Source organism: Aplidium turbinatum, chromosome 17, assembly GCF_918807975.1.
Source record: "Aplidium turbinatum chromosome 17, kaAplTurb1.1, whole genome shotgun sequence".
Lineage (NCBI taxonomy): Eukaryota > Metazoa > Chordata > Ascidiacea > Aplousobranchia > Polyclinidae > Aplidium > Aplidium turbinatum.
Window position 1 is genome coordinate 13,069,629 of NC_137488.1, and position 72,089 is coordinate 13,141,717.

A 72,089-nucleotide genomic window follows, 5' to 3' on the forward strand; every position below is an offset into this window, starting at 1 on the left:
TATTTCGCAATTTTGTCAGCCTGCGCTTGGATGTAAACTCCATTGGTTGTTTTGCTTGTACTCGCCGTATTATAATTCTTATTGGCTTCTAGCTTTTGTGTTATTTTTGCAACTCTAGTATCGTTGAGTGTGATGCTGCGGATTTGGTCTGTACTGTATACAATCTCATGTATACTGTATACAATCTCAAGCATTTTAAAAAAACACTAAAAGTTACAAAAAAGATGTAAACCTTTGTGCAAAGCATTAAGTATAACAAGGCTGGTCTGGGATTTTCGCTTTTTAAACTGCGAAATGATAAATTTGTGTCTGTTACTAACGTAGTAAACTACACACTGTAATTAAGTTGTGAAATGCTTGCCCGTACTGACATGTGGCTTTTGCAATTTCGTTTCACACATTCTAAAAACATTATAGAACTTACAATTGCCTCACTCATTTCGTCTTCCTCATTAACATGAGACAGTTTTCTTGTGTCAACGCTTTGATTGTCAGTTTTGCTTGTTTCGACATACACTTTTGTTATACAGTGATTTCGTGTGTTGCAATGTTGATTTATTGCAAATTTGGAAATATTTCAGTTTTTGTGTATTTTTGTTACAATTTCAAGAATTTGTTTGCAATTGGTTGCATCAGTACATTTTTATGAAACGAAATTTCGTGCTCTGTGTTACAACTTTGTAAGGAAAAAAAACCTCGGTCTTCCAAAGCTTCGAGAACATACTGGTAACTGCTTGACTTTGTGGCGCAATGCCAACTTGACTACTCTGCTCGTGACTGCCAGTTTTAAGTACTTACTTTATAACCCACCACCAGAATCTCTCCTTCCATTGTTTCAAAGTTTGCAAGGATTCGATGCAACATTAAACAAACGTTGAATCAATGTAAAAGGGCGGGTTTTTGTTAGCTAGAAAAAATTGACAGAACGAAATCAAGGGATAATTGCAGAAAATGTAGCAACACACACGATCATAAACACTCTCATCTGAATGGCAAAGCGTGGAAGACCGATGGTAAGAAAAGTTAGGTTGAAGATAAGCCGGCGTGGCGCCATGAGCTTATAAAAAGGAGTTTAAAAATCTCATATGGCTTAAGTTTCTTGAAGGTTGCGAGACATAATGTTATACACAATATCATTTGTGCTAATTGCTACTACTTCGCCAGCTTAGTGGCTAGAGTGCCCACTTCTAAGTCGTCACATACTGGCTCTACACCGAATGTGATGATGCGAAAATGGTATGTACTTTGTACACAGCATTGAAGATATAGAGTTAAGGAAATAAAGTCTGCTGCTTTCCTATGGGTACAACGCCATGTAGAAACACAAATTGCTGTTAGCTTACACAAACACCACATTTACTGCCATCGTGCCAGTATGCTTCGGTTTTTGAAAATTTAAGGGTAACTTTCAATCCGCCGAATGTTCTTCATAAACTAACCTAAGGTTAAGATGTAAAATCACTTTCACTGACTGCATATCACAACTACCGCTATATGTGACATGGCAATGGTTTTTGTCTTCTACATTCCTTCACACAATTGCAAGCTTTTGATATTCAGTTAATTTTCATAAGTAATGGACCGATTTAGTTTGAACTATTGAAGTAAAAAAGACTCCTCATTACAACTGGTAGGCTTATATTTTTGTGTTCTCCATTTTTTTTGCCTTTCCTTTACCTTGAAAATAGTGGTTGAAAGCAATGCTAACAAAATACTATGCACATTGTAAACTCGACAGAAGCTTTTGCGAATTGCAAGAATCTTGTGAGCACCAATTGATCTCAACATTGGATAGTTATATCTCAAATAATGCCAGATTTAGCTGGAAAAGATGTTTTCAGACGTGTTGAACTTTTTATGCCAGACGGGGAATGAAAGAATAAACAAAGTGTGTCAAGACTCAAGAAACAACAGATATGGGTGATGCTCAATTACCTCCATTCCTGATCTAAATATCTGCCCTTGTGAAAGCATAAGATGCCTACTGGCAGTGACCTCTTTCTCACGATGAAGCTATCCAGCTAACTCACAAAATTGAATGAAACGATTCATTCCCGTATCTTTGAATTAGAACAATTTATAGTTAGATTCACAGACCGGCACACAAAACACAGCCGGATCTGCACAGAAAATGCGTTTCAATGACTAAGTTGCTCATCATGGGATTAGGAACATGCAACATGTGAGGGAATCTTGCGACTTGAATGTCAGCAAACATTGTTCGTATACTGAGACTGAGTTAATGTGAAGCTGAGACGCAACATTAAAATATAAATTATTTTACAAACAAACTTACAGTAAGTACACAATGTAAAGAAGCTGTATTTAACCATTCTTTTTTGAAGGAATGTTTGCATAGCACATGAGCAGTTTATTTTCAACAAAAAATAAATTATCGTTGTGGAAAATCTTCAATTTAAATTTCTGTTGCGCCATCCGCCATTATAGTCTTCATAAACCACTAAAAGCAGAACAGCGATGACTGCCCATAAAACAATCGTAAAACATGAATCATTTAGCATAGCGGTAGCTGTAAGAAGCCAATCCTCTCCAGCAGTTTTCGACAAGTTCGGCTTTTTGGATAGAAAAAATACCATTCATTCATTTTCGTTTTGCGAAAGGTTCATGATATTAAATCTCCTTCCATTTGCTCTTTTTAGTTTATTCTTATTATTTTTTCTCAAAGTTCATTAGCTCCATATTCTTTCGGAAACTGCTTAGTCCAGTAAAATTTACACCACTGCATTACTTCTCAGGCCTGATTAGTTTACTCACAAATTCACAATCACACTAATTATTTCCGTATTAACACTATTGTTTTATTAAACAGTCTCCATGGCACTTACGCATGAGCACAGAATTATATCAAGGCGATGACTAATACGTTTAGATAATTGTGATTACAGCAGAATATCGAATGATCCTGCTGAAAATCAGAATACAAACAAGCCAAGTGAATGAAGATTTAAGTCAAGAGAAAGTCAGTCAGTTACCAGTTCCACGATGGCAAATAAGCTGCAAGCGTACTTAATTAAGCCACTCATATTTGAAATAGAGAATATTCAAACGAGCTAAAAATGCAAATAAAACAGCTGTAAGGTTTCCGATTATCCTCGCAAACCTAATTGGGTTTTGGTCAGTGTAGTCACGCTTGAGTACGATTTTTGCTCGAAATCTGAAGTCGGTTTTTGAGCAGTTTCTTTGCCTAAAATTGAACTACGTTATTGTATAAGCTATTTTAAGAATATTACTACGTTACTTTCAACCAGAACTGCAAACTTAATCGATTCTTGTTAAGATTCCTGCTTACCATGAATTTTTTAAACGGAATTTTATATTTTTTTACGTTTGCATTCTTTATTTAGTTTTTGCAAATTTTAATTTTTCTTGTTTTCCAACAATTTCGACTTTGTGTACCGCAAAACGCGAATCTTATGTCGGAGATATATTTTTTTTTGATGCACAGGAAACTAGCCAATTGCTTTCGACAATGGCCTCACCGGTCGCTGTGAAATCGTGATGAATGTTGCGCAATATTCTTTGCTTTGTTCTTAGAGCTTTTTTGCAGTGCAATCCAGAAAAATCTTTTTCCAATATTAGTATATTTTAACAAAAATACTCAAAATTCTTTTAATGGTTTCAACTCAGTTGATGGCCAATGAATTATTAAAACTTTACGAGCGTTTTCAAACAAATTGAATTTATCTTCTTGTCTTCTTGCACTACGGCCAGGATTGATTTACATTTGAGAATAATTTTGTCGTTACATTGCACAGAGTCAGCGCTCTCATCGATTAACTGTATACTAAAAAAGGAAAACGTTTTTGTTTATGCTCTATTCACATAAAATTTATCATAAAATGAGTCACTAATATGACATACAAATACTAAGATTTTCATAAATTCTTTCACCACCTACAACGGTTGTGTTTATTAAAAGTCTTTGTTTTTTTTTTATCTAAATTAAAAAGACTTACTGGTACTGTTGTTTGGTAAGTTAATTGATTTGTTGTCTGCTATTAAACCACATTTCAGATCTTTTTCGTTACCTCACCAATTTTTTCTGGCAGCAGGTCTTTGCAACTCAGTTGTGGATCGGGTGGTTTTCTGATCTAGTTAGCAGATATTTTTTAGTTCTGGTTTAGATCAAAGCTTTAGCATGCACAAACGTCTAGAATTTCATTGATTTGGACTTGCTCAATAATTCTTCATGATTTGAGTGATGATGATGCTATGCTACCAGTTTTCATATCTTTGAGGGGAAAAACAAGTTTTTTTACAAAAGTAAAGTTTAGCAACTTTTAACTTAATACGGAAATGACAAGAATTTGAAGATTGAAGCTACGTTTTTTCATTGTTTAATTGTCACGCTTTGCCAAATTTTATTTTTGAGAATGTTTACTTGCAAATTATTCCACTTTTAAAATCATCTGTAAAGCATCATTCGTTCCCGACAAAACTCCCCAACAAAAATTTTACAAAAATAAACGGAAAAAAACAAAAAGAGCTGTCGACCTACTCAACGGTTTATTCGTTTATAGCCTACTCCACGAGCTATTATTTAAAGTTTCATGTTTCTGCTTGAAATATTTTATTTATGTCCATCGTTATAATGTAATTGATAGTTTTCACCAAAAGGCTTCAATGCAAAGTAGTTTGCTATATTATTAGTACAACGTAGACTAATATCTCAAGTTTACTTTTTTTCAAAAATCAATCTTGACAAAAGTGGTTGTAAGTTCGTTGCCTGTTTCAACTAATAAGTTTTCGATGTGTTTAAAAACGCAAGTTAAAGTCAAGACTGGAAGAAATGTTGTTGAGCTTAATTTAGCTGTAGTCTACTTTGTGATTAAAACCAACTTCATCAAGCAAAGATTTCAACTTTTCTGTGTAAACTAAAGTTTGTTATCATACAGTAAACAGTAAAAATGATCACATGTCTTAAAACGTGAACAGAATTGAGTTGCAATAGCCAACTCAAAAGATTATTGTCGTTGGTGTCTTGCAACGTACAAAATAGCGTAGGCCTAGTAGATTTTTCAGAAAACAATGCTAAAAACATTGCTTTGTAGTAACACAAATCACAGTTTTTCTTGTGAAGAAACATATGCAATTTAACAGCATCTCACGGCTGACATCGACCTTGTGTGGTTTTTGTCGTCTTTCATTCGCGTTTATAAGGTATTTGGTCATTATTTATTCATATCAAATACTCAAGTCTATCGCAATTATTTGTTTAAGCGTGAATTCTGAGCTTTGAACCGGCATAAACCAGTTGAAAGCAGTTTACAACGGTTGTTAACCAAGTCAATTACGTACAGAATCGGTCATTATCGAATTGCTCTTGAATTTGGTAAAGATATGTTTTGGAAATCATGTCATTTCAATGATGCCACTATGACAACAACATGTTTTTGCATAAGTATATTGATAAAGAAATATCTCAGCCAACCCGCAATCCCATCCTTCTTTGCAAAGCGCACTGACAAGCTTTTAAACTAATTTCAAAGGATTAAATCATGTTTACATGAGTTCATTAAAGTTTCATGCTGGTAACTCCACTGTTTATGTATAGGTTTTAACAAAGAATTTAATAAATGCAACGCAAACAGCATTCTTCTTCAGCGGATTCTATGCTACCACAACCGCAAAGCAAAAAATACCCAGTTCTTGACTCATAATCTACAAAACATGCAAAACTAAGTAACACGACCGGATTCAATATCAATGTAATAAGACAAACAAAAAACTAATTAAGACAAGCAATAGACCAACGTTAATAATTTTTTTACATCTACATAAAATAATGTAAAATCTGGTTGTGGCAGGCTAGGCTACTTGGTTTTGTAAACTACAACAAGTAATCTTTCTTTAAAAGCCCTGCAATTTACAAAACTTTTGATGAAGTGAGGGTTTTGAAACATTTTGTTGTAGCCATAGCCTTTGTGAAAACGAAAGAGTACTTCAAACCTATATTGACTTTATTGGTCTTATTACCACATTGAGGTGCAGATCGAACATCGGCTTGTCTGGGGTCGTGGTTTGGCCTCCAAATGTCCGGAGTTATAATTGAGCACTTTTGTCTGCCTTCCCAACCCTGATTTAATTTGAGAGTGCTGCAAGAAATGTTTCATTTTATTGGATAAGCTTGAATTCTCCAAATATTAAAACCAAGTCAAAAAAAGGTTGATCGCGTTAGTACACATTGGAAAGCATCACCACTTGAGTTGATGTTGCAACTAGAAAAATTACTCTTTGATTTTTGTTAAAAGTAAACTTAGTAATGTTGTTCTAATGAAACTGCTGCTGATCTCCACATCACGATAAGCGAGCGTATCGTTTTTACAAGGCGTTTTAAGACATAGAAACAGTGTAGGAATTAGAATTCTTGTCGCGGTTGAAAGGGTTAGAACTGAGATATCTCTCATATCTGTGTCGTGGTTTCTATAACATTTAGCCTATCACTTATTCATAGAATCTGACAGAAAGATATGTTTTGTTAAATTCGAAGAAATCTTCTCGCCTTATTTCCAATTGCGAGTGTGAAATTGGAATCACATGCAAAACATTAGTGGAAGTGCGACTTTCTTACAAATAATTCTGGTCGTGCATTTAGTTTTGATAATGAATTTGTACGAAGATTGTTAAAAAAGGGAAAGTGCTTCAGTCGCCGCTTCAAGGTGTCAAAACCAAAATTTCTCATTATTTCTAAAATTGTAAATTGTTTTCACATCACAAAATTTCTGCACATCAACGCCAAATTGATGTGACAATCAATTTCATCAAAAGTTTGTTGCTCTGTTCACGATAGCAATCAGTTTATTTTTTGCGCTAATTACTCCGTGAATCATTTTAAGAAATTTAAAGGAGTGTTAACAGTGCACTGAAGAAAATCTAAACTCTAAACAATCATGGCAGCCTCGAGAAGATCATCAATAAAGAAATTCGAAGTTCTTTATTATTGGGCAGTGTGGCAATATCTGCTTGTCAATATGGCGTTTTTTAATCTTTTATGTTTACTTTCAAAAAGTCCATCACGAAACAGTGATAAGCAAACGGCTAATCTTTGAAATCGATTCATAATACCACGTAGCATTGCAAACATCTAATAAACAAAATCTTATAAACAAAACAAACTTAACAGCATATTTTCACCCACGACTCGCCTACTCACGTGATATCAGAATCATTAATATGATATCAGATAGAAACATACCATCACGATAAATCGTAATCTAATTGTGTTTGTTTTTTACTTCCTTGTTATTCCATTCGTTTTTAAAAACCAGTTCTATAAACTGCGAATAACACTGTTTTATCGATGCATATTTCAAACCTTTTGGTTTTGTCATTTTTTTCCTTTTGCTGATGCCAAATTCGAGTGTGTAGTTACCCTTTTCTACGTGTCCGCGCCAGCAATGAAAGATAAAATTGAATTATATTGACTTTATAAACGTAAGCGGCTAAAAATCAAAATTAATGTTTAACTTGCTTGAAGCCGTTATTTTATCTAATTAAAACCTAGCGGGCGTAACAACTTCAATGGATTTGACATATTTTTTTGTCACTTGTGTGTTTATCTATGTCACGTAGGCCTACTTATACCTTTTTCGAGTGACAAAAAAATATGTCCTAACCATTGAAGTTATTAAGCCTGCTAGGTTTTAATTAAAAAAAAAAAACAAAAAAAAAAAAAACGCTTCAAGCAGATAAAACCTTTCAATCGTTTTGTTGTTATTAGAAATAGTCTAATAATCATGAATAGGTCTGCAATATAGAATTAAAATCTATTACCATCATTTGATAAATAGCCTAGGCCTATCTATTGTACCACAAACAGGCAAAGCACAACAACACAACAGGACTAAGCATTATAAGAATATATTAGCCTACATATATTTACAAATAATTTGAACAGTTGGACGTTTTTGTATTTATCTTTTAGTAATTTCGATATTTAGTGTTTGGTAATTCATAGTAGCTCATATTAATTACTGTGGATGTTTTTGTTGATACAATCTCTTTAGCCTCGTTGATATTTAATTAGTTTATGATTTTTGCCATACAAAATTACCCATTCTTTATATTTAATTACATTTGCGATTCCAATCTCTTTCACCATATTTTTTTTATAAACGCCAAGTCATGTAGCCTTTATTTGTTACAGGCAATTCCAGTGGTGCTGAAGTGATTTCATGTCTCGTTCCAGCTCGAGTGAACTCAGTTAGTTTCTCAGTAAAGCCATGGCTGTGGTTATGCGTATGTGACATTTTGAAAACCAAGTTTCACAAGAAATTACTCGGACAAAGGTTTCTCATTTTGAAACTCTTCCAAGAGTTGGTTAGCTTCTTGTGAACCAAAGGTGACTGCGCATTCTATACCAGTTTATAGACGTGCTGGCCGCCTTGCAAATTTAGGTTGTATTTTTCATCCGCGGCAGTTTCACAAAAAAATAAATGAACTAAAATGTTTCTTGGCTCACTGAGTTTGGTTGATTTTGAAAGTTTAATTCTACAAAAAAATTGCGAGATTTTTTTGTCACACTACACGTTTAATTTTAGAGTATTTCTGTTCGCGGATTTGTTTTTCTTTAAATGTATCAATGCAATTGGAGTTATTGTTTATTCAAACGACTCTAAACTAAATTGATCGCCACTTTTTTGGTGTTTTGGACAAAACAACAGCATCGTGTCAGAAAAGATTTTACCCTTTTAGATTTCTGGTTGTTGACAGCTTGCCAGTGTTTTCGTCTCCACTCAACCATGCGCAGACGCCATTGACGTCATAAGCATCAACAGCTTGCTTTGACAAAATGGCGGACACTACCACCATTTTTCAAGTTTCCGATTTGGTGAAGATGATGGCGTATGAGCGATCTTTCCAGGCTAGATTGGAGGGCAGGAAATCTTCAGCCACTCAGCAGTCTCGTCGTCCAGGACCCTCAGACCATGCGCACCGTGTGGAGGCCGGTGGGTTAGGCAGTGGTGGATGACATGGTCTGCGGTCTGTTCAGTGGCACCACACTCGCATTCTGATGAAGGAGTCAGGCCCCACTTGTGCATGTCCGAACGAAAGCGGCCGACGCCAGTTCGCAGGTGGTTAAGCCCGATTTGGTGAAAATCGTTTTCACAAACGTGTATATTTTGTTGCACATTGCAACATTTCCCACTGCTTTAGCTGAATGGAAGAAAATATAATTTTCTTACTAATTTTCCTTTGTAGCGTAGTGTATGACGTTAGTTAGTGCATGAGAAACCACACTTTTGATTGAAGATGAAATCGTAGCCTATGCGAGGTTTCACGCAAAACATTCCTTGGCACGATGACTGGAAAGGGCACATAGACAAGAGAACTATAGCTTCAGCATTTTGATCTCAGTTGAGGCAATGAAATAGTTGCGTAAAACATTACAGCGTATTGATTTTTAGTGTTCAACGGGTTACAAAAGTCCTTTCTGGAAGCTTTTTACCAACGCTACAAGCAGGGATTCATAAGGTGTTGTTCATATATATTATGAGTCTCTGGCTACAAGTAACGCTCTTCTATACTTGATTATGTACAATCTCACGCTTGAGTAAGCCTATATTTGAAAAAGTGGTGTTAAAAAGCAGTTCGTTTTCTTCAAAACGTATCATATGAACAATTAAATTATTCTGACTCCTTTCCTCGTTATCAACAACTACCAACTATTTATAAACACTTGATTGAGTCATAATGAAGAAACAAACAATCGATTTTGCGAGAAAATGTTATTTGTGGGAGCATTGGCAGGCTGGTCTATCAACAATCGGGAAATATTGATAGCCTGTTGGTTTGTCTTGGAAATTGTTTTGAAAAATATTGGTTATTCAAACCGACTGTTACACAAAGATTTGCAAACAACGTTTGCGCAACGTTATTCAAACCATATGCACTTTTGGTGGTAAACCTTTTATTTTGTCAATCCTCGGCCAGGGTAGCCAAGAGCTTATCTCACTTCTGTATCAGAACACATACAAGGTAGCTTAACATGAAAACTCTTGATATAGTTTCATGTTAATGAGATCGTTCATTTAAAAAAGGTAACTGTAATATAAAGCTAACAGCTAATACCACTTGAACAAAACATGTTAACGTGACCGTTGTCCCATGATTTATGAAGAGATTGACTACATCTTTTCAAGTCATTAATAATTAATTAAATTGTGCGAGTGGACGAAATCTTAAATTTTCTAATAAAACAGCACGATGTTTAAATCTTCCATTACTCATTTTCAATCAGTAATCAAGATGCTAAATCACAGACCTACAAAAGGGAAATAACAGCTGTCGAATCATAAACGATAGATTACTCCAGTTTGGAACTACAAATTTGATTCAGCACTCAGCAGCCAAAATTTGAAATGACGTAGCCTTTTTCTGATTTTTCTGCGTGTATGAATAGTCGTATAACCAAAGGTTTTGTATCGGGAGGGGTCAAGGCGTCAAGCTTAACTGACCTAAAGTACCAATAAATAAGGATTAGACATAAGTCACCCGTCACGTACCCCCTAAGAATAACATTTTTTCAATTGACAAAACTACTCGCTCAGCTCACTCAGCCAGATATTTCGGGTGTCTAACCACGATCTTATTATCACAAGTTTTGTTGATTGAATAAGAAAGTGTCTCTTCTTATATTAGCCGCTAACAAATATTTCATGTGAAATGCAGGATTGCCTCGTGATCTAATCTGCTGTAGGCTACAAGTATGAGAAACTACCAGGAATAACCTATCATGGCTTTGTCAGTCCGAGGATAAAGATTCAAAACCAAACCAATCCCTGACCAAATGGCCTACAACTTTTTGTGTGCTAGTAGAAATTTTTTTCATCGTCTTAGCATTCGTGTCTCAAGTATGAACAATTAATAACCGCACCCTGTGTTGGCTGCAATCTAGATTAGTTCTTTTGCAATGGCGGCTACAAACGAAACAGCTCAACTTGTTTTTCAAGTTTGTTTCCTGAAACCCCGCCTGAAACGTTTTTGGAATAACTTGTGTTGTTGCTGCAGAAAAGCAAATCATCTGTAAATACTCCTAGTCAGGGCCGTGTTAACTGCCCCTGTACCCTCCAGTCGGGAAGGGGACACGGCTGATTAGGAGCCCACTCATTTTAGTCTGTTTAATGTTTTTTGATCGTTTAAAAAATAAAAAAGCTGCTACAGAAGCTCGATATTCATTGGCTTTAAACATGCAAGGCGTATTTACTGCTTCACAAACCCCGACTGAAGGCCCACCCCCGCCTAGGGGTCCACTCATAATTAGTTTGTGCAGCGTCGTTCGGTTTGTAAGCTAATTTTACATGTAGCCTACCAGTAACATTTAATATTTTTATATTCTTGTAAAATTTTCTAGCTTGCTTCGCTCGCTCAACTACATTTTATTCACCTAGCAGGCAATATTAGTTTCAACAGTGGATTAAGGGAGTAAAAAGTTTTTTGTGTCTTACAAAACTAATAAAATGATGTAATATTCCGAAGTAAACACTGCTCACACAAATAGTCCAGTTAATTAATCATCAAATTGATAAATTTTATTGTTAATCAAGATAAGTTTATTGATGATGCATATATTCATTTATTGATGCATGTCATTTATTGATGCATATACCGCAATATTAGATCCTTTCATGCACGTCTTAAACCATTAAGGTTTTGCCACCTTTTCCTTTTGTTGGTTTTGTTACCGTATTTCTTTTTCACAATATCTTTTCTTTTGCATTCTGACAAAGAAAAATAAATTGAATTGAATTGAATTGAAGGTTATGAAGTGAAATGTGGCCGTGAATAGGCTATGACCATGGCTATGACATCGGTGAGACGAAGATCAGGACACCTCAGATAGATTTTCGAAGTTCTAGCCTGCAAAAAGGCTGCGCCGCAGTAAGCTATACAAACTTTCAATAAATGAATTACTGAAATCCTTTTGTGGTCGTAAATGAAAAATTTTTGAAATGATAAGCTAACTGAAACTTTAAACCAAACCTGCTACTACTATCCAATTTTATTTGATAAATTTGGTTCCTACCAATGGTGTGTCTTAATAAAAAAACATTATTTTCCTAAAAATGCCCTAAAAGTGATCAAAAAAATATTACATTTGTCAACATTTTCTGGGGGGCAAGCCCCCACACGCTCTTAAATTTTTTTCAACCTTCTTAACTTTTTTCTAGAGCGCTACATTGTCGGCATAGCCTATTATATAGGCCTAAATATTTTTTCTACCAAATCTTAAGAGTTCTTAACGGTGTGCTAAAATGATGAATGCACATTTTTTCCAACATTGAAAACGTTTATGGCCTTAAACGCTTTCTTGTCTTATTTTTAAGTGTCATTATTAGCAGAGACGTGCAGTCAGGGGAGGCAGGTGAGGCAGTGCCTCACCTTCCAGCATCTGGCAAAGCAAAAGTTACATCAAAGAAATGGTTATCACAGAATAAATATTATTTGTTAAAAGTAGTAAATATTGCACGTTATTAGGTGCTTTAATTTGTGTGAATTGCTTTAGTCGTGCCCCCTTTTCCGCAAATTTTACGTTTCTACACCCAAACTGTGCTTTAATTTTTTCTGTTTCTGTGGCGATATTCATATCGAGCGTTCACGTGGACAAAATCGTTGAAATACGCGAGGAGAGGCAGGGCCAGGCTGTGCCTCACTTCAGATCAGAAAACTTCTATATACTGCATTATGCGTGCCTTTTTCTTTTGCAAAGTCGCCCAGAAATCGTCATGAACGATTTGGCTATGATTAAAGGCGTGCCTCAAATGTGACGTCACAGGTATGGAACCTTTTTCGTCAAGCTGGAATGCCCGCATAGCGCGGTACGCGTATGTGACTTCTTGCTGTGTAAAGGATAGTTTCATACAAAATTTAACTAAAATGGAAGAAGACTTAGTAATTAGTATCTAAGCTGAGAGGTTTTTCAAAATTAAATTTCCAATCTAAAGTTGAAGTCATAAATAAAGGTCTTTTATTTTCATTTTTTATCACGTCTTTCATCACTAGCAATAATTGCCATTGAGATGAAGAGGCTTCAGAAATTGAGGCAAAATAAAGAGGATTTCTACAACAAAGTCACAGATGTTTTTGTCCAAAAGGATAGGCGCATGGATTTTCTTTTTAAATAAATGTGAAATTATGCTGCTAACTAATAACTATTATTTTTTCATTAGTATGATATCGTTTTTGCTGTTGTCAAAGAAAAATTATTGTAAACGTGACTTGAAAAAATTAGTGCCTCACCATCTAGGAACCTCACCGCACGTCAATTATTAGACATAGGGACTTGTCTTCGCAATATCTTTTTATTGCAAAATGATAAACTCACTTTCTACACAATGGTGTTTCTCTTCAGGTTAATCGAGTATTTAGCAGGATTACGCAGCCGAAGCAAAATATTTGACTCCAGCTTTGCAATTTTGAAACTATTGCGAAATTGTTCGACTCCGCAACTATAGGCCTATACCTCAGCTCAAGTTCCACAGATGAACGTTGCAACTAGTGCTAGAAGCGATATTTGTCCTCATGAACACCCAAACTTTTCACTACCAATGGCTATTAACTAAAAATATGCTGTTACCGCTTCTTATTTGTTTAAAACATACATGCCCAACCAATCGACCGCGATCTGTAAGCTATTGGTAATCGCGGATTGATTCCAAGACCATAGGAATAAAAACTCGGAAGTGACTTTTAATTATTTGTCTGTTTGTCTAATAACGAGTTTTGTAACAAGCAACTTAGTGGGTTTTCAGCTGGCCAAAGTTGTGTTATTCAACTCTGCTTTAAATGTGGCAGGCTATTAACCGATGACGAAATTGCATTTTCGTCAGTATTTTTTTTTCTGGCAACCCTAATGACAACAGCTAGCCTCAGCTAATGATCACAGCGATTACGCTCTCAACTATGATTGGTCACCATATGGTTTGGTTTGGTTGGTTTTTGAATCTTTACCATTGGACTGACAAAGCCTTGATAGGTTGTTCCTGGTAGTTTTGCATAGGCCTACTTGTAGAGGCTCTTGACGCAGAGCAGGTTACTGAGATTAACAGAGTGAAGTATTCCGATTGTTGAAGTCTTGTTGCCGGGGAATTATTCCATTCATTAGGTGCCGCTGAATGGAGAGCAGTCCTGAATGCGTTGCTCAAGCGTACACGATCTCGAGCCGGGCGCGTAATCACTGAGCTAACGGGGCGGACAAATCAATTTTTCACCAAATCGTCAAGCATAAGGAGACCTGTTATTCCGTTGGAGGAGAATATGTAGGCCGATAGCTACATTGTAGCCGACTGATAATCATAGCTATAAAGAACACCAAGTAAATACAACTGACGTTAATCACATGTTTCTCGGCAGCCGATTGTAACAAGAATTAACAGCGATAGACACCGTGTTTCGCCCATGAGGCTGGGCTCGTCAGTATCGCACCGTATTCTTGCCACAAAGGCAACCTATTCGACCGCCTTGTGCTGATATCCGGGAAGAACGCCACTTTCTTCACAATGGCGTTATCCACATTGCTTTTTTGGTTAAAACTTTTGTGGTTTTGTTGGTTTGATTCCCATTGTAATAAATTATTGTGAATGTAGTAATGCAGATATGTCGTGCTGCTGAATATTGAGCAAAAAAGTTTTGTGACCATTGATGTCTCACAAAGAAGCATTAAACTTATAAAAAATACTTTTTAGAACAATTTTTCTTTTTGTAATGTTGATTTGAGCAAACGTCATCATTGGTTGGCAAACAAACTTTTGAAAGGTGTGGAATAGGCTATAGCCAGTGGCGTAGCCAGAAAAATTTTTTTTGGGAGCCAAATATTTGATGAAATGATGAGAACGACAAAGTGTTTGATTAAGCCATCGCCACCGGATGTGCAGTGGCGTATCCTGGCGGGTTGAGCAAGGGAAGCAATAAAAGTGGTGGAAGGTTAGAGCGTGCTGAAGGCACGAATATTCTGGAGGGTCATGGGGCATGCTCCCCCAGAAAATTTTGCAAATTTACACGCAAATAATGAATTATAGCGCTTTCTGGAAACAGTTTTAAGGTAATATTTGTATGAAATTTACTAGCAGATATACAGCTATTAACTTATTAAAGGTAGCTCTTACACACGAACGGGCAAAAACTGCGTCTAAATTTTGAGAACACCAAAAATTCAAAAACTACACAAAAACTCAATAACTACACAAAAACCCAACAGAGCTATTCTGAAATTACTCCACAAATTAGTTGAAAAAAACGTAAATCGCTTAAATTTTTCGCGATTTACGATTTGCAAAATTTATTGGTGTCTTTCTGTATGTCTAAAACGAATCCTTGGGGGTGTTAATAGCCAGATGTCTTGGAAAACCTGTATAGGCTAAATGTTTCCATCCGCTGTGTCGCTGAATGGAGTCGCTCCTTGAAATGTGATGCTCAAGTGCACACCCGGAGAGTCAACCGGTGCCGTTTGAGCGGCTTGATCCATGCTTGAGCTTGCAGTTTCTTCGTTCTTAAAGTCAGGCGCTCAACCGAGTTATCGAATGGACCATTCTGATGTAAGATTTCACGACTTTTTGTAAAAAAGAAAGTTGTATTGTATTTTTGAAACACTGCTAGATCAACGCTTGATATGCAGGTAGCCACTTAAACATGGCAGTTTCCTGTAAGACCTATAAAGACACCGCCAACTAATCAAAATATATGTTTAAGAGACTACCGTACCGTCCAATTGTGACCCCTCTAGCATTCAACTGGAGAGTTGATCCTAATTTGAACTTTGGTTATGGTAATTAAAGGGAAAAAAAGAGTTATAACAGAAGTTATAACGTTGCAATTTTGTTTATTTTATTGCAAATTAATGTTGATCAAGATTTTAATCAATATAGGTTACATTCAGTGGCGCCGGCAGGGGGGGGGCAGGCGGGGCAGCTGCCCCCCCAATGTTTTGGGCATCATCTTTAAAAAAATTTTTTTTTATTAATACATATTAATATTATTTTTTTAATATTTGGATCCCAACCTCAAGTAAGTCAACTCAAGTTGCAAGGGGGGGGGGGGGGGGGGGGGGGGTAAAAGCTCTCTCTTTAAAAAAAGTATGGAAAACCTTGATGACTAAATTGTACAGTAGATAAAAAGATTTTCTACAGAAGCAAAGATATAGACTTTTTAAAGTTTTAACTAACGTCACATTGATGTAGAAAAATAACAACATGTTAAATTTTTGATATCTCACACTCCCATGACTTCTTCCGCGCGCATTTTAACATTGGTTGCTTGCAGTGATTCTTTCACTTAAACAAAACGTTTTGTTTCAGCAGTTTTGAGTAGTTCGATTATTAAGTTGTAAAGGAGACTCAATTTCTCCAATGTTTATCATTTATGTTTCTTCTTTAATCTCAGCAGAGTATAAAACTTGTAAAACTTTTTCATCCATATGACGTCATGAATGAAATTATATCTCAAATCGGCGTAATGACGTGACATCATCTAAACATTTTACCGAATAATAAATTAACAAATTTGAACGTCAAAAGTGGTTTAGTGATGGTAAATATTACGTAATGAAAAAAATGTGATAAGGTTGGAAGACATTACGTCATGTATTTTCAATACAAATAAGTTATGAAGTTTAAAATTTATTCTTTTGTTCATAGTCGTAATCCACCTTCAAAGCGGTACTACAAAGAACAATTTTCGATAAGGGGGGCATCAAGAATAAGTCGACATGACTTTTAACCCTTAGAAGGTTGGGCTCCTGGAGTCTTGCTCAGTTTGGGGGGGGGCTGTCAATTCTTCTTATGCTTTAGGAGTGATATCTCTGTTATTTTGGCACGGTTTCAAAATTTGGGATTCACTTTGTAAAATTATTTACGCTGAGCATATCCGAAAATTAAAACTATGTGAATTTTAGAGATATACGTTGAAATGTTGAGGTCACGTATGAGTGTAATTTGTAGCATGAGTTTACACATTATTTTTTGGTAGAGTAATGAAGAACGTGCATTGTAATCTTGTGATTATTTTTTTTTACATTATTTTACATACAGCCAATGCCCTTCACGCTGTGAAACAGTTAGGATTAACGAGACATGGGCCAAATTAATCACTTTCATCCAGCTGATGGGAAAATGTTTCACAATAGAATATGAAATATTTACGTCAGCTCTGGAGATCAGTAAAATATAAGGTTGTCATCTTTAGTGCAACAAGACCATTGATTGATTGGTTTAGTGAGGCTTCGTGGTCCCATTGCTTTCATTTTGAGTGATCATACTGATTTTCAATTTATTCCTACAAGACGTTACGTAATGAAAAAATATATAACTAAGGTTGGAAGACATTACGTCATGTCTTTTCAATTCAAAATGAAGTTTAAAATTTATTCTTGTGTTCATAGTCGTAATCCTCCTTCAAAGCGGTATTACAAAGAACAATTTTCGATAAGGAGGGCATCAAGAATATGTCGACATGACTTTTAAGGTTTACGTCAGCTCCGGAGATCAGCAAAATATAAGGTTCTTATTATCGCGCTGGTAAACCACGGGAAATTTTTTCTCTAATAAACAGATTCCCGGAAAGCTAAACATTTTTTCCAGCCCTGGTAGAAAACAAGAGAAATTAAATAATATACCACTGTCTTGCACCAGTGGCGTAGCCAAGGGAGGAGGTTCGGGGGTTTCAACCTTTCAAATTGAATTTACGGATGTTAATACATTGTTTACAAGAAAAGTTTTAGCTTATGATGTAATTTCTCTTCAAACTGTGCAAGGATGTAAGCAATCTGCAACTGCTGAGATCGCTTGTTCGATCTAGATTAACATCTAACCAGCCATTCGTTATACAAAACTTGAATATATCAGAAATAGCCTAAAGTAACTTCATTGTCTCAAAGCTTTTTGTTTGACACTCATCAAGATGCATGACCTCTATGACGTTACATTTTCTAAAGTTTGGGTTGACTTCAGAGCATAAAAGTTAGTGACTTACCGGAATAAGATCGTTTTTTGAATCAACCAAGGAGAAAATTGATAAATAATAAAACTGTAATAATCTCGCAAAAAAAAAGCAATCAACCTATGCCTCTAAAACAAAGTTTGCCTAAGTTTAAACGAAACTGCATTAAAAGAGCGAATTTTGCCAATACCAAACATTCAAATATCTCAGTCTGGAATTAGCAACAAGAAAACATAAAGACTTAGCTTTATTTCCGAAAAATGCCAAAGAAAACATGATCTTATCCTTTTGCTATGCCACCGGACAGCACCATTTTACAGAAATATTCATACCCACAACTTTGTTGAAAATGCTCTCAGAATGCACCAAATTGAAAGTAATTTTTCAAAATTTTCTGGGGGAGGCCCCCCAGACCCCCCGCCGCTAAGTGTCGCCTTCGGCAAACACGCCATCGGGCTTCGCCCGCCGGCTGTCAACACCCCCCCTTTCAAAATGTTTTACTATGCTACTGTCTTGCACTGTCAATATTTTGCCCCCCCAATGTTGAAGGTCTGGCGGCGCCACTGGTTACATTGCATGATATTTTACTGTGGAACAAAAAGTTATGGTTATTGTGCGTCTCAAGCAACTTTTTTATTATCCTATAAAAGCTTATTACTCTTCTTTTTCGCAAAGATGTACGTATAGGATACGCCGCAAATTCTACGCCGTATACCTGCGGCGTAGACTTTTTGTTTACGCTAACGCTTACGGCCACATTTTTTTGAATAGTTGTCGCTTGAGGCTACGCCGTAAAGTTTTCGCGGTTTTTTAGCGTATAGCGTCAACGTAGGCCTATACTTTTTCATGTCTTTTTTTCGCTACAACACGCCAATACCTTCCAGCGCTGCAGTTGAAAGAATGTTTTCAATGGGCAAAGACATGTTGAAACCAAAACGCAGCAAAATGTCAGATGAACACTTTCAGATGCTTGTGTTTCTTCGTGGAAATTTAAAATAAAACTTGTTTGTTTCGAGTGGTTTATACCGTGTGAATGTTTGGCACCTAGCAAACAAAATGAGTTTACGTTAGTGTATGCGCTGACGCCGCCAACTTTTTCTACAAGTTACGTTGACGCATACGGCGTAGCTATGGTTTTTCGAACGTTTGCGTTTACGCTGACGGCGTCAATATTTTTTGTATACGCGTACATCACTGCTTTTTCGTCATTGTTATTTGCATGATTTATCAAAGAACTTCTAATCGGTGGCATGTGATTTGAATTTGCACCAGAATAAAAATTGTTATGTCTCTAACCCGGGTTGACAAGTGGCTACGCTGAGCCCAATAGACCTTTTGCATAACAAACCAACAGAGCGTGACGTTGGAGTCGTGAACGACTAGCCGCTGTTTACAATGCTGTGGGATAGGGTTAGTGGTGTAGTTTGCAGGCGAATAAATTGTTTAACGTTTGCTTGAGCTGTTGTTTTGTGGTCTTTACAGGCGTGTATCAGTGTTTCAGTATAATGTGCCAGAAAAAAAAAAACTCTTTTGAGTTGTAAACTTAGGCTACAGAAGTGTCAACCTTCGACCAGTTCTTTGCTGTATTGGAAGCGATCTTGCCAGGCAAAGATAGGAAGAATTTCTTGCATTATACAGCTTCAAAAGCTAAGCATGCACATCAAAATACTGATGCAGAACTTAATGACGAGGCTATTTTCGAAATACCTCAAAATGCTACAGGAGCACTGCATCTACATAGATTAGCGGTGGAAGATTGAATTTTTGCTGGTGTTGAAGCTTCGCCTGGGTTTGATTTATACAGACTTAAAGCACAAGGTTTGGTATTAGTTCTGCATTCGTACTGTACAATGCACCTCATGTATTTAAGGTTGATTAGTTTGAACTTATTCCCTCATCGTGACGTTATCATAGCAACCATGAAGCCAGACTTCAAAAAGGACTACCCAAGCACCATGATCATCATCGACTGCACTGAAGTAGCCTACGTCTCAAACGAATTATAAAAGTACGAACACTGCAAAGGCATTAGTCATTAGTGGGAGTTGATCCAAATAGGGGTAGCCTAATATGTTTGTATTTCAGTTGTACACTGGTAATATGAGTGACAAAGAAATATGTCAGAAAAGTAGGTAATATGAGTGACAAAGAAATATGTCACTGTATGTTACACTGAAATATGAAAAAGAAATATGTTACACTGGTAATATGAGTGACAAAGAAATATGTCAGAAAAGTAGATTTTTTCACCTTTTGAAGCAAAAAATAGCTGCTAATGAACTGCACTTCATGATGCTGTTATGGCCGATAAAGGGTTTCTTATAGAAAAAGACTTAGCCTACATGGTATTGGTCTACATTTGAATATCTCACCGTTCCTAGGTAAAAGGCCTCAAATGAGTGAGGAGGAAGTGTTGAATAAACGAAGTATTGCACGCCATCTCATTCATATAGAGAGGACCATAAAAAAATTCGTCAATTTCACATCTTCGATAGGAAAATACCAGTGACTATGCTTGGTATCATCAATGAAGTGTGGTTGGTTCGTTGCATATTATGTTATGCAGAATGAAAATAAAATGTTGCAAGACAAGGTGCCACTATCGTGGTCCATAATTCCCGGTCAAAATGCACACGCTTCACAATGGCCGTCCTAAATTGCTTTTCCTAGTCTGTTAGCCAACACTATGATTAAAACGAACAAGAATTGAAGTGTACCGATAACCTACAACAATTCATAAACACAAAAAATTTACTTTCACCTGCCATCGACCTCACGCTTGCTTGCAATAACAAGAAACGCCTTCATAAACCGTAACAAACAAGCGATTCTCAACCCTCAGACTCCGCGTAACTCAAACGTCACGCTCTGGTGATTTTGAATGTGCAAAAGGTCTATTGTGAAATTGCTTATATTTGACCAAATTAAAAAATATATGTTTATGGCCTATTCATTAGCAAATGATTAAATAGCGTAGCTAAACTGGAAGCTCTGGTACAAATCAATACAGAGCTCTAAGCTCCACAGAAAAATTGTCAAAATTGCGTTTTGAGTAGTTTAAATATCAGCTGAAGTTGTGTGCAATCTGGTGAAATTCTAGTTACTTTTTGATGACAAGCAGCTTTCAGCATCTGGCAACGCTGAGCTAAAGAAATATTCATTTAAGGGCGTCTGGCAACACTGCTCAGTGTTCACATGTTTTATTCTAAAAATGTTTCAGGGTGTGTGGAAACTGGAAATTGGTAAAATTTTTGCAATAGAATGCGTAAACTAATCAAAACCAAAAAAGCTTGTTTGAAACCAGTTTTTGGAAAAGTTAATTAGCCCACTTTTTAGTTTTGCTCTTGAAGCTGTGGTTTGCAGAATTATTTTTGAGAAATGAAAATTCAACTATAAAGATGAGGGAGCTGGTATACAAGTCCCCTCCCTCCACCTTGGTAACTCACGACAAAGACAGGACTCGACCAAACATATAGGGTGAAACTACTTTATGTTTGGTCGAGTTCTGTCTTTGTCATGAGTTACCAAGGTGGAGGGAGGGGACTTGTATACCAGCTCCAAAATAAGAGCTAATTAGCTATAAAGTTTTTGGCTCAATAGGGTTGCCAGATAAGAAATTCTGCCCTAATTTGAGAAAAGTTTAAAGCTTTTGAAAACAAAAACTTGTATTTTGGAATTTTTTTTTAGTCCTGGGCAACGATCAAAACCCTAACCTTATTTTTAACTCTAACCCTTCCTAACTTTAATCCCCACTCTGGCAACACCTGATTGTAACCATGGCAAAAAGTGGGTAAAAATAGCCACTTTGTATAACAGGATATGCTAGGGTATTCTTGAAGGCCTTATATATTTAACTGAACCCCTAGTTACAAACAGTAGCCTAGTAAAAGCCAGGCCTGTGAGAATGTGCTTTTTTTGGATTTGTACGTACTATAATTTATTTTGCTTTGGTTAAGATTTTTTTTACATAGCCTAGATGCCTTCTTCATTGTACAAGTAGGTATATCACACAATGAAAGTATAATATGATATTTGGCAGAAAATCTATCACTGGTCATCTTATCAGCATTTTGTACTATTTTCCTAATTGCAATTTTATGTTCTATTTACACTAGGCTATGATATATTGCTTTGTGTTATAGCTCATTTTAGGTGAGTCTACACCACGGTTATAAATTTGTAACACTATCATCGTTAACTTTTCTATTATATATATGTCTGCAAGAATACACCACTTAACTTGCATTATTATCATCAAATTCCTTTTTTTTGTCGAGGGCTGGAGGCAAGCTTTTTTAATTACAGTTTTGTAATCAAGTTTTGTCTTTAATATCATTATTCCAAATTCCTGGTAGGCTGTGCTCCTATTTCGTTTTCCATTTATTTTTCGTTTTAGTAGTGTTAGCATGCATCAGACTACAAATGTTACGAATGTTTTCAAACTAAAGCATCAAATTTTGAAATATAGATTCATTCAGGAACTACCGGTACCCCATTACAACCAAATGTTGCAAAAAATTCTATCAGAGCTCCAAGTAACTTATGATCGAGTAAATTGTTTTCTTTATATATTTGCAAGTATTTTTGCAGATGTATTAATCACTCAATTTGTTGCTGATGTACTTTTTCTCTCAATTTGTCATGGAAACAATTTTGTAAACACTGATTTGTGAGTAAAACTTTTGTGTCACACGTCGACATGGGATTGTGCAATAAGTCGGAGCCACATTCACCATAAATTTGGTTTTATCTAATATCCTTATGTTTTATTTTTTGTCATACTAGCTTATAGAATGAAGTGCCAGCACTGGTTGGTTACTCCAAGACTACATAACAAGATCAATTATTAAATAAGATGTTTAATAACAAGGATTATACACTTTATGTGGCCACTATTAGACTGCATGGGTACCCAAAGTTTTTTAAGCATGTTATATTGTGCTAAACTCGAGTCTTGATCATTTGCATTATTGGTTTAATGTAACGTTTGCCATTAAACTTTGGCTAAAGGTGTGAAATAGTAATGTACATATGGCTTGAAAACCAATTAGAAAAACTTCTTCGATTGTACTGAATATATCCATTCACCAGAACTCTTGGTTGATTTGTATAGTTTTTCTATCTTGGCCAAACAATCATAGTAATTCTCATATCTCATATGTAAAAAATCACAAAGGTGAAGCAAATTAGGTTTGTTGTTTTAGGTTTACTGTTCAAAGTAAAGTACAGTTAGACTAATGGTTGTCACATGAATGGGTGACACGCTATTGGTATTGGGAACTGTTCTATGGATTGGACAGACCCATCAGCACTGTACTGTGCCTTTTTTAGGGCTAAAACAACCATCCAGGCTTCGTTGTGCGGTAGGGAGGGCCGTCGGAAACAGATCGCTTAGCAACTCGAGTTTCTTAGGAGGTTTGTCGAGTAAATGGCGAAATCGAAAACCACTTTTTAATTGAACGCCAGGAAGACGACGCACAACACGAACCTAATCGGTAAATCACCCTATTCCAGGGATATTGACAGGGTTGCCATAACGTCCATATTTCTAAGATTTGTCCTTATTTTGAAGAACTTTATCTTAGAAAATATTATTGTCCTTATTTCTAAGAAATGTCCTTCTTTTTGATTTGAGTCCTTATTTTGTCTTATTTTCAACAATTAGTGAATAGACTTGCAGTCCGTGTGGTCGCAGTCCCTAAGCCGAAGAAGCCCCCAGGGGACCCGAAGAGTTACCGTCCAATCTCACTGCTCTGCATCCCCTTCAAGATCCTCGAGAGACTCATCTACGCCCGTGTCGAACCAATAATAGATCCGCAGCTCCCCCGTGAACAAGCTGGTTTCCGACACGGACGATCAACCGTAGATCAGGTCACACTTATGACCCAAGACATTGAGGACAGCTTCTCGGCTAAGAAGAAGGCTGGCGCCGTGTTTGTTGATCTCACGGCTGCCTATGACACCGTATGGCATAGCGGCCTTACCTGCAAGTTACTCCGTCTGCTCCCTGACAGACACATGGTCCATATGATGATGGAACTTGTGCAAAACCGCAGTTTTACCCTCACAACCGGTAGCGGTCGTCGAAGCAGACTACGCCGACTTAAAAACGGCGTCCCACAGGGCTCAGTCTTGGCTCCTCTCCTGTTCAACATATACACCTACGACTTGCCCCCCACCACCTCCAGGAAGTATGCTTACGCAGACGACCTGGCACTCCTGCACTCAGCAGGAAACTGGCAGTCAGTGGAGAGGAACCTCAGCCAAGACATGCAAACACTATCAGCATACCTCCAGAAATGGAAGCTACAGCTCAGCAAGCCAAAGACAGTGTCGGCGGCCTTCCACCTTAACAACCGGGAGGCACAGCGTGAGATAAACATCAAGATTGATGGGGAATGCCTGCCCTACTGTGCCGAACCTACATACCTCGGCATAACCCTGGACAGGTCACTCACGTACCGCCGGCACTTGAAGTCACTGCGCAAAAAACTATCTACACGCGTCGCACTTTTGAGGCGATTGGCGGGTTCCGGCTGGGGAGCTGGTGCTAAAACTCTTCGTACAGCTACCCTAGCCCTTGTTCATTCCACCGCTGAGTACTGCGCGCCGGTCTGGTGTCGTAGTTTTCACACCCACCAGATTGATACCGCCATTAACGACGCACTGCGTACTGTGACTGGATGCCTGCGTCCCACTCCAACGGACTGCCTACCCATCCTAGCAGGCATCCAACCCGCTGAGCTACGCCGTAAAGGAGCCACGATTTCTCTCGCTCGCCGCGCTTTGGACCCCGACCATCTCCTCCATGCAACACTCAAGAGACCACCACCTATAAAGCAGCGCTTGAAATCAAGACGCCCCTTTGTGCCTGCCGCACAACAACTCCTTAAGAACGCAGAAGAACTTAGTTTAAGTGCGGCACACTGGACAAACCACATGTGGAACACGGAGTGGCAAAATCACACCTCCACGCTCCGTGACTTCATACCCAACGCCGATCCCCGTCCACCAGGGATGTCCCTCGCAAGGCTTGCGTGGGTCAGGCTTAACCGCCTGCGAACTGGCGTCGGCCGCTTTCGTTCGGACATGCACAAATGGGGCCTGGCTCCTTCATCAGAATGCGAGTGTGGTGCCACGGAACAGACCGCAGACCATGTCATCCACCACTGCCTAACCCACCGGCCTCCACACGGTGCGCATGGTCTGAGAATCCTGGACGACGAGACTGCCGAGTGGCTGAAGATTTCCTGCCCTCCAATCTAGCCTGGAAAGATCGCTCATACGCCATCATCATCAGTGAATAGACTTAGTGAAATGACAGCTAAATCCCTATTACAGTAAAAGTAAACCTAGACTTGAGTTGTCGTGAGATGCACAAAGTATTTTTACGAACAATGAGTTGCTGGAACACATTGTTTCTGGCAAACAATATGGCATGTGATATATAATGGCTCGTATAAATGCTGAGATTTGTTCAAAAACGTTTGTTTTATTTTGTATGAAAATTTAATTTTTCGGTTGTCCTTATTTTGGAGTCCATGTCGATGGCAACCCTGGATATTGCAGTGGCGTATATTCAGTGGCGTGTGCGCCGCACACCCATCAAACATGGTTGATTCATCAGCTATCATACAGTTAAACATGCAAGTAGCCTAAGTACTTGGTAGCCTATATAAAACTTGATGACAGGGTATACAAGTAAGTAGGCTTCTTGGTAGCCTATATAAAAAGTGAAGGTTTGGTATGCAAGTAAATAGGCTTCTTGATACCCTATATAAAAGGTGAAGGCGTGGTATGTAAGTAAATAGGCTACTTGGTAGCCTATAAAAAAGGTGGAGGCATGGTAGGCTATGTAAGTAAGTAAGTAGGCTACTTGGTAGCCTATATAAAAGGTGAAGGCATGTTATGCAAGTAAATAGGCTTCTTGATACCCTATATAAAAGGTGAAGGCGTGGTATGTAAGTTAGGGTGACCCAAAAAAAACTAAATTTTGATTTTTAAGCTTTTTCTTGTTTAGACCTCTGCATTGTAGTCCTAAATGACACCTTGCCAAGTTTTGTTGAGATTGGTCAACATTTGACGCCCTAGCAGTGGGCCGGTACCCCCCGCCGGGTCAAAATCGGCCAATCTGGCTGTATCTCAGCAACCGGTAGGCCTAGAATGCTCAAACTTGGCTTTGAAGAAGCAGAATGCATGGTTTCCTATCTAACTTCTAGAGGGTTTTGGGGTCTAAACCATTTAGTTTATGAAAAAAATGCAAAAAACACATTTTTGACCAAATGTGCACCCCATAAACGTGTAATGTTCAACTTTTAGTTTAGTATACAATACTAATTGACTAATGACACAAAATTTAAAATACAAGCAACTTTTGTTTAATCATAGACAAGCTTTATTGCTTTTGCACTTCGGTTTACCACTTAACTTTCAACCACTGACCACTGCAACTACCCATTAAATAATTCAAGACATTTTTTTTTTCATTTTTTGTATTAGTTTACCACTTAACATTTCTTAAAAATGATTTTGTGGTTGTGTCCAGCTTTTTGGTAGACAATGACTTCTTGGCCATATCTCGAAGTTTGGATTGGTAAGCATGAGTGACTTTGATTGCTTTGTCCAACTCTTTCTCACTACTTGGGGCAGAAGCCCTTTCCTCAACATCAGTGACCATGCCCAAAACTCTCTCCACAACATGATTTGTAGCAGGCATGTTCTGTGGCACAGCTTTGAACGATGAAAACTCCTCCATATGGTGCCAAGATCTGGGATTTTATGAGCCAGACATTCAAACTTGGGAAAAACTCTAATGAGTTCAAAAGAGTCTGGTCCGATCAAGTCCAGCAAGCGAGTGGAGTTTTGAATAGTATGCATTTGAACCAAGCCCTTTCCAGTAACGGCTCTCTCAGAACTTGATCGAAATGTTTGCATCTTTTGCCACATTCGGACCTTGGAGGATATGCTCACACAATCACTTGCAAAAGCAAACGCAACGTGGCGCTCAATGAGGTACCACAGGTGCAGGTTGAGTTTCGTGCGAGCACCAACAGCCATTTCAAGGAAAAGGTCCAGGTAGCCTATGTTGTTTCTTTTAGGAATGGCATTTGTAAGACCGTTCCACATTTCTTAGTCATTCACTTCAGCATTTGTCAAACTTAGGGATGTAAACTAATATTTAACATAAAAAAGCGTGAACATACTGGAAGAAGCCAGTTCTTGCAGTGGTACTGAAATGTTTAAATAATGAGGCAGAAGTGTTGGTTGATGTGATAAACACGACAGCCAAATGGATCAAAGAATGAAACAAGAAACGTGATTGAAGCACTGAATGCTGTCAATTTCAACATAAAAATAGTCTTGGGTCTGGTTTTTGACACAACTGCAGTAAACAGTGGTTAGAAAAGTGGCGTCACCGTTCAATTTCAAAGCCATATAGGACACAGTATCCTTCAACTAGCCTGCAGGCATCATATCATGGAGCTTGTTTGTGGTGGAGCAGCTTCAGTGGTCTACGGTGACACAGAATCACCACATGAAGCTGTATTTAAAAGCTTTGCAGAAGTTTGGGTGAACAATATATTATGTTTAAGTTTATGAAACTTTCCAAACGAACAACAGAAAATTGAATAGAATTAAAGAATCAGTTCTAGATTTCTTGTTCAGTTGGCTTCAAAATGGAATAAACATACGAGAAGATTACAAAAAGTTGGCTAAATTGTCCATTCTTTTTCTTGGTGGTACATTCCGGCGTGGATACAATATTATACGTTCAAGGCTCCAAGTGTGTTTAGCACGTATGATGGCGAAGATCATTTATACCATTCAAATTGCCTTGTTCAAGCAGCAGTTATCAGAAAATCCAGCTTTTACAAAAGATTGTGGCCTTGGGAATATATATTCACTGGCTGCTTTTTTAACACTTTTTTATGTTAAATATTGGTTTACATCCCCAAGTTTGACAAATGCTGCAGCGTATGACTTGGAAATGTGGAACACTCTCAAAAATGCCATTCAGCTCACCTCTAAAAGAATCAACATAGGCTACCTGGACCTTTTCCTTGAAATGGCTGTTACTGCACGCACGAAACTCAACCTGCACCTGTGGTACCTCAATGAGTGCCACGTTGTGTTTGCTTTTACAAGTGATCGTGCGAGCATATCCAGTATCCACCCAGGTCTAAATGTGGCAAAAGATGCAAACATTTCGATCAAGTTCTGAGAGAGCCGTTATTGGTAAGGACTTAGTTCAAATGCATTTCTAAACTCCACTCACTTGCTGGACTTGATCGGACCAGACTCTTTTGAACTCATCAGAATTTTTCCCAAGTTTGAATGTCTGACTCATGCAAGTCCCAGATCCTGGCACCATATGAAGGAGTTTTCATCGTTCAAAGCTGTGCCACAGAACATGCCTGCTACAAATCATGTTGTGGAGAGAGTTTTGGGCATGGTCACTGATGTTGAGGAAAGGGCTTCTGCCCCAAGTAGTGAGAAAGAGTTGGACAAAGCAGTCAAAGTCACTCATGCTTACCAATCCAAACTTCGAGATATGGCCAAGAAGTCATTGTCTACCAAAAAGCTGGACACAACCACAAAATCATTTTTAAGAAATGTTAAGTGGTAAACTAATACAAAAAATGAAAAAAAAACTGTCTTGAATTATTTAATGGGTAGTTGCAGTGGTCAGTGGTTAAAAGTTAAGTGGTAAAGCAATAAAGCTTGTCTATGATTAAACAAAAGTTGCTTGTATTTTAAATTTTGTGTCATTAGTCAATTAGTGTTGTATATTGAACTAAAAGTTTAACATTACACGTTTATGGGGTCCACATTTGGTTAAAAATGTGTTTTTTGCATTTTTTTCATAAACTAATTGGTGTAGACCCCAAAACCCTCTGGAAGTTAGATAGGAAACCATGCATTCTGCTTCTTCAAAGCCAAGTTTGAGCATTCTAGGCCTATCGGTTGCTGAGATACAGCCAGATTGGCCGATTTTGACCCGGCGGGGGGTACCGGCCCACTGCTAGGGCGTCAAATGTGGACCAATCTCAACAAAACTTGGCAAGGTGTCATTTAGGACTATAATGCAGAGGTCTAAACAAGAAAAAGTTTAAAAATCAAAATTTTTTTTTTTTTGGGTCACCCTAATGTAAGTAGCTTAAGTACTTGGTAGCCTATATAAAAGGCGAAGGCATGGTATGCAAGTAAGTAAGCTTCTTGGTAGCCTATATAAAACGTGAAGACATGGTATGCAAGTAAGTAAGCTACTTGGTAGCCTATATAAAAGGTGAAGGCATGGTATGCAAGTAAGTAGGCTACTTTTTAGCCTATATAAAAGGTGAAAGCATTGTATATAAGTCAGTAGGCTACTTAGTAGCCTATAGGGCCTATAAAAAGTGAAGTCAAGGTATATGGACGACACATGTATCAGATAAGTATCAGTGCTCAGTTAAGGCAGAACAGGTAGGGTGTTACCCTACTGACTGATGCAAGTACCATAATTGGGTTCTGTTTCAGTGAAAGATATATTCATAATAGTGATGTGAAGGGATATTTAAAACACAATTCGCGATTTATTACAGGTATTCAGGACAGTAATTCGTAATAGTGCTAGTGGTAGCCTACCAGTCATATTTTACGTTGATTGATTGAATGCAAATAATGACAACATACTAGGTGCTCCGGTGGAGTCAGCAGAAACTCACCGAACCCCCAATTCTACGCGATTTCAGCATCCAACAGCTCACAGAGCTTTTCGTCGAGACCGATGTTCCGACATCGATTGACAGTTTTCCGTACTGCACACAAGCAGTTGAGCGTGCAGTCAAACTCGTCACCGAAGTGAGCGATGAAGTCATCGGCCATGACAAGAGACATGAGCTTATTCTGACGCGAACTGCTGCTCGTTTACAGCGTCCATGTTTTGAGTCAAAGAAAGATTACGTTCTGTGATTGTTTTTGACTGTTTACGTCGTTTTGTGTATTTTTTATTTTTTTAATTACCCGTACTTTTTTTGGATTTTTTTTTATTTTTTTATGTATTTGGGTGATATTGATTTTTTTGTGCGGCGTTTTCCCGTGGCTCGATCTAAAAAAAGTTTTCAGATTATTTGTTTGTGACCTAAGCCTCCTACCTGAGCCGAGTTGCTAAGTGATTTGACAAAAAAAGTGCATTGACGGCCCTCCCTATTGTACGGTAACTTCATTAGCTGCTGATGTGTATTCAGGGTTGCCACTTTAAAAAGTTACATTTTATTATGAATTTATGACAAAATGGAGTGAAAATTTATGCCTATTTTTTATGATTTTATCCCAAATTTTATGAAAATTTTATGCTAACCGCCAAAAATTGATGCTTCAGTTAGGAGATCTTTCAGAGCATTTGCACACTGCTCTCATACCTTGCAGTTTTCTTAATAAATGAAAATTTTGCTGCTTCGGAAGGAAGTTTAAGAAATTCTGCTTTAGGTTGGTATATATATTGTTCTAATATATAATACGTACTGCAACATATTTCATCGATAACCATCTAGTTTCAGTGTGATGAGTGACATAGTGTGCTGCAATATCGATTACATCTGCCATGCAACTATAGTCCCCACGCATTGCACTGGACAACTTCAAAAAGAATGCAGGTTGTGAAAAAAGGTATCAATATCAAACTAACAACTCCTTTTCGAAAAGCTGTGTGAACTGGATGGAGTGTGCTGATCCCAACGTTAAGCATGGTAGTTTGCAACATTTCTTCCAAATACACCTTTAGTTTTCTTTCAAAACTTAAAATTACATTTGGCCCATCCATTCCAATGCCCAAAATCAATTGTGGGTTTAAAGAAAAGGCTTTGCATAAACTGTCCCAAGTGTTCCAGAAGAAGGTCACTGTTGCAATGGGCCAGAAACAATGAACCACAATAAGCATTAACAATTTCATTTTGTTTGTTACTCCAATACTGCACATAATCGCCGTATTTATTTTTGACTTGAGAGGCTGGTGTTTCATCAAATTTGAAAGAGAATGGTGTGTTGAGCAGTTGAGCACATCATAAATTAATTCTGCTTTAAGAAAAGGAGCAATGTCGAACTGAATGTTATATTTAACTTTTGTTTTAGCTTGTCCATAGTTTTGTGCAATTATTGAATCCGGAAACATTAGTTGAAACCTCTTACCATCAGGATTAGCACTCAAAAACGAGTAATTATACTGAACAAAATGCAATGCGTGAAGAATCTCGGCATTAACTACTTTGTCTTCCTAAATAAGAATTTTTGGCTTTGCTGCAGAAAGCTCTACTGTGCTATTGCCACCCAAAACAAAAGTGCGTTGCAATGATGCGTAATGTGAGATTTAACTTTTGCAACACTACTGCCATCAATCCTAACCGTTTTTAACATTGCTTACAAAATGCTTGGTAGGCCTATACATCATTCTTCACATGATCAATCCATGGTAAGTACATACCCTCCCAGGAAAATTGAAACTTAGGTTTACCCATTATCCTACTCTAAATAATTTCTGAGACAAAAATGCTCAAAAATAAATCATTTCGCCGCATTCAATTAGCACAGGAACCGAAATACTAGGAAATTGATATTGTGCAGTTGTGTGAGTTACGGCAAGAAGGGGTTCAGGGAAATTTATATTTCTGGTGCTCCTGTGCTGATTGGATCAACATGGTTAGTCTTGAATACATAGTGATAAAACTATCCTTCCACAATCAAGTTAGTTAAATAGTTATCAACTGCTGAACAACAAATCAGACCAAGTCTACAGACAGCCCGACATATTACAGAGTGTATATCCATAACCAATTGGTTAAACCATGCAGTTAGCTGCAGTATTCACTTTTGTTGTCATTGCAGATAAACAAACATGCAAAGAATGATGCTTTTTTAATGTTTTTATAACAGATTGGCATTTGAAACAACAATCAAACAAAAGTTTAAAAAATATTTAGCGTCATATAATTATTGGAATACCATAATTTTTCAAAAAATTTATGACTTTTTATGATAAAGTATGATTTTTATATGCTACATGGTGTTTTTGGAAGGATTTTATGCCGTGTGGCAACCCTGTGTATTTCTGTAAATCATAGCCATGGCTGGCATGGACTGTGCTGAGAAGTAGGAAAAATGTTACATAGTACATTTACTATTTTGTGTGGTTACATGTTCATGTCAACAACAAAAATGTCTAACCAACTTAAACTGCTTGTTTCTCAGATTCCATATTATAAATGTATTTCCTGTTAAGTAGGCCTACTAAAAGAAATAACACTGGTTTATAAGCGAAGAAATTGAAGAAAATTATGGCCAATGCTGGTAGTTCAGATAATGAGGATATTGATGAATTGCTGAAAAATGAAGATGATGTCACTTTCAAATCCCTTGGCGTAGTTGATACGCTTTGTCAAACATGCAGTAGCCTTGGCTGGAAAACACCTTCAAAGATCCAACAAGAGGCTATCCCAGTGGCTTTGCAAGGAAATGATGTCATTGGTTTAGCAGAAACTGGTTCGGGAAAAACTGGAGCCTTCTGTCTGCCGATTCTCCAAGCGCTTCTCGACAAGCCCCAACGTTTGTTTGCTCTTGTACTAACGCCAACTCGAGAATTGGCTTTTCAGATCGAAGAACAGTTCAAGGCTTTAGGATCTTCAATCGGAATAAAAACCTGTGTTATTGTTGGTGGTGTGGACATGATGGGGCAATCGATCATTTTAGCAAAAAAGCCTCATGTTATTGTAGCTACACCAGGTAGACTGATAGACCACTTAGAAAAAACTAAAGGATTTTCCTTGAGATCCCTGAAATATTTGGTCTTGGATGAAGCAGACCGGATTCTGAACATGGACTTTGAAACCGAGCTTGATAAGCTTTTGAAGGTTATTCCCCGAGAGCGACGGACTTTCTTGTTTTCAGCCACAATGACAGGAAAAGTGAAGAAGTTGCAACGTGCAGCATTGTCAGCCCCAGTTAAATGTGCTGTAAATAGTAAATACCACACAGTGGATAAACTTTTGCAATATTACTTGTTTATTCCAGCAAAAGATAAAGACTGTTACTTGGCTGCTGTTGTCAATGAATTGGCCGGAAATGCTATTATTGTATTTTGCACCACATGCGCAAACGTGCAACGGACAACCTTTATGCTGAGAAACCTTGGCATTTCAGCCGTGCCTTTACATGGCCAAATGCCGCAACCAAAGCGTCTTGGGGCCTTAAACCAATTCAAAGCTGCCAAGCAATCTGTGTTAGTGGCCACAGATGTAGCAAGCCGCGGGTTGGATATTCCTCATGTTGATGCTGTACTTAACTTCGACGTACCAACTCGATCGAAAGATTACATCCATCGTGTTGGAAGAACTGCTCGTGCGGGAAGATACGGAAAATCAATCACGTTTGTCACTCAATATGATGTAGAACTTTATCAAAGAATAGAGGAGCTAATTGGAAAGAAGTTACCGCTCTACGAGATGGAACATGACGAGGTAACATGATTTACTGTAATTTAGAATCCTTTACGGGAGCAGGTCTACCGATATTGTATAAAGTGAGTAGACTTTCTGCTAAGAATGTTCAAAGTAGAACTAATGCAAACAATTTCAGGTCAACGAATGATTTTGAGCTGGACACACGTGAGCTTGAATAAAATCATTTGATAAACCGTTTCGAGTCCACAAGGAAAAGAAAGTGCTTGTTTTATTCGAAGCGACAATAAATTTGTGTCGAAGAAAATATGTCTGTTTCTAATATGACTATGTTAAAAACAGTTGCTCAAGTAGATTGAAATTTGAAAATCGTCTTTGTTTACGTACAGTCGTACATGTAATCACCATTGTCAATAATTTCTATAAAATCAAATTTGAAATTTAATCTTTTGCAGGTGAAAGTGTTGCAAGAACGCGTGTGTGAAGCGCAAAGGTTTGCTCGAATGGAGATGAAGGAAAAAGTGGAATCGAGGAAAGGAAAAAGAGGAATGGCAGATCATAGTGATTCGGAAGAAACTGCCGCTTTTGGTCCCAAGTCAAAAAGACTTTTTAAAAAAGGAAACAAGAGAAGAAAGAAATAAACTCTTGTTATGGCAATTCTCAAGGTTTTGGTGTCATTAACCCAGAAAATTGTCAGATTTGGTTAATAATCCTGTATTGCTACGATCACCTAACAACAATTCAATACTTCTTTTGGAGACATGGTTCATTTTTCTGGTGTAAAAAAAGCAAAAGTACCGCAAGTTTCAAGGTAGCGCTTCTTGGGCAGAGAAGCTCCGTTATTGTGGTATCCACCACGTAATTGTGAACCCTTGCAAGTATGTGGGGTTTCTACAAACATTTGTACGGAACTCGAACAAACAAGCTAATCCTCTTTTTTAAAATAAGGTTGCGATGTTGTTTATTAACGAATATGTCGACTCATCATCATCATCACCATCATCATAATCCATCGTCGGTTTGTTCCCCACTAGTGGGGGTGGCCGATTGTTTCCGCGCAGCAATTGTTTTAATCCCTTTTCTCCATTTCACCCTGTCCCTTGCATCTTCCTCCTTCAGTCCGACTTTTTTAAATTCATCCTTCACTTGTTGTTTCCACGTTCTTCTTGGACGACCGCGTTTCCTCTTCCCATCCACCTTTAGATCTAGTGCCTTTCTAAGAAAACTTCCTTCCTCCCTCCTTATCACATGTCCATACCATCTTACTCCATTTGCCCTTGCCAGTTGGTCTATGGTCTCTCTCATCTCTAGCATATCCAACAATTCTTCAGTCCTTTTTTCCCTTCTCGTTTTCACCCCACACATTGCTTGCATCGTTTTCTTGCTGTAGAGCCGGGTGAAAATTATGCATAAGACTGATTCCGGATACGCCAAAATCCCTCAAACTCCCCAGCCCTGGTTTTTAATACAGTACTGTAATTTATTTGAATGGATTTCACTTCCATAAAATGCTAAGTTATTTATGAAACACATTTTCTACCACATCTGACGAAAGTATTGTGTAGCAAAGCAAGGGTAATGATAAAATTATTATAATTGTATTGGTTTGATGTTAAAGGTACACAATTGCTGGTGTCACGAATAGCAGGCTTGAGTTGTCGCTATTATGATCATGAAGTATCACTTATAAATTGGGCTGCTATCATGAGGAAGGAGCTCTGGCTTTTGCGTCGCTGAAAGAAATAGCTTTTCTGCTTGAATACTCATAGTCTCGTGTGGACAAGTTTCAACAGCTCTTTTTCTAAAGAATATATTCACACATGACCTGTGCATTTTTTAGGAGAAAAAACTTCCCTATCACCAAATCAGTTCTTTCACATTGATTCAACGTAAAATGACTGATTTACTGGGTGGGTGTTTTTGCTCCTAAAAAATGCACAGGTCTCAAAACCATAAAGGGATGAGTTGCAACTATTCAATTTTACTTTTAAAAACATAAATATCAGTGTGTAGATGTGGTTCTGTATTTATAAAATTACCAACGCAAAAGTTTTGACCTTGCTGAAGTTACGAAACAGTTTGGACTTGTAATCACACCCATAAGCCTGGTGGTAGGGGAGGGGCGATTACCCCCTAAAACAGTGTTTCTTAAACAGGTGAATGGTTCACCCCAGGGTGAAAAAATTTTTTGCAGGGGTGAACCAACCAAAAGGGGTGAATAAGGGTGAACCATCAGAAATGGATGATAGCTTGCGAGCAGGGCGGATATTCCGATTGTTTCACCTGTTCAGTGAACAGGTGAGAATTTCCAAAAACAAAATCAATTCCAAGTTTTTCATTTTTTAATCAAAACTAATTGTTTTTTTATAAATTTGAATATTTTTTATTGTTTGATTCTTTTATAAATTTCAAAAACTAACTGAAAACTAAAAAGAGAAATGCACTGAAATGTGTGAACTCATCGATGAGAGTGGCATTAGAACAGGGGTTCTTAAACTGGGGTCCGTGGCCCCCAAGGGGTCCGCGGACTAGTTTTTTGAAGTCCATGAAGGCCCAATGGAAATCTTAGTGTATACTGTACAGGGGCTCCGGACGCTTCCTGAGAGTGGGGGGGTAATTTAAGCAGGGGCGGGAACGATGTTTTGACATCGACAGGGGGCTTATTGGATGATCGCATCACATATACTTCTGGGAGGTCGCCCCCCCAGACCCACTTCGCATTACTGAAAGCTTCAGTTTCTTATACAGCCTCTTAGGCGGCATGTTTCGCGCCAAAGGCGCAAAATTTTTGCGCTTTAGCACGATTTAAAATCGAAAAATTATTTCAACGAATCTAAAATCGTGAGCAAAAGCTCTTTAACATTTGCCACATTTTTTGAGGTTTTGAGACAATTTTGACTGAAAGAGGGGACGTACGCAAAAATTCCTCTCTGTATTCTTCCATGGGTCAAGTCCTTCAAATTTTGCACATCAGACGCTAAATGGTTAGATTTAAAAGATTAAACGCGTTAACGCCAAAGTTTTCTATAACTTAATTTACAGTTGCATGAATACAACACGATAACCTATGCCAGCGTGGTCCAACTACTTTTAACTTACGGGCCACTTTACAAAAACGTGACAACATGCGGGCCATTTCCAATAAAATGATAGTGAGTGCGTAATCAAAATTGTTAAAGTTGTTAAAAATCGAAATTGTTAAAATTAATAGCAAATTGAAATTTATTTCAAAGCTCTATCAGTGAGATGCCTGTGGTCGAGGTTTCTCTGATACTATCGTTTCTACATCAATTTCAATGTTAGTGGTAGCAAGTCGGAGACTATCTTCCAGTGTTTCGTCTATCATTCGATTTCTGTTTTTAGACTTGACTTGCTGAATTCTAGAAAATGTACTCTCACACATGTATGTGCTTCCAAACATTGAGTGCATTTTTAATGCAAAAATTTTCAGTTTGGGAAATCTATCCTTGCTGACTAATTTCCAGAAGCACTCTGAGGTTTCATTTTGCCCCTGCAAATTTAAGTTTAACACATTCATGTGCATTGTCATGTCTGTAAGGAAAGCAAGATTGCACAGGAAGTTTAGGTACATAAAGTACATATCAGCCTTTAACACTAGGTATATATCAGCCTTTAAGAAGCCCAGTTGTACTGACGAGACCTGATAGGTTGAAACAGCATAGGCCCTGCTGTCTACAACTTTGAATTAAATTTTTGACACTTTTTGTCCAAATGCTATACTTGTTCTAATTAAAATTACTTTCTGTAACATGAATACAAATTAAATCAATATTGTGAAAGCTCGCGGGCCGCAAAAATTCTATCCGCGGGCCGCATGCGGCCCGCGGGCCTGTAGTTGGACCACGCTGACCTATGCCATAACATCCACAGTGAAAGGAAAAGTTTCAGCATCTGGAGTCTAGGCCTACGTTCAATCCAGAAAAAAATAAAAGCTAAAATGCATTAACTTTTACAACAACCGAAAATATAAAGACATTGAAACAGTGCAACTGTAGTGGGTTTCGTTCGTGAGTGGTCAAAGCAAAATTAAACAGTTTGTAGCAGTGAGAAACTATGACGTCACACATAACGCATTGTGATACGTATATTTTTGACAGGATAGATTGGCCATAGATGACTTGGCGTTGTCTTACGAGTCGGAGTTTCCCAGCAAAAACCTCAAAAATTGTGCAACAAAATAAAAACATGAAAATAAAACACAAAAGTAAAAAATATATTAAAAATGAAGTTTTTATCTCTACATTAGTGGGGGGTAATTTTGCATTAGTTACCCCCCCCACTCCGATTGGTGGGGGGGTAATCACCCCCGCGGCCCCCCCTCTAACGGAGCCCGTGATACTATATATCATATAATTTCAAGAATGGAATAAAATTTTCAAAAGAAAAGAGATTGAGTTCAAACAACGCTGATGATTTTTAGTTTGGCGTTTCCAGATAATTGTTATCGCATTGTAGGCTACTGTTTTTTGTTACGTAAGCTACCGTAGCCTACGTTTATTAGCCCATACGTCACTTTACACATTGTTGTTTTTTCCGCAATTTGAACATGCAAAATTTTATCAGTTGCAACTAAGCTAAACGTCAGTTAGGCTAGGTTAAGATTGTGAAAGGTTTATGCAGATCCTCTTTTGGTAAAGACAGCCTATAATCTGCTGCTATAATCCCTTTTGCGACTACATATTTATGTGAGTCAGGATTTTCATCCTTGATAGGCTAAGTATCAAAACAAAGAGTCGAAACCGGTTGGATGCAAAGAATGACATGCGTGTTGCCCTATCAAAGACGAAGCCACAATTTCATGTTCTTGTTGAAGACAAACAGCAGCATCCTTCACATTAATGAAATTAAATCGAAGATATTGAAAAACAATCTGCATTCGCTATTTCTTAAATTTAATAAAACAAAAATTTTGTTACCTCAAATCAAATATAGTTACTACTCTCTGAACCCTTGACAGCCTGTTTCACCTTAAAAGGATGATCATTAGAAAGTCCTTATTCAAATAGAAATAAATTTTGTTACCAATTCATTTTAATTTTATTGCGTTATGTCTAATTCATGCTGATCAAATATGTTTCTCGGACTAGGCCATAAAGGGGGTCCACGCAAACCAATTTTTTTTAAGGGTTCCGCGTTAAAAAAAAAAGTTTAAGAACCCCTGTATTAGATTGGTTCAGCCGCGATTTGAAAAACTACTTGCGAAAGTTCAGGAGCATCCTAGTCACCAGTAAACAATTTTCTGCTGTAAATCGACTACTGAACTGTTGTTATTTTGCTTATTGTAATAGTGAAGTTGTTTTGCACTAAGTGTATAAGTACAAAAATTTGGTGACTGTGTTTTGTAGCTTTATATCTCTGGACTCGAGAAATTGTAGATTGCAATGGTAAAACCTAGCTTGAGTTGATCTTAACAAAAATTGAAACAACCTTACTCATTTTCTGCTGTTGTATATAGACGAGATAGTTTTATCATATCATGAGACAAGGGTGAAGGAAATCTGGAGATAGATGCTAGGGGTGAACAAAACTAAAAAAGTTTAAGAAGCACTGCCCTAAAACACCGCAAATTAGCTTTGCTTTATTTTCTGCATATTTGCAATGTTGGGTTAATGTGACCACGCATCACTATGTTTTGGTGAAATCCCCCCCCCCCCCAAGACTACTTGCTGGATCCGCCCATGTCTGGTGGCGACTGCATCTTCAATGTACAATCATCCAACAGGTTGTAGAATGTAGATACTGTATGTCAACACTTCAAAATGATTTTTAAAATATACAAATGCAATAAATGCGTACAGTATAAAGCCTACGTCTCGTCCACATGTAAACAATAGAACATCTTGTTTTCTCCAAACGAATATTCAAATGGATAAAGGATCACTTAGGACAGCACACTAATTGCTACTGCTATTTCCAACTTTCTAAGTAGCTTTAAATTACAGGCACTGTACTTATTTTCGCAATGCTGCTGGTCAGCACTTTAACAATACGTGCTTAGAAAACAAGGAGTTACATTGACTCTATGTGAACCTGGTGTTGGAAGATTGAAAGGTAAAGTTGGTTTGAAAGGAAACCAGATGCCTCGATTCACGGATGCTCAACAAAACGAGGCGGTTCCAGGAAGTATAAGTTTAGTTGCCACAGTAAAACAAAGTTTAATTTTGAGAAGCACCATATAATATTCAACAGAGAGCAGATACAGTTAAAAATCCCAGTGTTTTTCCATTTGTTGCACAACATTCTTTAACCATGCAATTTGATGTATTGAAAAGCCGTAGTTTGGTATACTTTGCAATCTTGTGCGGTCGGAATGGAAAGCCTGGAAGGGGCTGCTGTAGTGTCCATGACAAACTTGTACTTTGCTGACTAACACTCTTGCAGTTGAAGGGCATGGCGCCTGACGCTTTTTTACCAAATGCACAATGCCGCGATAGACTGTATGCAATGCCAGTGAGCAAAATCTGTCCTTTCGAAAAGGATGGACTTTATTATTTGGGACAGAATTCAGCAAGGAGGCTTGGCCCCCAACAACAAAATAATCAAGGAATGGCAAGAAAAGGCGTAAAAAACTAAAACAATGAAAATGTCAAACATAACGTCAGCGCAAGAAATTAGCAAACAACATTATCAATAATTTGCAAAACTTGTGAGCTTCCCTCATTAAACTGTGGTTAAATATTACAAACATAAAGGCATTGATCAGATTAGCGTTATTTTAAATTAAATGTTGCAACATTGCATGTTAGAACTGCACCGTTGAGGTGGTCATACAATACCATTACTAGATAATACCGAACCGAACGTAAAAAATTCGTTTATTTTAGGCGCCAGTTAAGGGAGCTTTAAATATATTCACTATAAAAGTATAGTAGCAGTGATAGGAAACACTTAAAAAACGCAACAAAATACAAGAGTTGGCTGTATGAAAAGATGTCAGCTCTGCAATAAATGTTCTTTATACGCGCTTAAAAATACTCTGTTAATATCTACAATACTTCGCAAAGTTATTTTGTATATTGCAAGGGGAAACACTACACCAAGTTCTACTTTAAAAAAACACACACGCATAATCTTTCACCTTTTTCAACTACATTGCAAAGATATCTAGAAAATTCACAAAAGCTGCTACTAAGTAACAGGGTTTCCATTCGCAAGATCAGCAAATAACTGAAGAATTTCACATTTGGCACATTGGTTATCAGCCTAACGTCGAAATTTAACAAAATTAGATCCACCTCGCTCCCAGAAGTAATCCCAGCTTGCAAAATCAATCACTTACGTTGATTTGCTGCTAGACGCTGAATCAGTGCAAAAAAACGGGATTTTAGCTGAAATATAATCGGAAAATTTTTAATCGCTACAAGTTCAGACGATGTTAACACAATTCAAAAATAGTACCATACGAAATGATCACAAAAATGACAAAAGGTCGTTTTTTCATGTTCGCCATTGCAAAGACGACTTTATTCACGCTTACGTCAGCATAACGAAACAACTCTAGAAGAATTTTTCGCAAAACACTGAAATGTTAAATTTCAGGATCGAATTCGTGAAGTGCTAATGAGTTCGAACACAAAGCGGCTGTTGCAATGTTAATGACCTTTAGTGACTAAAAAGACTGTGGGAATTTTTAGCCTCAAACTGACAAAGCTTCTTTGAGAGCTTAACCCTGGCAGTTTCGCAAAGTGGTAAGGGCTTAAATCGCTGACGCAGACGTCCTGTAACCGAGATTGACAGAATGAAGTCTCCGGCTTGTTGAAGTGTGATTGTCTCAATCGAAAAATAATTAACACGAGTCTACGCAATCAAGCGCCAATCCTACCGGTTAAAAAAGCTTCCAAATACGGAGGTTCGATTAAACTGTAATGCAACGTCAAAAAAACTGGAAACATGCAAATGAAACACAGTTTCATCGATAAAATCACCTTTTTTTCCATTGATGCAGCGTCTGAAGAGCCGACGTTAACGTAAACAGGCGATGTTCTTTCGCTGGGAATGCCTCAATATTTCAAGGTTATGATATTGCAACACTAATACAAAATGTATGAATTAAACAAAACACAGTATGCGAGGAATACCTGCTCATTATAATGACAGAAGAACAGTTTTGTAATAAAATTTCATGTTGCTGAGAAAATGGGAAACCTGTTTTCACGACGGCGAAAACCACATTTGCATCAAAAAAACGAGCTTGCACGTCCAACAGGCTTGGTAGGTTATGTCAGTAAACACGTGACAGCGCAATACGAAACTTGTCCAATGATTGTCATCCAGCAAGTAAAAGTTTCCTTTGTTCAACGTCGTCAGACATAGTTTCTAACATTGAACTAAATCGTAAGCATGTATTTGTCATCAAGAATCACGTCGGAGGTAAAAAAACGAATAAGAGCTAAGTGCAGTGTCACACTCCAAGTACAATGCTGCATGCCTTAGCTTGAAGTGAGGTTTTGGTTGAACCCAGCTATGTTCTGAAACGCATTACATTGAAACATGAATGATCACAATTGCGTTATTATGAGACTTACTTAATTGTTTTTAAACATTCATCTAGAAATCACAAGATCTGACAATAATGCCGTTGAATTATTTCATTCATACCAAAAGAAAACATCAGCAGTGAAGCAATTCAAGCCAAGTGAAAAATTCGGTAAAAACATGATTAACAATGTTTAGTTGTTTACTCATGGATTACGCAAATGTAAAGCCGGTTTGAAAACAGCAACACACTTCAGCTGAGATCCACCACTGCTAGCCAGCCAGCAATGCATGTGAACGTCGAGTCACTGTAAAAAGTGAGGATCTCATGAGCTAGGTTATGGCTATACCAAAAACCCAGACAGCAAATCAACCGTTTTTTTACATCGATCTGCCGATGTTGAATCAATGTAAAAAACGGTTGATTTGCTGTCTGTGAAAAGAGAGAAGTCTCTTTCCAAAACATGAATCCTCAGACAATACAATCAAGCAAGATAAAGGTTTCGGTATGACGTGGGTGGCTTTTGGGTGATATGAGATGTTGAGGAAAGACAGAAAGCGTTCGACGTCATAATATTGTTGTTTTCACTGGTTCGACCAAGACGAATACGGAAACGATAAACGCACAATAAAACTTGCATTAAACGTGAAACGCGAACTGAAAAATGTTGGGGAGCACTGCGTCTAACAGACTGCTTCCGAATTGCGTGCTCAATATGCAACGGCTGATGGAAAAACATCTCATGTCATAAACACATAGTCATAGGTGGTCTCAAAGAAAAAAAATCAGGCTTTTATTGATTTCACGTCAGACGACGTTGAACCCACATCAAATAGATTGATTCTATTGACAGGCTCAGGTGACCAGCTGCTGTGGATCACTATGAATGGAAATTTGATAACGCTCGAAGAAGTCGCGAGGTTGCATTAAGGTAACATTCAATGACGTTCAGTGAAAGCTCGAACATTCAATTTTTGGATAATGAAAACAGAATATGTTTGAGCAACAAAACTATGAAGTCTTAAAGCGCGTTAATTTAAAAGATTTAGTAAACGACTGGTTTACCTTATTCTATTCCAACTAGCAAAAGTTGTACTTTTTACGTCGTTTAAACGTCGGAAACGATGCGAAAAAAAAATTTTGCAAGCAGGTTGTATTATATACACTAAAGAAATACACAAGCTGTTTAAAGTTTCAACCAGCAACAGCAGTGTTCAGATTTAGAATTACGCACGCAAAATCACACTAGCTTACTGAATACGCAATTGGGATGCTTACGTGCTGGCGTTCACTTGCTGGATATAGAACATAGATGCCAACAAATTTACGTTCTAATTTACAATTTGAAGCTTAAATAACATGACTGCTTTTTGCTTTCGATCTCAAATCAATTTATTAAAATGGTGATTAATATTGACTGCAATCGACTTGCTTTCACAAGGGCAGGCCGGCCATTGAACAATGGCGTATTTCACGCGGGCTCAATGCTCTTGCGAGATGGTCTATTTTAAAATGAATGGCAGCAAGCAATCAGACATTCAGCCTAGCAGCAGAACATGCATTGTGTGCGTGAAACTTAATAATGAAGAGTTTTAAGCTTATGGAGGACAACAATCCCTGCCCACCTGTTGATTCTGCGATGTGTGCTCACTTGCGCCTCCTGGTGGAGTGGTAGTGGCTCCAATCTCCGATCTGGCAACTTCTTGCGACGGAAGATGTACGTCGTTCGGATTAACCAGATATAAGTTCGTATCCTATGATAAAAATTGCGACTTTTATCCTACATAACAAATCAGTTTTACATTAATTCAACGTCTGTAGACGTTGAATCAATGAGAACAATAAATGATTTGTTGGCTGGGATGTTGCGAAGCAGCCTCATGACGTTGGTTCAACATAAAATGATGAAAATTGCTATGCAAGTCGTAAGTACCAATACATTGCAAATATTGTTTGTGGCAAAAGTTGCCAACGTTAAAAAATAAACACACGTTATAAGAATTAGCACTCAAAAGAAGCTGCGTTATGAATACTGTACTACCTTTCCTGTAGGTCAGCCGATATACGTTACTGTCAATAAATTTATGTTAATTCATGAAACAAAAATGATGAAAACGTGCAAATTCATGCTTCATATTCCACCGTTTTTACCATGATTGGCTGTGCGATGAAGTCGTTAAAGGTCTGTGCTTGCGACGCGAACTGCTTCTCTATCATCTGAACTGCAGGCATCGCATCAACAACAGGCGATGAGGCGAGCTGAGGGTCGACTTGAAGCGGTGCGTCGTTAATGTTGAAGTTATTGGCCGATGTGTTGAGAGCGTTGGGGACTTGATCTTGGGCGTTAAGGTCCAAATCACTTTGTGGAAGAGGGTCTTGGAGTTTGTGATCCACCAAGTCACGCTCACTTGAATCGTCAGGGTTAATGAAGCTACTGTTCGTGCAGTCAGATATGATAGTTTGCAAAACTGAGCGGTCCATCACTTTAGAAGGCAAGATCATATCACTATCGTTCAAATTGAAATTATTGTCGAACCCAATTGACAAGCCGGTGTCACCCATCCCCGTTGTGGGGCTAAGTGTGCTGAGCATGTTAACCTCTTCTAAAGTGGCTGCCTCTACAATACCTTCGTGAAGAGCCAAAGTGTTTTGAAAAGAGTTATTTTCTTCTTCTTGTCGCGTTAAATTACGTGAGAAATAGCTGTTTGGTTGAGAAGAATTTACAATTGGCACTGGATCTCCGATTGTAAAGCCTTGTTGCTTAATGTCACACACGGCAGCTTGGTCAGAAGTTCTACAAAACGAAAGCTCTCCTGAACTTGAATGCTGAAGTTGCACCCCAGGCAACTTGTTATCATTGTGAAAAGTACCAGATGAGGTTGTGCTAGCTTGTTGCTCAGCGGAGTGCCATTGTAAGACGTCAACTTGTTGCACTGGCGCTGTTGCAGCGCTCGAAGTTAATAAAATGTCTGAAGAAAGTCTGTTGTGACCTGCAGCAATTTCATGCGGTAATAACCATTGGCCCCCTTGCTGCATCGACACGTTAGAGGCCTGTGGGTTAAATCCTGACGTAGTAACAGACGCCTGCGTCATGACATCTTGTTGCATAGAAAAAGTAGTTTCAAACATTGAAGATGAGGTTTGTGGGGCGAAGTTCTCATTGAAAGTCAAGTCAGGAGCCGATTCTCTGATTTGATCAGACTGGTAATTTGACGCTGGTGCAAGCGTGGTGTTGCTGGTTGTCATTTCCTGTCTTAATGTGTTTGCTGGCTGAGGAACACCGGTAACTGTTGATCGGTTGGCTTCAGTCTGACTGCTGACCGCCGAGAGACACCGACTTGACTGATTCACGGAAACTAGAAACGCTTGGCTGGCTCCAGTCACGTGATTAGCAGATTGCGAGAGTGAAAATAAAGCATCGCTCATACTCGTCGTGGCATGTTGTGACAACGCGAACGATCCCGATCTTGCCTGTTGTTGCTGGATTTCCTCAGTACCATTGGGAAACGATACCGATTCGTCTGGCCATATACTGAGAACGCCTGCCTCTGTCTTGACGATCGGGCTTAGATTGGAAGGAGCAAAAGTAGAATGAACTGACATTGCAAGCATCGGCGTATGAGTGGAATTTTGTTGCTGCTGACCTCGAAAAAATGTAGCGGGAACATTTTCGGCGACTAGTCTCCCGGATGTAACAGGGTTAGATTGTTGTGATGTCATGAGCACAGAATCGTTCGAGAAAGTTGCAGAAGTTATGTTTATCATGGCGTTTGGAGTGGAAGCCGTTTGCATTGACGTCGCCTGTGAGCTTGATGAGAGGCTGCTGCAATTGGCCACGTACAACATTTGTTGAACTTTGCTGAGCTGTTCAGAGTCGCCCATCAAAGGTTTTCCAACGTTTGTTGAATTGATATGCGACGATTCTGAAACGAAAAACATGACAAGATGTCCAAATGGATATCAGTTACATACTACCGGTAGACAAAGCACAAATCGGTCAGTTTTTATAAACAAAAGCAAAATGAAAAAGCTAAGCAATGTGACACAAGAAATGCCAATCGTACTTTGAAAATTTGTGAAAATTGGTCAGAAAAGTCCGACATGCGATCTTCATACAAACGTTTTTGAAATCAAATCGAAACCCATGACGCCCTACCAGGTAGGTCCTACCTAATATCGTCGGCTTGACGTCCTTGGACTCGTCATCTGGAGAAGCGGACCGAAATAACTGAGCGAACAAGGCTTCCAAAACCTTTCGATCAATTTTCGCATTGTCCAGAATGTTTTTTAGGGTGTTTTCAGCTGAAATAGAACCGTAAATGTGGCAGTATGGCGTTTTTTGCACAAATCCAGGCGATTATGGACAAGAACTAAGGGGCAAGAAAGCAAGTATTTCGATCTTTTGGCCCCATCAAGGCTGTGCTTAGTGGCGTTTATGTGATTGCTTATCTTCCGTTTTTCAGTGTAACAGCTGTATGCCACTACAGTCTCGCCACAGTCGGCCGCTGACTTACATGCACATGATTTTGAAACAGTAAAAGCGAAGATAAACAGAAACATTAGATGCAACTATGACAGGTATTAATTAATGAGCTAGTGAAGTACAGTATAACATACGGAGACTACATTAACTGAGCTCAAGATGTTGTAAGCGGTTACTATGAAATAAAGGAATACCATACTTACATTAGATATTCAATATTTCGTAACGCCGTAGGTTAGCGCATAGCACCGTACCAATGATCGCTTGCAATACACCAAGCAAAAATATAGTAACAAAACCTCATACGGTACATTGAAATATAGGTTTTGGAAACGTCATTACTTGTTTCTTTAACTTCCGGTTCTGATGAATCTTCCTTCTGAGCGACCGTTGGGCTTGGATCGTACGTGAAACTGTGAGGATCACATTTTCTTCCATTAAATTCCACACAGAGCTGCACATTGACAGACTTTGTGATGGCTTGATCGTGGTAGGCCGGAACGCGAACGACAAGATGAGACTAAGATAGCGAAAGCTCATTTCAGTGGGGTGGTAACATGACTTAGAAGTTGTAACACAACAATCAAGTCTGAGGACAATTTACTGTACAGAATGACTGTGCAGGCAAAATTAGGACCTGGAACCTGGACCGAAGAAAACCGTACATTCATTGTGGATGATTTCAATAAAATATGAAATTTCAAAACTCTTTTCAAACTAAACGGTCACGATCCTGTTCCCAATCAAAAATCTATACTGCTTTAAATATTATTCTAACACCACATTTTTTTTATATAAAATTTAACACAACAGAATAACAAATGGTGTTCACCGGTCCAGGCCATTTTAAACAGTTATGGCAACTTTTTGTAAAATATAATATATCGCACCATCTAAACTCCACTGAAAACAACATCAAACCTGGTGTACTCCACCAACACAGAATAACAAACAACATAAGAATTTTAATCCATCTACCCACTTTCCAGTAAAAAAAAATGAATAATTTGATTAATTACCTAGCTTTTCTACAAGTCATGCGGCAAAGCCAAAGCTTTTTTCTAATAAAGCTTGAGTAACTTTTTTGGAAAAGTGACCAATGTCATGTCGTTGTAAAAATGTAAACTGACATTGGCGTTGCAAAATGTGTTGGCAAGCGCCATAGTTTCCATACTTCATGGCACTGCGAACGTAACCGCATGCTTGAAATTCTTTCGCTCAAGGACAACAACCACCATAACAGAACCACGACCATGGCTTGCCGACGTGACCACTTGAGATATTTCTAGAGGAAATATCATGAATGGAAAAGCAGGAACAACACGTAACAAACTCGTGGGATAACGCAATCGCCCTAATAGTCCTGACTGTCGCATTAATGCGAAGCGATCATAACTTAATAAAGATTGAGCATTATCTAGATCAAACTTGAAATAAGTAGACTACAAATACAACGCAGTAAAATATATCGGATGGTGTATCATTCGTTTAGTTTTCAGAAAACATGTGAGGAGGCAATCAACCCGACTAACCAGTGTGGAAATCATGGGGACATCGGCTATCATGGTCCTAAAGAAGTTTACTTCGATAATGAGAAACAAAATGTTTGTAGACAAGCATTCCTGTGAATGTTCAATGTTAGTCACATCTAATCTTATATAAAAAACATCTACTTTCATGCAGGGTTGAGAAAAACCCGGGTTTTTTTGGGTTTTATTAAAAAAGATGCAAAAAAAGGTAGATTCATGCTTATTTCACCTCAAAACTACTTTTTACGAATGAAGTGCCTTTCACTCACAGTACATGCTTGCATAACTCAATAAAATAATGCACTAAGGTTGTTGTTGCTTGAATGTTGCATCATCCATTAATTTCAAGATCAAGTTGGATGTTGCATATCCACTGATTTCTATACCAAGTTGATGCTACCGTGGTAGAAATCACATTATTGCATCATTTGCTTTAGATTTGAAGGCAAGGAGCATTTATGCCATCATGTTTAAATATTTTTTATCATTTATATATACATACTATATATAGTAATGGATGAGCAATTGAGCGATTGCGTGGCCAATGGCCATTTAGGCAAATGCTCTGAAACAGCCAAGCGTTAGAATCCAGAATCTGCGGTCCACCACATTAAGGCGCGAACAAAACAGCGCAGAGGCAAAACGGCGCAGACAAAACGGCGCCAAAGTCAACGTAACCAGCTCAGAACCTTTTCCTCATTTTGTTAACATTTTTTGGTCAATTCCTCTTTGTCATGAGTTGCCAAGGGTGGTGGGGGGGGGGACTTGTATACCAGCTCCAAAAATCCTTATTCACACATAAACTTTCGTTATGGTTGCAGAGTATTATCGTTCTATAAATTGAACTTGTTGCGTTGACTTTGGCGCCGTTATGTCTGCGCCGTTTTGTTCGCGCCTTAATGTCCTGCTTCGCAGAATCTGTAATTGGTAAATAGCCTCCTAAATTGCATTTCACATCATATATACAGACTACAGTAGAGTAGTACTTTCAGCAGTTTAACTATAAGACCTTCTTGCATAAATGAGTTTTAGTGTAGTATACACAAAGGGGCATTACTTGATTTCTGTGTACTGTACAAGTGTACAATATCCACTGCGTTTTCAGTTTATTCTTGAAAATTTACTTCACAATCACATCCTTAAGTCCTAATTTAAAGTTTGTTTTAAGTGCCTTGTAGTGTTTTTGTTCATTTTTTCAATTTTCTAATAAAAACTGGACAAATATGATGCTCTGGGTTTTTTTATGGGTTTTTTTGGGTTTTTTTAAGTGGGTTTTTTTGAAAAAACCCACCCGGGTTTTTTTGGGTCGGGTAAAATACCGACAACCCTGCTTTCATGTCGCCTCCGATGTGTGTGTACCAAGTATCAACTCTACAAAAAGCAAGCACACTAATCTAATCCTGACACAAGCACAACTAGGCTGATTCAAATCACATTACTGTGACCCAAGATTATCTTACAATGCCGATTCTTTCACCGACTAGAAACCTAAAGTTTAAACACACGTCGTTTTTTTTACTGGGGCTAGACAAAGATTTCACCTTTTGTAATTAATGCAATTTTGTTACATTGGATTTATGGTTGAAATACTATTTTGGTAGGTATAAAAGCGTTTGATAGCTTGCCAGCAATATTAGCAAACAGTAGCATAAAAACTTAAGTAGACATTCATCGATTGAAAAAGCATAGTTTCATTGTTACTGTGATGTATTTGCACAGTGTGATCACTGATCACAAACAAGAGTAGACTGAACAACACACATGAATTTAACATCTTGTGAACTGACATCAGTGACCATAAGTCATTCAGAACTGCGCAATCCCCCAACATTTCGCAAAGATATTGGCAAATAATAAAACTATTTTTAGAATTAAACGTACTTGATTGAACGTATCTCTGTCTATTGTTCCATAAGTATGCCAGTGACTTTCTAAAACAAGAAATTTGTTTTAAAAATCAGAAGATTTATTTCTTTGAAGGGAAGAACTGGTCCTGCTGCTGTGATTCTACCAACATTGCAAAATTAGACTATCCAGCTAAAGATAAATTGATAAGCCAGGCAGAACGAAAACAAAAAACTAAAGGGGAAGTTTTACAGTTGAGATGCAGAACGTAGAAGCATTTTTAAAACATGAGTTAACAAACTTGTTATTTCAGTAAATAAACATTTTCATAAGTTTCCAGCGCAGCTAAGAATAAACAGAGCAAAAATCGACTATGTGAATCAACAATCAAGCGAGAAATCTCAACGCCCTCCTACTATCAGGTTCTTCTGAGTCTTGAAATATGACTTTTGTTCCTTTATGAAAATTTCGGCCAATGATGAACATTTCTTGGTTTCCTTCAACTGAGCATCGTTCCAAGCTCTTCTTTGTTATCTCGGGTTGACCACGCGGCTGAGCTGAAATCAAGATGTTGATGAACAAATAAAATGGCGCGATCTTTCCCAGCTCGTTAAATGAGATATTTTCAGATTTCACCACATTGGGTTGAAACAGCATATTTCGCATTGCACAATGCATTGTGGAAATGGCAATTGGAAAGACAAAATAAATATTTACTTTGCCGAGTGACAAAATAACATTCTAGCCTACCAATAAGTCGTTTTTCTACATCGATTCGATGTAGAAAATCAATCAGAAAAAGGGACCGATTTGGTGACTGGGATTTTGCAGCGTCAACACTGCCAACCACATGATAGAGGCAATTGAGTCAGAAAGTTATGAAATGGCCAAACAGTCTCCGTGAGTGACAGTGCAAATATTTCTTCTTTAACATGCTTTATCAGCTGTGACCTCCATTTTGTTCTATTTTTCATTTTTGTTAATTCCGGAATGCTTTTCCGTCCTGTGATTTGCAACTACACTGTGTTCAATAATGAACAACCATACGGAACCGGTGCTAAGTCGGTCACATCTAACCAAGAGGAGTGGATTGATAAAATCGTGTAAAAGAGAGTGGCAAGATTTTATGGAAAACAGCCTCTAGGCCTACTGTATTTGTTTACTTAACCTGAAGGTGATTAACTACTATTTACGATGACAAACTTTGTGCAAAACACAATTTAACTACGATTATAAAAAACGTCATGAAATCTTCAGTACTCATATCATATTCACACAAAAATGTATCATCATTCAATCTTTACTTACTGCAGTTAATTCGTTGCGAAACGACTTGCAGAATACATGGGTTTTGCTCGTCAAGCCCAGTCAGGTTGTCCAGGGCAACACGAAAGACCAAGCGGACCGTTTGACTTCGTTTCTTTGCCCGATTTGCCCCAATGCGAAATTCAACATCCGCATTGCGCAGTTTCAAAATGCCCACACAATCAACACTGCAAAATTGACGGTGACGTCAAAACAAATATTTTGAAGAATCACAACACCGTGACATTGATAAGGTATAATAATATTGCGTCAAAGAAACGTGCAACAACATAAAAACGAAAGAACACAAGAAAGAATTTCAGACACTTTTTCATTTTGTACACAGATGAAATCTTCTTACAATTGAAATAGAATTCGAAAATAGATACCGTATCGCACTACATTAAAGACCTACACGGAAATTTGGAACAAACATATGAACGATATGTGTTAGGGGTGCAATACAGCTTTAGCTATATTTGTTATTGAAATAACAAGCCCATACAGGCGGTCAACTTACATCCTAGCCTTTAAATGTCAAGCAAAAACATATTACGATTTCAAAAGCGGACACAGGGAACTAACCAGCTGGTTACAACACTAAATGTCAGCCAAAGTCACGAATGCCAAGTAACATGTGGCAATACTCCATATGTAACATGCGATTATTGTCGCCTGTGACAGGAATTTAAACCCATATCGTCATTTCTACCTGATGACATCTTGAGCGTCGAAGGGAATACGAATTACTTTTGTTCCCTCAATCTCAACTTCTTCGCATGACGTGGTATTCCTACCTGTCACCTTGCACGCTTGATAGAAGCCATGTGGGCGAACCTTGTCATCAGAGTCAGATCCCACAAAAACGCTCAGCGTGGTCTTTCCAGTGTAACCCTTCAACTGATTGATAAGACATGTGAAGTGAGTTGATGAAAGTGAAGATCAATATTACTTGACAGAATGATACGATCAGCGTCTGATAACGTTGAAACGAAGTAAAAACAGCAACCTTTGTTTGCAACAATTTTAATAGTTACATACACCTGTCATCGGTTTTAGTGGAGAATTCTGGAACATAGGCTACAGATTGATTTACATCAGACACATTCAATGCCCACCAATCAACCACTAAAGACGCACCATATATATATATAGAATACAGAGAGTATGAGTTCTCATATAAAGCAAAGTTATTGCAAATAAAGAATGCAAACAAAATCTATAGAGCAGACAAGATAATGGAAAAAAATGGAAAGTAACAAAACCAGTTGAACTTATTTTATACTTTGCTCCTTTGCACGTTCATCAGTGATCACAAAATGTATTTTGGACATTTGGTTGTTGTTATCCAACTCTAAACTGCTAAATCTAACTTAGCCTATTGTGTTTGTGCCATTATTAGTTTTTTTAAAGGAAAGTAATTTATAAAAAAACATGAATAAGTAAAACACTGTGAGATTGCGCTCCAAAATAAACTCATAAAGGTTTAAAAAAAAAACACTTTAAAAACAAAAAAGCATTATGGCACCATATCTAATACGATTGGTCCAACTATAAAACATGATGAAAGTATTTTCACAACATTTTAAACTGAAAATAAATGCTTTTTGTATATACACCCAAACCACCTGAATCTGGGGATAATCTTGTTGTGATCTATCTTTCACAGGACCTCTGCTTCCTTCAGTCAGATACCGAGCCCGGTGTTGCTCTTCAGGCTGAACTAATATGTCCAAACTGCAGCCATTGTTCGAAGAGGGATAAACAGCTTGTAGAGAAGCATAACTTTTATAAGGGTCTCGGTATACATTATCGTAGGACTTTTTCGCTTGAGCTGGTTTCGAAACGGAAAAACCATTGCTTGAGGTTCCGACAGTCGCTCTGCTAAACATTGAGGAATCAGTCTCGCCATTGATTTCTCTGAAATGCAAATTAATAATTACATTTACAAAAACTAAATGCGTCCTAGCTGTCACTATTATCCGTATCTCATTATAAAAAAAAAAAAAGTTAGGGAAAGTAGATAGACTTGGTTGCTTTGCAATAATTGAAAGCATACAAAACACAATCAAGACTAGCCTATTATATCAGACTTGAGAAAAGCTATGATCACCAAAATAAAAACTTTGTTTAGTTAGCAGGTGCTACAAAGTTACACACACTTGTGTCAGGGTAATGTGAAAAGAACCAGGGTCTACTTTTCTTTTCCATAAACCTGTACATTGTACAATCATAAGTAGCCAATCCTTAAATATTATTGTAAATATATTCAAGGATATATTTATGGAAAACATCCACTGGCATATCTTCCAAGAAAATAATACCTTGAGCAATTCATAGAGCTTTGGTTACTTTCTGAAGCATTTGAAAGTCTTCTATTTGCTTCAAGTATCTGGTTGAATAAACTCGGATCAGAAGTGTTTGTAATGGTTTGTGGGTTTACGTTACGAGAAACCAAGTTGACCCCTTGTGGAATGCCGGTTTGATCGCTTTCACTTTCAAGAGCATGAGATGTAGAAACAGGAGAAATTTGTGAACTGTGAGAAAAGTGCTTAAAACGATCTTGTGTAAAACTTAGGGACGGGTGCATTTCTTTCTTAGTTCGACGCCTCTTTTTTCTGCTTCCACTTGAAGAATATGGATCATCATCAGAAGATCCTCCTGGAGTTGTTGTACTAACAGTGTCTTGTGGACATATATTTTGAAACCGACGCCTCATATTTGTGCTTGATGATGAAAACATAAAATCATCAGTATCATTTAACCCATCTGATTCCATAGCTTCAAATGGACTACTAATATCCCCAGGCTCACATCCAGGACTTGTCATGTTATAAGGACTCTCTAAAGTTAAAAGTCCATTGAAAGCTTCTGATCCCATCATCTGAGCATCTTCATTGATGTACACAGAATGACTGGAAACTGTAGAGTTCAACGGTTCATGTCCCTCCGTCACGTTTTGACTATAATTCTCTTGGCAAAAGTCAGACATTTGATGTACAGCAGAGTCACCATGGGGTAAAGATACACCTTCATTGGTTTGAATACTTTCATGGAGCATGGCAGAGTTTTGGCTTCTGTTTTCATAACCTGAAAAGGCAATAATAAATTTATCGTACCACATGAAAAAACCATAGTATCTTAATTTCCTATCCGCTATTCTTTCTATAAAACTTGTGCCATTCCATTACATAACAAAAATTATGCTCATGAAATTGTAAAAACAAACATTAAAAGCAAGTATATATATAAAATGCAATACCTACAAACAAAATAGCAATTTACTAGTTATTTACAGCAACAACATCAAACTTCTGTGAATCAAGATTTAACTTTTGAATCATTTGTAAATTGTAAATACTTGCCCTGCCTACAACAAGCATCAGATCATTAAAACAACACAATATAAAAAGAAACAATTCAAAGAAATAGTCAAGTAATTTTTTAAAAACGATTCCTATTGTGATTCTTATTAAACCGTAGAAATGTTACAGATATTTTGCATTAAAAAATCTAGAAATTGAATGAAAACAAAGTTGTTTTGTAGTTCTACAAATCCAGGCCTCAAAATTCCGGCGGTCATGACCTCCGGAATGACCTCGAATGTCTGCCGAAGCCGACTCATTGGTCGGTCATAAATGACCGCCGCAAAATTCTTGACAAAAATAGAGCTATTGCAGCAAAAATATATTTTAAATTTGAATTGTTACAATTGTTTGTTTAACGCGAACAAATACGGAGCTGAAACAATTAATAGTACAGGCAATTGCTTTAAAGATCACATTAGAGTGGCGTGGTTAACAAGCTGATGGCAAAAGTAGCCATTTTTACATCATTTCAACGCCTTGCAATGTTGCCTTGAAATAAAGTTGTCTGAACTTTTCGGCAGGATATGTATTCTAATTTTGACAATGAGGAATTGAGGATTGTTACATTGATCGTTTGTTAAAAAGAAACGTCACAGAGAAGCAAGTCTCAGCTGGGTTCCGCACGTGCTCAGGCAAAAGTGGCGACCTTATTCACGCTGATACTGATAGAAATAGAATTTCTGCACAGAAGGGAGGGTGTTAGACTAACACTATTGTGTTAATTAGTTAACACTAACACTATTGAGGGCTAACACTATTGAGTCACTAATGCGCATTTGTCTGGACGGTCCTGAGCTGGAGATTTACGACCCCGCGCCAGCAGTAATCGCTTGGCACAGCGATTCTATAACGCAAAAACCACGGAATAAGTGATCGTAGTTGCTTTTGTAATGAGGAAATTTGGATTGTTGTTTTCAATTGTGTTTATTGCGTCATTACACGACTGTCATTAACACACTGATTTATTTGCAAGCAATCTGCTCCAGTATACTTCAGGGTCGGTTAATTAAGCCATCAACCATTGCAGAGTTATTCTGTTGTAGAAAATCTTCTACAAACGTACGACTACACAATACTGTAGTGTAATTTTGTGCAAAATCTACGTATGCAAAAAAATGTCCGGTTGAGATATTAAATGTCCGCTGAAAGGGCCAGTCCGGTAGGACATGCTTGACCGCCAGAAAAAAGTACAAATTTCGAGGCCTGAAATCCATGGTCTGAGTAATGGTTACAAGACGAACTTGTACAAAATCAAACCTTTTACCATCAAATAAAAACACATGATAGGTTTAAATTGAGATGTGAATTCTGATAAAACATTTGCATCATCCAACCTAGACAGGTTTGGTCGCTTAAAGAATTAAAAATAGCATACCTTCAAAATTTTGGCTACAAAGTGTGTCCTGGGAAGATTGTGCACCTCCATTTAACTCTTCAGCTTGTAGGTTAATCCAAGGTGTTGGTTCAGACATAATTTTTCTAATTTGATAGTTATGTAAATCAAAGCGTAAACAGTTTGATTAATGTTTCATTGAATAAAAATTTTAGACATTAACTGTATATATACGCTAAACAATAGTGCAATAAAAAATAGGTATCTATGCTAAGAGCCAGTAAAAGTATAATTTGGGGCAATGGGATCCCAGGCCCCAAAATTTAGACTGGTGGTTAATTTGATTTCCTGTGAGTACGTGATTTGTGAAATTGTTCACTTCCAGAACAGCTTATTGCACTTTTGTCACTGTCAACAAATACATTAACATCTGTCTGCAAAATAACTATAACAAATAACTTCGAAAGTATCATTTCCTGAAAACTTAGAAATCTAGAAAATTTTCCTTCAAGTGATACTGATAACCCTGACAGGTTTGAGACCAGTGTTCCCATTGACTCAAGTCTCCAAAACATCAGATTTTTTCCAAAAAGTTCCAAACTAACATCAGACTCAAAATCTTATTGATTGCAAATTTGCAATAATAATCTGAAAGTTTCTCATACCTAACCTAACAGAATACCTGCATGAATAAAATAGGCAAACACAAGCCGTGAATTTTGCGTAAACTGTGCATTTAAACATCAAGTATTCGTAATGCTATTAGGGAACGTTCAAATATTAAGTAACGCTTTTTTTCCGAATTTTTGACCCCACCCTCCCCCATGTAACGCCAACGTAATGCTTTTTTCAATCCCCCCTCCCCCATGTAACGCTTTTTCACTACGAATTCAGCACAAAAAACTACCATTCCGTACTCGAAAGCGTTACGTAACGTTTTGCTTGAACCCCCTCCCCCCCGATGTGACGCTAACGTAACGCTTTCATAAACCCCCCCCCCTCCCCCTCGAAGGCGTTACGTAATATTTGAACGTTCCCTTACTGCAGAATAATACAAAGTGGTTGTGTATTATTCTTCGTTATCGTCGATATGGTCCTCCAGTTTCCATATCCTGAATTAAACTTATTGAGGGCTTCCACTTTGTGCACCCTCCATTGGATCGTGAAATTAACTGATGTGCAAGGAGTTGTCGTCTTCACTGCATTTACAGCACTAAAAATTCTCTCATCTGCTGCTGTGGCTGTAGGTCTTATTTTCGAGCCAGCGCTCGTTAAAACTCTGTGAATATTCCATTTTTTTTATTTTTAATAATTGGTTCACCAGCACTTTCCGAATAACTAGGACTTCTTCTTCTTCAATTGCCTTGCCTGAACCAGGCATCGACGGCCTCAGATGAATAATTAGACCAAATGTTCCTATTATATGTTGCATGGATAATTGTTTCTGTTTTGTCGTTAAATTGTTCCAGATGTGTTTGTCTTTGTCTGCCAGGTGCCCGCTTTCCAAAAATTTTACCAGTTAAAGAGAGATGCTCCAGTTTTTGCTTTCTTATTACATGGCCGAGAAATTTATATTGTCTGGTTTTTATACTTTTTAACAGAGTTCTGGTTTGGTTTACTTGGTGTAGAATTTCTTAATTTGTTTTCTTTGCCAGCCATGAAATGCGTTGCATTCTACGGAAACACCACATTTCAAAAGCATTAATCTTTTCTGCCATTTTTGTTGAAATATTCCAGGTTTCAGAGTTGTAATGAAAAACAGGATAAATATAGCATTTTAAAACTCTAGATCTTGTTTTGAAAGAGATATTTTTATTGCAAAGAATTGGTTTCATTTGTTGAAAGCTTGCTTTTGCTTGGGCTGTTCTTATGTTGAGCTCTGTTTCGTCTCTTGCATCCCAATTCACCATAGTACCGAGGTATTTAGATTTTTGGACCTGTTTAAGAATTGTTCCATTAACTGATAAATTACAAATAGGAGTTTCGGTTGCTTTTTTCTTTGTTATGACCATTGTTTCTGTTTTCTTTTTATTTAATTCCATGCCAAATATCTTGCTTTTCGTACACACAATATCTAATATGTTCTGCAGTTTTACGTCCGAGTCGGCTATCAAAACGGTGTCGTCAGCATATCGTATGTGGTTAATGTTGTTTCGTCCAATACTAATACCTCTTTCATCTTCAATATGTCTTAAAATTATTTCGCTGTATAATGAGAAAAGGTCAGGTGATAGCACACAACCTTGTCTTACTCCTTTCTGAATGGGCGTGTAGTCACTGCAGTCATCATTTATCCTGATAGCAGCTGATTGTTCGTAATATAAATTTTGAATGATTCTTAGATCTTTGTCGTCTATTCCAATTCTGTCGAGCATGCATAACATTTCATTATGTTGAACTCTATCAAAAGCTTTTTTATAGTCGATGAAGCACAAGTACAGGTCTTTTTGCATTTCGATTGATCTTTGAGCGAGGTTTTTCAGAATGAAGACCGCATTCCTTGTTAATTTATCAGGCATAAACCCATATTGGCATTCATTTATTTCTGGGTGTAATTTGTTTCTAACTCTGTTCATGATGACTCTCAGCAGTAGTTTAATAATATGGGACATCAGACTAATTGTGCGATGTTCTTCGCATTCTCTTGTGCCTGGTTTCTTCGGGATTGTAATGAAAATAGATTTTGTTATATCAGTTGGAATTTCACCGGTGTCATATATTTTGTTGAAGAGTGCGTTTTGTTGAACTAGGACTAGACATCTGAATAGTTCCTTAGAAATAGCCTGTGGAGTGTGGACACATAAAGCCTAAGGCTAGTTATGCTATAATACCGTATTTAAATACGGTAAATTAATGAGAACACAAACCTTCAGTATTCATACACTGTACGTATATAGAAGTACTCTGCCTAGAAAAAAAATCAAACATCAGATTTCAACATCAAAACATCAGACATCAGACAGTTTGCTCAAAACATCAGATCTGATGTTAAAACATCATATGTGGTTACGCTGTTTGAGACCAAGAGTACAAGAGACTGAGCAGTGATGCCAGGTTATTTTAAAAACAAGCAAGTGAACCTGAAAAACAAGCTCAATATAGGCAAACCAAAACAAGGACAAATCCAATAATTTGCAACAAATACCAATCAATATCAAGCACGCAGTTTGACAGTTCAAAGTTTATATTCAACTTTTAAAGTCCGTATATGACGTTTATTTCAAGAATAACACTTATTCCACGCAATAATTACCTTGAAAAGACAGAATGCTGACGTTTATTTTAAGAATGCAATATTTATTTTTAAAAAAAGGATGCAATGTTGACTACAAAAAATTTCATTGTCAAAAACAAGTTAAAAAAATTTAAACTGGCAAAAAACAAGAAACCCGCAAAGAAAAATACGCAAACTCGAAAAAACAAGGCCAAACTTGCTGAAAAACTGCAAAGTTGGCAAGACGGTTATAAGTAAATTTTTTGTAAACAGTTGTTTGTAAACTAATTGTTTGTAAACATTTGTTTGTAAAACAATTGTTTGTAAACTGTAATTTATTTTATTGAAAAAACTACTACAACAGCGGCAGCTGGTGCTGTTTATGAGCACTTATTGAGCAGTGAGGCTGCAATAAGTAGTCCGGGGGGCGAAGCCCGTCGCTGAGTTAGCAGAAGGCAAACGATTTTAGGGGGGAGTCTGGGGGTCCCCCCCCCAGAAAAATTGCATTGAATTTAGTGCGTTCTGAGCATGTTTTTACTCCAAATTTTGAAAAAATGCATTCAATGTTTGTTTAAAAGTTGATGTAGGCCTATTCCTAAGCTGTATTAAAAAAAACTAACAAAATTGCTTTGGAGACAAACTTAACTAGTACGGTATTGAGCTTATTCTTGACTAGCCTAGCCATTGCAAACAAGGTTCAAGTGATTTTGAGATGCCCTAGGCTGGACTAGCACTTCCTATAACCTGTTGAATACCCTAACTCTACAGTCTACAGCTAACACTTCTACATTCATGGCTCATCGCTACTCTGCGAAATAAAAACTAACTTTAAAACGTCTGTAAAGTTATTCGGTTAGGTGGGGCTGTTTTCCATGCAGCCCCAACAGATTCAAAAATTGCTGTAAAATACCAAAAGAGGTGGAGCTTCAAGGATAATTTTTAGCTAATCAGAACGCTTGAAATCCAGAATCTCGGGCTGCAAAAAAGTTGGTAGACACCTTAACAAGGAAAAATTCTGCCACTGCAATTGACTAGAATGCACCGCCAACCAATCATAAGCTACGTTTTCTATGACGTGAAAAAAGCGAAAAGAAAACGATACTTGTTTGTTTGTTCAAGTGATGGATTTTCTGTCAGCTGGTTGGCTTAGGGTTAGGGCTAGAAAGTAGTTATTTCATTGACGTGGGTTCGATTCTCACCACTGCTATTGCCCTTTTTTCTTCTGTAATTACCAAATAAAGTTCGAAACAAGCATTAACTCTCTGGCTGAGTGCTAGAAAGGTCACAATTGGACTGTAGCCTCTTATAACATGTTCTGATTGGTTGGCAGTTGCATTGTAGTCATTCGCAGTGGCAGAATTTCTACTTGTTAAAGACAAAGTGGCTACCAAAAAAGTTTGCCCAAAGTCGGTGTTGCCAAACAAACCTTTTAATATTTTAATTTTTGATCCCCAATTCTTAAGTGAAAAAAGTAACCGGATCAGACAAACACAGAAGAAAACATATTTTCCCTCTTCTCTTTCTTTCAGGTGGGGCTGCAGCCTTGCAGCCCCATGGCACGAGCCGCCACTGTACTACAGTATCATAGACGATGCGGCTTTTGATGAACGATATGCTACGTTTGTAAATTTTTCCATTGTTCCCTTTGTCTTTTGACTTTGTCGTGTAGTGTCCCAAAGTGTTCTTGGTTGGCTGGTGTGATATATTTCGTTGAAAATTACACGTCTACCGAAAAGGCGACCGCTTAGACAGCAATTTTATATTCTTCTTTTCTGATGATGTAACCGAGAAATTTAAGTTGCCTTTGAGTTATGTTGTTCAATAATTCCTTGTCTTGGTGTACCTGGTTTAAAACTTCGGCATTTGTGATGTGATCAGCAGGCCCGCAACCAGCAACTATTTTCGGGGGGGGGGGAGCATTTAATTTTTATCAAAAAACAAACATTAAAATAAACACACCAGTGCTGTGCCCTGTGATTCATAACTGCTTACTCATTTAAAATCAGATTTACAAATGCCTAAGCCCAACTGAGTAGCTTATTCACCACGCTATCGCAGCTGCTTTTGATCTCGAATTATTTAGTTGTTTTTAAACGCTTTTTATGGTGATGATGGATGCTGACATTGTGTATACGCTAACGAAACAGATAATAAGGATGCCAGCCTAATTTATCGAACAAAATCGTTAGCATGGCTTCCATCAGGTACCCGGTCATTTGGTCGACAGGACGTTTGGTCGACAGACATTTGGTCGACAGGACGTTTGGTCGACAGGACGTTAGGTCGACAGAACGATTTATTTTAGGGTTAGGGTTAGTTAACTAACCATAACCCTAATCTAACCCTGACTCTAACCCTAACCCAAAAATGAATCGTTCTGTCGACCTAACGTCCTGTCGACCAAACGTCCTGTCGACCAAACGTCCTGTCGACCAAATGTCTGTCGACCAAACGACCGTGCACCCTTCCAACCAGCGTAGCCTACTTTCGGTTTCGATAGACTACACTCTACAGCAGGGGTCACCAACCTTTTTGTATGCGGGCCACTTTGGAACTAAGGCGAGCTGTGGCGGGCCGCACTAATAAAATTTTAGGTATAGGTTGACTCTCATGCTAGAGAAGAACGCATTTCGTACCCAGTATCCAGCGTTATATGTTGTTTATATTTAAAACAATGAAAACTATTAATACTACAAAAAGTGCTCAATGCCAAGCAAAAAGGCAAAGCAGAGCGAATTAAATCAAATGTAGTTATTACTATCTGAAGCCTTTACAAATTGTTTCACCTAACGGATCATCAGAAGGTCTTATTCAAATAGAATTGATTCTAATATTTTATTGTATTAATATAAAATTAAATAATACAAAATAAAATAATTATAATATAAAATATATAAAATATAATATAACAATGAAAACTATTAATACTACAAAAAGTGCTCAATGCAGAGCAAAAAGGCTAAGCAGAGCGAATTAAATCAAATGTAGTTATTACTATCTGAAGCCTTTACAAATTGTTTCACCTAACGGATCATCAGAAGGTCTTATTCAAATAGATTCTATTCTATAATTTTATATTCCATGATAATATAAAATTATTTAATATAAAATATTAATATTTTATATTTTATTCTAATATTATATTTTATTGATTCTATTAGAATTTTATTCAAATAGAAATAGATTTTATTTGAATAAGACCTTCTGATGATCCGTTAGGTGAAACAATTTGTAAAGGCTTCAGATAGTAATAACTGTCTAAAACGTTTTCTGCCTAGACTGGATAAAGTGCAGGCCTTACTTATTAGAAGAAATGGTGTATTGAAAACGACAATAATAAAACAAAACAAACAGTTGCTTACCGAATTCTTACATATTCCCTAGTCACTCCAAATCTCCAGTTCTCCAGATTTATAAAACAATGACCACTCCAGTCCATGCCAAAACGTAAAAAGAAAGATCAACTAGCCAAAATTGTTAATGCATGGCCGGGTCACTCAAGCATGAAAATAGAATGGAGCGGAGATACCACAATAATATTAAATGGGCGGGGAATCGTTTCTAACATACCCACCCCCAAAACCAGAGTTTAACAAATGAGGGTTTTACCAATGTAAAACGATTAAAATGAAGCAAAACACAAACCAATTAATTGCCACAAGGTGGCCACATAAACGACAATTGACATGAATTATGCAAATGTCGACCAGAATCAAAAATATTCGCGGTTAGCAAGGATCACAATTGCAACATAAAAGCTGGCTTGCATTACACACAAACCTAATAGAACATACATAACAGTAGCTCGAAGACACGCCCAAGAAGAGTTAATAAACCCTTTTGACCAACATGCTTAGCGATTGCTAAGAATAAGCACAAAAACATAAGTCTACCGACAACTGGAAGTCAGCATAAACGGATACACGAAAAACAAATGATAGCATACATGGTACCAGTGGCAGAAGTGGGGATATGGCATAAACAAAAGCACACATACAACCTAATACTGCGCAATGCTATGACCAGCGCAAGTGACATTAACGTCAGAGCAAAAGTAGGCTACCAGAAAAAACACGCGACTGTTAAGTCGAGTCGTGATAGTTAAGCAATGAATTGACAAAACACAAAAAAAATAATATCGCACATAGCAAAAGCTTTAGTAGTGAGACAGGTGTGTGAAATAGTCAGACCAAAAACAGAGCTAGACTGCTACAGTGTAAATAACTGCAGGATGCAAATAGAAACAACACTATTGATGGGAGTCAATAACACAGTTATGGCAGAACTGCTGGATGCAAATGCATCGACGACGCCGCGCTAGCTGCGGTAGTGAGGAGCACAAGAATAATAATAGTAAAATAAACACAAACACGCAATACAATTCAAATATGAAACCTAAGCAGCATGAGCAATGTCAGTTGTGCAATCGTGCCAACCAGCCAGCCTAGAAAACAAAATTGTCATTTTAAAAGTCCATACTGCCCTCTAGCAGGCAGATCTTTCTGATGTCGCGAACAAACTCTGTACCGTCAGCAACCTTTACTCGCACGCGTCTGACAAGTTTATTAGTGTCCGGCATAACTTCCTTTACAATAGCCTTGGGCCAGTGCCCACGTTTAGTTGCCTCGTCCGTTACCAGTACCAAATCGCCTGGTTTCAAGCTTGGAGATGTGCCAAACCACTTTTGTCGGGGCTGCAACAGAGGGAGATATTGCAACAGCCATTGTTCCCAAAACTTGTTTGTGAGGTATTGGGTCTTTCTCCAAGAGCGTCGATAACCGTCAGCCTTCATAAAAACATCTGGCGGTAGGGTGTCACAAGCTGATCCGGTGAGTATCATACTTGGAGTCAGGGCTTGCAGATCATCTGGTGACGATGGGAGCGAAGTGATGGGACGATCGTTTAAAATTCTTTCAATCTCTGCTACCAGCGTTAGAAGGTCGAACTCATCCAACGTAGCGTTTCCTACCAGCGACCGCATCAATTTTCTTAATAAACGAAAAAATATTTCGTAGAAGCCGCCTTGATGTGAAGCACGCGGAGGGTTGAAGTGCCAGTTCGTTTCATGCCGAAGTAAGGCATCGGTGACTTTCTTTTGATGGAGGTTCTTGAGTCCTTGCCGAAGTTCGCGGTCTGCAGCAACAAAGTTTCCTCCGTTGTCACTGTACAGATCAGTAGGACAAACGTTTCTACGGCTGCAGAATCTTCGGTAGGCTTGAATGAACGCACTTGCCTCCAGGGATTGCACGACCTCAAAGTGCACAGCACGGGTCGCCAAACAATTAAAAATACAAACATATCGCTTAACACTGCTGCGGCCGCTCTTTACCATCAATGGACCAAGAAGGTCAGTGCCAGCAGCTTGAAAAGGAATGGATTTGTTTACGAGTGGAGCAGGTAAGTTGCCCATCTGCTGTTTTCCGGCGGTAGCTTTCCAAAAACGACAGTTCATACAGGAATGCAAGACCCTTTTGACAGCTGATCGCCCTTTGACAATCCAATAACGGGAAGCAATGGCGGTAAGGACTTGTGAGCATCCCATGTGTCCTTCTCGTTCGTGATACCTCATGATCACTAGATCGGTGATTGGGTGCTGATATGGGAGAATGATCGGATGCCTTCTTCCGCTTGACAGAGAAGATTGTTGCAATCGCCCACCAACTCTTAACGTTTCGTTAACAACATAGGGGTTTAGGGACTGTAGCTCCTTCAAAGCCACATGCTTCTTCAACTGCAGGTCGGACACGAGTTCCACCGGGGCGTCAAATCCTGGGTGGTTATGGAGAACTGCGAACACCGTCGGGTATGCTTGATGCTGGGCGGCTGTGACAATGGCAAGTTCAGCTTCGTCCATCTCCTCGACACTGAGCGAATCTGTCTTAACAGTCAAGGAGTCATCTCGGCATTTCCTTTTCAGGTACAATTTGAAGCGAAGCAACCATGCAACCGTTCTTTGCAGATCGTGGAAATGCGAGTAGCGGGTAAACAACCGACAGAGAGAGTCTGAGTCCGTAATCGCGTGTTGCTGAGCTGAGCAATGTTCAATGCTTTTAACCTCTGGATCGTCTGACGAAATTCCGCCAACAAAGTCGGGCTGGTTTGGCCAATTGCTCGTGACATCATGCAAAAACTTAGGACCATTAAACCAAAGCTTAGCGGTATTAACTTTATCAGGCCAAACTCCCCGAGACGCGAGGTCAGCGGGGTTTAAAGTAGTCGGTACATAATGCCATTGATTGACACTGGTAAGCATGTGAATAGTGCTCAGCCTATTAGCCACAAAGGTGTGGAAACGAGTCGAAGTATTATTAATGTAACGCAGCACAACAGTTGAGTCTGTCCATAAGACAACACAATTGAATTTAAAATCACACTCCGTCAGGATAAAATTGCAGACTTTGGCAGCGAGCACAGCAGCAGTGAGCTCCAGGCGAGGTACGCTAACAGGCTTTAATGGAGCCACTCGAGACTTTCCAAATAGAAAATTACAAATTACTACAGAATCATCATAAAATACTTTAACATAAAACACGACCCCATAGCCACTGGTACTGGCATCACAAAAACCATGCAATTCAAAGCGGATAGCACATTTACCAAAAAGAGTCAGGCTTCTAGCGATGGAAACACATTCAAGCTCTGGAAGGGCCTTTAACCAAGCTTCCCAATTAATGTTTACTGGCCCAAGGCCATTAAGGGGTTCATCCCAATCAAGTTGAGCGTCACAGGCCTGCTGCAGGAGTTGCCTAGCAGGTAAAATGAAGGGTTGTATTAGACCCAGTGGGTCGTATGTTTGCGAAATCATGGAGAGAACGCCTCTCCGGGTGTTGGGCTTTTGTTGAATACTCACCCTCACCTCCATGCAATCGCTTGCAGCATTCCACACAACACCAAGGGTTTTCTGCGTTGGAAGCTGGCACTGCGGCAGATCGACTTTCGACGCCAAGTCTTCCTGCAACACAGAACTCAAGACCTCTGCACTGTTAGACAGGAATTTAGTTAAATGGAAGCCGCCACTTTGTAATAGTTCACGCAGTTGTTGTATTAGTTCGATAGCCTGATCCGGCGATTCACATGAATGACAAATATCGTCAACATAAACATTTTTTAAAACTGTGTTAACAGTGTTTTGATCAGCACCTGTTTCATTGTCTTTGGCAGTCATCCGAAGCGCGAAGGCAGCACAGCATGGCGACGACTTTGCTCCAAACACATGTGTTTGCATGCGGTAGTCGACAGGTTCCCGCTTGAGATCATCGTCTGGATACCATAAGAATCGAAAGGCATCCCTGTCCCCTTCGTCTACGCGTACTTGGGAAAACATGGCCTTAATATCGCCCACAACAGCGATCGGATGTTGCCTGAAGCGAAACAATGTTCCTACAAGGTTATTGGTGAGATCTGGGCCATGAAGCAGCTTGTCATTTAATGACACGCCTTTAAACTTCGCGCTGCAGTCGAAAACGACTCTAAACTTGGCCGCATTGGTCGTGCAGTGATGGGGCACATAGCACGTCTTCCCTGGTGTGTCTACCACACCAGTTTCAAGTGGCACAGCATAGCCACATTTAATATATTCCTGCATTTTACCACGATACTCATTGAATAACTCCGGGTCAGCAATAAATCGCCGCTTCATTCCCTCTAAGCGCTTGAGTGCCATAGAGCGATTATTGCACAGGTCCGGGTGTTCATCTTTCCGCAGCAACCCTACAGAATAGTGTCCATCCACCTTCTTCACTGTGTCCTGCATGATCTGCAGCGCACGTTTATCCTCAATTGAAGGACAGGGGGCCTGTGGCTCATCGATGTCATTAAAATCCTGCAACAATACATTTAACATTCTATCGCAAGACTCCTTTACGCTAAGAAAGTTTACCATTACTGGTGAGTTGAGTTGCCTATCGCCACCATCTTTCCCATAAATGGTCCAACCCAGAAGAGTGTGCAGTCCACATGGTTCTCCTGGTGCGCCAGTACGAACTTCCTGCAAAAGATAAGCCTGGTGAAGATCGCTACCCAATAACAACTCAACCTTCCTATCTTTTAGTTCAGGGAACTTTAAGTCCTCCAAATGACTATATGCACTACTAAGTGCTTCGGTGGGAATACTGTGGCTGACATCCACAATCTGGTCCATCACCAGAGCATCTGCAACGGAAAACACAGCCTGCTCTTCCATTCCCTGCACAGCCAAAAAATCAATTTTCTTGTCATGAAAGGAGACAGCATTGGTGGTCAGCAACTCCACATTGCTTTTTGTCGCAGCAACCCCTAAGCGAGATACGAGGCTTGAGGAGCATAGACTGACGCTAGAACCTTCATCGATAAAAGCATAAGTATAGGTATAGTTGGAGGGGTCCCCAGCCCATACCTTAACTGGCAAAACCTTAAAAATTGTTGTCCCAGATGTTGCTGGCACAGTTGCGGACGTTGTTGCTGAGATGCCCTTCTTCAGAGCAGAGGGGCTTTCCTCTTCCACACGGTTTACATGCAGAAGTGAATTATGCCTCGATCCACACGTTGCACAAGATTTCTTAAATCTGCAATCAACCACTCTGTGGCCTGCTCTCAAGCAACAAAAACACAGTCTATGCTTTTGCACCAGGGTTCTTCTTTCTGCAACAGGCTTTTGTTTAAACATCTCACACTTCCATAGGGCATGCGACTCTGCACACAAACAACAGGACTCTTGCTTATGGTTAGCAGATTGGGAAATCTGCTCTTGGGTTGTGCAAACCGAAGCACGCTTGTAGCCACCTTGCGGATTAGATCGAGCCATCGTTGGTTGTAGAGCTCTCTTAACATCTTTGCCTGGTTGCATAAGATGGCCATATTGGCTGTCGGCTCGAGAGGCTGCATCCTCGATCAAGACTCTTAAATCACCAAACGTGGCACAGTCCGATCCTAAGTGATTAACATTAACGAACTGCTCCTTTAGCTTATAAGGAAGTCGCAGGAACAGCCGTTGAAGCACCTCGTCACTATTTAAAAGATGAGACTTACCCCAGCCATCGAAACTGACTTCACACTTATACATCTTGTCGCAAAGCTTTGTGAGGCCCGGCGCATCCCACTCTGAAATAGGGGGTCCTTGCAGCAAATCTTCCTTCACTTTGGCCATGAGTTTTCCAGGGTTGCCAAACCTTTTTCTCAATCTATCCCATGCCATTCCATATGCTCTTTCACTATTTTGCAAGCAACTCAGGCCAGATATTACTTCCAAGGCCTGGCCTACACAATTGTCCTCCAAAAAGGCGATGCGATCTTCAAAGCTTAGATAGTTTGACTCAATGTATCGTTCAAAACGCCTTTTAAAGTTAAAGAACTTTAACACATTGCCGTCAAACTTCTCCAGCGACAACCGAGGACCATGAACATTTTGAAACCCTGCACTGAGCTGGGGTTGAGGCACGACGATGGGAAATTCACTACTATTATTAGCTTCAGTGCGAAAGGGAGATGTGTAAGGATTAAGAATATTACTAGCACTACTGCTGCCCTGAAGGATACCCTGTTCTGCTTTTACAGGTGGTATCTTTACACCACTCTCACGGGGTGTCACGTGACTGCTAGACTCAGCAGCTTTGCCTGTGTCACTGCCTGCATCCATAACTACAGATGATGTTTGATGTGACACTTGCTTGGATTGCTCTCGACAGCTTCGAATGAGGGTAGAGCATGCTTCAAGCAAACCATAAATGCTTTCCCCCATACGGTTCATCCTAGATTCCATTGAGCCTGATTGCTGTGGTTTGCATTTGAGTAAATCTAAACGTTTAAGGGAGAGCTTCCTTTGAAGTTCGAGGCATCTTTTCTTTACCTCCAAAACTTCAGAAGAACTCAGGAAATCATCACTTGAGCATAGCTCCATGTCGATGGAAGTTATGCCAAGCTCGATTTCAACCAGCTCTTGTTCTAACACAACGAGACCTGGCAGCTCTTCGCTAATGTCATGTTGACCACTAATATTAGAGGCGGCCTCATGCTGCTCTGTTGAGCCACTAGCATAACCATTTGGCTTACCCCGTCTTGGGGTTTGCTTGGGCTTTTTACGAGCCATAATTAACACACAGCAATATACAAGCTACAAAAAACAAAATCTGTACGGTACTTACCTTAGGTGAGGTGACAATTGACCTTCACGATATTACGGAGAATGTCAGTAAGCAACCTACTAAAATTACAGGGTTTAACGGTAACCAGTTCTACCTGACTAGAACAATGGCCTGACAGAGTACAGGCTTAGAAGCTTCAATCTTTGGCAGACCTGACAAGACTGCCCAAAGTGAAGATCTATTTACAAAATTTAAACAAAGTTTACAACGTGGCAGGCTCAAAGGCACAAACCAAAAAATGAATCCTTGGCAGACCTGAAAAGACTACCCTAGGATAACAAACAACTAGTTACAAAGTTCAAAGAAACTTTACAGCATGGCAGGCTCAAAGGCACAAACCAAAAAAAATGAATCCTAGGCAGACCTGAAAAGACTACCCTAGGATAACAAACAAATTACAAAATTCAAACAAACTTTACAGCATGGCAGGCTCAAAGGCACAAACCAAAAATGAATCCTTGGCAGACCTGAAAAGACTACCCTAGGATAACAAACAACTAGTTACAAAGTTCAAAGAAACTTTACAGCATGGCAGGCTCAAAGGCACACACCAACAAAATGAATCCTAGGCAGACCTGAAAAGACTACCCTAGGATAACAAACAAATTACAAAATTCAAACAAACTTTACAGCATGGCAGGCTCAAAGGCACAAACCAATAGTGAATCCTTGGCAGACCTGACAAGACTACCCTAGGATAACAAAACAAATTACACAACTAGCTAAAGTGAGCTAGACAAAGGCACATACCATAAATGAATCCTTGGCAGACCTGAAAAGACTACCCTAGGATAACAAACAAATTACACAACTAGCTAGAGTTAACTAGACAGGCATAACCTTGCACCAAGCAAAGGTATGTTTTATAAATGATGTCTAAAACGTTTTCTGCCTAGACTGGATAAAGTGCAGGCCTTACTTATTAGAAGAAATGGTGTATTGAAAACGACAATAATAAAACAAAACAAACAGTTGCTTACCGAATTCTTACATATTCCCTAGTCACTCCAAATCTCCAGTTCTCCAGATTTATAAAACAATGACCACTCCAGTCCATGCCAAAACGTAAAAAGAAAGATCAACTAGCCAAAATTGTTAATGCATGGCCGGGTCACTCAAGCATGAAAATAGAATGGAGCGGAGATACCACAATAATATTAAATGGGCGGGGAATCGTTTCTAACAATAACTACATTTGATTTGTTTATATTTATGTTAGTGTTCACGAAATTATGGCCAAGTTATCTGTCTCCGTATTGTGACATAGATTGTCGCGCAATCGTGACGTCATCATTGCGATGCACTGTCACGCTTGAGCGACAATCTCTCGTCATTCTTTCTCTAATTTTCTAACTTGTGTTTTCCAAACGTGTTGCGTCTTTCTTTTACGATGTGTGAATCTAACGGACGGACGTAATAAGAGTGTGAAGTGACTATTCCACATCACAATTGAACCCGTCTCTTGTTAACAATATACCATCAATCTTCACTCAACACATGTGGAACTTGAGTCAAAAGTTAGGAAGAAGACAGGTTGGTGTTACAGACGGTTGTTCGCCTGGTCAAACGTCATGTAGAAACCGTTCGGGTCTACTGAATATTACGTCATGGAAATGCCTAAAACATGAGCCAAAATTGCACCATCGTCCGTAAGACTCGTGTCAGACCGGTTTAAACCTGTTTCAGTTTGAGACCTGTTTGGACATGAAATGCTGCGTCACGAACTGCTGGCGTGCCTTTGAGTTATCACAAATTTTTCTGATTCATTCTTGAAGTCGTGTGTTGGAAGTCGGTCGCACATTTAACTGGTTTATTTGGTGCTTGCTAGCTGGACAAACTCTCCGTCTTTTATCCAAGTAATCTGTATCGTAGTGACAGTTTTTAGAGGTGCAAGGCGTTGCATTTCGATTTCGATAGCCGCGGGCTAATTTTACAGGAATACACTTTTGAAAAGACGTTTCGAAAGTGTGTTTATTTTTGGGTCATTGCATGCAGACGAACGGATTTGGGAATCTTACGTTACAATTTTCCCACGAAGAGATTATGGTTTACCGCTGTGACCAGTTGGATAGCAGCTCATACATAGCGGTTATCAAAAAGAAAGAACATCTTCAATTGTGTTACGCTGGTCACTTCAATCGTGAAGCTACAAGAATTGTTTTTGCTGGTGTTGTAAAACGCATATTGCTGGCCAACCGAAGCGGCCAAAGAACAGCAATCGAAAAAGCGAAACCAGATCTCCAGCTAGAGAAGTCACTAATTCTACTGTGGGGCAGTATAAGCACGGTTACTTTATACTGCCTGAAGCGGCTGGGGAACGGTCACCAGACCAACAATCCGTCGACGATCAAACTGTCCGAGGAGAGCAAGAAACTGTGTTATTCCACCGACCACAAGACGAAGCGCGCGACGCCATTTTGAAACTGGATCACGTGGACAAAGAGTGCGACGCTTCTCGTAAGGGCAGTGGTGCGAGGACTATTTCCTGCCTTTGGTCAGTGTGCTACTTATTTGATTGTGTATGTTATCGAGCTTTTATAGCAAATTTGTGTAGCCTACTGCAATTTAGTAGTAAAAGATAATTTGTTGATTACCGTACATATTCCATTTAATAAGTTACTGAAATAACTATGAGTGCCGCTTCCCTTGAGGACTGTCTGTGGGTCTCGGGCGGGCTAGGGAGTGTACAGGAGCCGGTCCGCCGCTCTTTGGTGGGGCGAGGTGGATCTGTCGTGGAGAGTGGGGCCACCGTAGCGCGGCTTCCGGTGAGTGGACCAGTAGTACAATCACAACTGCCCTCAGAGGTCGGTAGAGAGGAGGTTCACCAGGAAGTGTTAGGGCTACAGAATGACAGGGAAGCCCGTCAACGAAGGCGTCAGCTACTTAGTGACATCAGTGCGGCCACGAGACAGCTTGGGGAACTAAGAAGCAGAGACGAAGTGATAGAATTTGAATCACAGCATGTCAAGGCTCTAGATTGGAGGGTTAGAGACTTTTGTGCCATTACGCAGAAAGAG

At 38.6% G+C, this 72,089-nt stretch overlaps 4 protein-coding genes across 4 annotated transcripts in view; 2 read left to right on the forward strand and 2 right to left on the reverse strand.

Annotated features, from left to right (window-relative positions):
* LOC145786205 (uncharacterized) overlaps positions 1–776 on the forward strand; it is a 7,948-nt gene extending 7,172 nt beyond the window's left edge. Inside the window, exon 1 of the mRNA XM_082597850.1 lies at positions 1–776. This exon is cut by the window's left edge and continues 7,172 nt beyond it. The gene's annotated coding sequence lies outside the window, so the exon portion shown is untranslated.
* Positions 777–32,180: 31,404 nt separating this feature from the next.
* On the forward strand, positions 32,181–35,491 carry LOC145787010 (putative ATP-dependent RNA helicase DDX47). The gene is made up of 2 exons (XM_082598764.1): positions 32,181–33,440; positions 33,836–35,491. Exons 1-2 carry the CDS (start codon positions 32,262–32,264, stop codon positions 34,019–34,021), a joined length of 1,365 nt encoding a protein of 454 aa, XP_082454890.1. The 5' UTR covers positions 32,181–32,261; the 3' UTR covers positions 34,022–35,491.
* Positions 35,492–39,856: 4,365 nt separating this feature from the next.
* On the reverse strand, positions 39,857–55,881 carry LOC145786206 (uncharacterized). The gene is made up of 12 exons (XM_082597851.1): positions 55,783–55,881; positions 53,364–54,129; positions 52,668–52,959; positions 51,752–51,939; positions 51,043–51,227; positions 50,151–50,291; positions 49,771–49,820; positions 46,703–46,880; positions 46,048–46,179; positions 44,029–45,800; positions 43,503–43,631; positions 39,857–41,869 (listed from the first exon to the last, which is right to left on the reverse strand). The coding sequence occupies exons 1-12, from the start codon at positions 55,877–55,879 to the stop codon at positions 41,831–41,833; spliced, it is 3,969 nt and encodes a 1,322-aa protein (XP_082453977.1). The 5' UTR covers positions 55,880–55,881; the 3' UTR covers positions 39,857–41,830.
* Positions 55,882–63,419: 7,538 nt separating this feature from the next.
* On the reverse strand, positions 63,420–69,017 carry LOC145786207 (uncharacterized). The gene is made up of 2 exons (XM_082597852.1): positions 65,552–69,017; positions 63,420–65,290 (listed from the first exon to the last, which is right to left on the reverse strand). Exons 1-2 carry the CDS (start codon positions 69,015–69,017, stop codon positions 63,420–63,422), a joined length of 5,337 nt encoding a protein of 1,778 aa, XP_082453978.1.
* Positions 69,018–72,089: the final 3,072 nt, after the last annotated feature.

What these genes read in the sequence shown, in the direction of transcription:
- LOC145787010 (XM_082598764.1), top strand. Translation starts at nt 32,262, where the DNA reads ATGGCCAATGCTGGTAGTTCAGATAATGAGGATATTGATGAATTGCTG. An exon ending in ACGAGATGGAACATGACGAG is followed by an intron (nt 33,441 to 33,835) that starts GTAACATGATTT and finishes AATCTTTTGCAG; the next exon opens with GTGAAAGTGTTGCAAGAACG.
- LOC145786206 (XM_082597851.1), bottom strand. Translation starts at nt 55,879, where the DNA reads ATGTCTGAACCAACACCTTGGATTAACCTACAAGCTGAAGAGTTAAAT. An exon ending in AAGATTATCCCCAGATTCAG is followed by an intron (nt 51,940 to 52,667) that starts GTGGTTTGGGTG and finishes CTTATCAATCAG; the next exon opens with TTGAAGGGTTACACTGGAAA. An exon ending in GACGCTCAAGATGTCATCAG is followed by an intron (nt 51,228 to 51,751) that starts GTAGAAATGACG and finishes TCAATTTTGCAG; the next exon opens with TGTTGATTGTGTGGGCATTT.
- LOC145786207 (XM_082597852.1), bottom strand. Translation starts at nt 69,017, where the DNA reads ATGGCTCGTAAAAAGCCCAAGCAAACCCCAAGACGGGGTAAGCCAAAT. An exon ending in TAGAAGCCTGACTCTTTTTG is followed by an intron (nt 65,291 to 65,551) that starts GTAAATGTGCTA and finishes TCTTATGGACAG; the next exon opens with ACTCAACTGTTGTGCTGCGT.